This window comes from Nymphalis io, chromosome 25 (genome assembly GCF_905147045.1).
Source record: "Nymphalis io chromosome 25, ilAglIoxx1.1, whole genome shotgun sequence".
NCBI lineage: Eukaryota > Metazoa > Arthropoda > Insecta > Lepidoptera > Nymphalidae > Nymphalis > Nymphalis io.
Window position 1 is genome coordinate 6317625 of NC_065912.1, and position 72089 is coordinate 6389713.

At 31.6% G+C, this 72089-nt stretch overlaps 5 protein-coding genes across 5 annotated transcripts; 3 read left to right on the forward strand and 2 right to left on the reverse strand.

Annotated features, from left to right (window-relative positions):
• Nucleotides 1–12506: 12506 nt before the first annotated feature.
• LOC126778282 (uncharacterized) lies at nt 12507–13845 on the forward strand. The gene is made up of 3 exons (XM_050501777.1): nt 12507–12638; nt 12905–13157; nt 13505–13845. Exons 1-3 carry the CDS (start codon nt 12507–12509, stop codon nt 13843–13845), a joined length of 726 nt encoding a protein of 241 aa, XP_050357734.1.
• A 615-nt stretch (nt 13846–14460) lies between these two features.
• On the forward strand, nt 14461–16750 carry LOC126778280 (uncharacterized). Its single transcript, XM_050501775.1, has 3 exons — nt 14461–14598; nt 15041–15299; nt 16410–16750. Exons 1-3 carry the CDS (start codon nt 14461–14463, stop codon nt 16748–16750), a joined length of 738 nt encoding a protein of 245 aa, XP_050357732.1.
• Nucleotides 16751–26977: 10227 nt separating this feature from the next.
• On the reverse strand, nt 26978–28285 carry LOC126778270 (uncharacterized). The gene is made up of 3 exons (XM_050501762.1): nt 28101–28285; nt 27596–27851; nt 26978–27402 (listed from the first exon to the last, which is right to left on the reverse strand). Exons 1-3 carry the CDS (start codon nt 28227–28229, stop codon nt 27029–27031), a joined length of 759 nt encoding a protein of 252 aa, XP_050357719.1. The 5' UTR covers nt 28230–28285; the 3' UTR covers nt 26978–27028.
• Nucleotides 28286–50669: 22384 nt separating this feature from the next.
• LOC126778276 (uncharacterized) lies at nt 50670–53965 on the forward strand. Its single transcript, XM_050501767.1, has 3 exons — nt 50670–50801; nt 51066–51321; nt 53401–53965. Exons 1-3 carry the CDS (start codon nt 50670–50672, stop codon nt 53721–53723), a joined length of 711 nt encoding a protein of 236 aa, XP_050357724.1. The 3' UTR covers nt 53724–53965.
• Nucleotides 53966–60891: 6926 nt separating this feature from the next.
• On the reverse strand, nt 60892–61933 carry LOC126778263 (uncharacterized). Its single transcript, XM_050501753.1, has one exon. It carries the CDS (start codon nt 61930–61932, stop codon nt 61126–61128), a length of 807 nt encoding a protein of 268 aa, XP_050357710.1. The 5' UTR covers nt 61933; the 3' UTR covers nt 60892–61125.
• Between the last annotated feature and the right edge of the window lie 10156 nt (nt 61934–72089).

Consider the following 72089-nt stretch of genomic DNA (forward strand, 5'->3'; position numbering starts at 1 on the left):
AATTTAAAAAAACAACTCACATTTTATAATAATTGCGACTCTCGTCTCGTAACTTTTGAATCGTTAAAATTATATTACTTAAGAGTTATACACAATGAATTTAATAAATAACCCCCTAAATTATAATTTTTATTTAGCGGGTGATTACTAAACAATGCTATGTCTTCTTCTTTCGTATGTCAAATCAATAATGACAGAAAGAGAAAAGTCTGTATTAAGCTAAACAGCCGCTAAGCAACGTAATATTTAGTAACATATAATAGCAAGTAGAATATATAGTATGCAAAGGCGGCCTTATCACTTATGGTGATCTCTTCCAGGCAACCTCTGTAAAGAGAAATGTTTATGTGTCTTTTAGCCAGGATCACTAATCGGGCATAGTGTGCGAACGACTTATACTTAAAATTTATTGAGCTTAATACAAATATGTAATATACCAATCTACATACATATATATACGTATACACTTATACATACATACATATAAACTTATATAAGAAATAAATATAAAATCTTGTAAGCTAATTATAAAAACAACTCGTGCAACTTACTCATTGCCTCTTCAGTTTATCGGCGTCTATTAGTCTAATTCCAAAAACATCAACGTATTAACATATTAATGAATTCGTGTTGGTATTTTAATACCTGAGCTGGCCGTGATAAACTATTTTTGTAATCAGATTAATAAAATCTGATTGATGTAATATTTGATTAATGCTTTAATATGTAATCAGTTATCAAAATTACACTCACATACATGTTGTATGACTGAATTTTACATTATATATGAATTTTCTGCTCAGCTTAATATTTTGGATTGTACCATACCATACCTTACCATAATCCGAAAAACGATACATTTTTTTATCCTTTAAGTGGTTGATTCATTATAGCAATCGATATTTCTGAGAGCTGTCTGAGAAAAGTCAATGACAACAGAACGGGTCGATTAGATGAAGGTGAAGTTGAAAAGCCTTATTTTAAAACGAAAATTTCTTTATAAACTTTTGAATAGTAAGATTACAAGATATAATTTATTATTATAATATAATTATATTATAATGTATGGCTTAGAAATATTTCAAATTGTTATATTTCACATTTTCCAATAATTATATTACATATGTAAAAATAAATACTCATATGTTAATTAAATACAATTAAATTTCTATTTCCCCTACAAGTTAATCAACGCATACTAACTCAGCTTAATATACCTTATTTATCAACGTTCTAAATTTAAAAGCTCTATACCTTATAATTTAACAGCAACTTAATTAGCGTAAATATCGTCAGTAATTTCATAAAATATATTCACGATCCATTTCAATTATTATTATTAAAATTTTCCCTGACCAAATAGCATACACAATAGTTAATTTTTTTTTATTAAACCGTAGAGATTTTGTATCAAGCAAACTTGAAACCAAGAATAAATTAGGCTACTTTTTTTATAGCTAACTCCTGAAAGTCGCTACCAACACCTCCCAAAAATCGGGCGAAAACTAGCGTAAGTATAGTCAAGTTAAATATTGACCTGAAATATACAAGTAACGATTTATTAAATATAAAAATATACAGTATATTTTTAACAGTTTGAAGCATTTTAGAAATTCTAAGATTAACAGAAACAGAAAAAGCGCCATGTTGTTTTATCTTTACGGTAAACCACACGGATATATTTAACACAAAAACATCGCCGTTTCACACGTTCACATATGCATAGTCTAACTGCCTAGACATTTAAATACTTGCCTACTTACCATTAACGTTTAAAGCCTAAGCTTACTCGCACGATTACATTGTATAAAGATGCAACGCAGAAAGTATATAATGACAAAATTGTGCACTTACGACCGCATACAATTTTAGATAAACCAACACATATTTTGCAACATAATTATAAGATAATGTTAGCTTTGTAGAAATGATTTGGTTTAGATTAAACAAAATTATTTTTGAATTGTGATGAAGGCGGACGAGCATATGGGCCACCTGATGGTAAGTGGTCACCAATTCCCTTAAACATTGGCATTGTAAAGAATATCAACCATCGCTCACATAGCTAATGCGCTACCAACCTTGGGAACTAAGATTTTTTGTCCGTTGTGCCTCTAATTACACTGGCTCACTCAACCTTCAAACCGGTATTTAATAAATTCATATATCTATGGCATAAAGTAAACTGTTGTAATACAAGGAACAGTGATATACATATTTTATTACTCCTGTCAATCGAAAAGTCGGCATTTTTTTATTTTTTTGTACACGAACTAGAAAACCCAAAAACATAGTAAGCTCACAACACACCTTGGGAATGAATGAATGTGAATTTTATACATACATAAGAGAACCACCGGTATATATAATGTTATTAATCGATACTTTTAAGCTAACATATTCGCGAAATTTTGTGAGGATAGATGGATTTACTGGTAGTAGGGCTTATTGCAAGCTCGTCTAGGTAAGTACCACCTACTCATAAGATATTCTACCGCAAAACAGCAGTACTTGGTATTGCTGTGTTCCGATTAGAAGGATGAACGAGCTAGTGTAATTACAGGCACAAAGGACATAACATCTTAGTTCCCATGGTTGGTGGCACATTGGCGATGTAAGCGATGGTTAAAATTTCTTACAATGCCAATATCTATGGGCAGTGGTGACCACTTACCATCAAGTGGCCCATATGCAAGTTCGCCTAACTATGTTATAAAAATAATCTTTGTTACTCTTCCACGCAAAAACCACTGAATGAATTTGTAAGAAATTTAAAATTTACATAACTTATACCCTAACTTATATATAGGCCACCTAACCTCTGCGCCTCCCGCAACACGAGTAAACGCCAGTATTTTAAATAGTCACGATTAACCCAAAGGCACACGATACTTACAAACGCATAATAATATCACGTAACTGAGAAAGCTGTAGTATCGTATATCGTAATGTCTGTAAAATATATCCGCATCTTAACAATAACAGAACCTTAAGATATTAAGAGATTTATGTTATCACGCGAAAATGATACTTAATGTGCAATTATATGGACTAAAATAGTTTGCATGGGCTAGCGATGGGCTATTGTGTGTGGTCCGTAGTGAGGTACCGCTAAAGACGCACGCGAAAGTTCCTTAAGCCGCACCCAGTGCGTTTTTGAATAAATTTACATTAGGCGAATATTTCGTACGATTTACATAAAATTATTTAATAAATAAATATCAGTTTTTAATTTCTCCAACACATATTGAATACTTTTTTTTAAATTAATTAGTTTATTTAGGAGTATTTTACTTATAAGGGACATTATTGCCCTTATAAATACGAAACGTAAAAATATGATTATAATTTTAATTACTTAAGTTGTAATAATTTCCTAAGGATTTCCTTGGAAGGTATATCGCCCCAACAGTTCAATATTAAAGAAAGATTTTCGACGAATGTTCAACTACCAATACTAAAATTCTTCGGCCAGATCTTCCGAAATGGAGCCACAGGCGTTTGGTTATTTTTTGTTTTACAAAACAGGTGCCAAACTGGCAAATGTAAGAAATATTAACCGTTCTTTACATCGCTAATGCGCCACTTAACTTAGGAACGAAAATGTTATGGTCCCTTATGCTTGAAGTTACACTGGCTTACTCACCCTTCAAACCGGAACATAACAATACTACGTAATGCTATTTAGCAGTTTAATATCTGATGAATGTGTAATAGTATAATTAGTAGGAATTAATACTTAAGTTCTTCAGGGATATCAACAGAAATAAGGACTTGGCAGCGTTTAATTAATAAAAGCAATTTGAAATGAAAAATATTTAGAAGGTAATCAATACTAACGTCGTGCACCTATTAATATTACTCTAGCAGTTATGCCAACTTTTAAGAGTGCACGATTAAGAAGAGAATCGAGATAATTATTATCAATGTGCTTAGGAATGTTAATGTTGGTAGTCATTACAGATATGAAAGATTCTGCATGTCCTCTGATACGTACGAGTACGTTTTAACAATATTTAAATAATAATTATTATAAATCGAAGCCATGGAAATTTTGCCTTATGATTAGTTATAATGTGCTGTAAGATATAGGCTATACATATACGGCTATGCTTATACATATATTGGAGTAACATTCATTATGTCCCGTGGCATTATATTATACGAGACTTAGACTTTTCAAAATAAGTCTTGTTTGGTTAAGAAAGTTATTGTCATATCAGACATTCTTAATATATTAAGATACGATTCAAAGAATAATAAACAAAATTATTTTTGAACCAACTTATTTTTTTAAATCTTTAACAAAAATCGAATGAGCAATTGCTAGTTAAAGGATTATTCCAAAAAACCGTTCCATTTTAATGTGGTGAAACGCAGTTTTTGGAAAGCGCGAGAATATTTGAAAATACATATTCGAATATCTTGAGGACCCTTGGTTATCAAAATATGAGGAACTGTAGGCTCAAAATCGCTTTGTATGAATTTTTTTTTAATAATAACTCCTACATTGTACACGTCATAAATTTATAGAATGTTCTTCCAGAATCTTCTTTGTACATTCAATAATCAGTTAAAAATTATTACCTAAATAAAAATATAAGCGATTTTTGTTAATTTCATTTTATAGTATAATATTAAAATAATATAATATATACTAAGTAGAATCTTTGTTGTGTAAATATTATTTGTATGCAAGTTTATGGCTGCACCACCACCTACACAGATTATGTTTTTAAAATCTCTCTTAGATTGGATTGTCTGGAAGATAAGCCTAAGTAGCCATAAGTCTACTGACAATACATCTATTTTGAGCATTATACTATACATTTTCTGTATTAAATTTTTGTGATTTATAATAAAGCATATTAATAATATTTATTTTGAACACGAATTTGATAAATTCAGTGATACTTTTCCATGCTTACAATTAGATTTTACTGGTGGTAGGGCTTTATGCAAGCTCGTCTGGGTAGGTACCACCCACTCATCAGATATTCTACCGCAAAACAGCAATACTTGATATTGTTGTGTTCCGGTTTGAAGGGTGAGTGAGCCAGTGTAATTACAGGCACAAGGGACATAAAATCTTAGTTCCCAAGGTTGGTGGCGCATTGGCTGTAAGCGATGGTTGACATTTCTTACAATGCCAATGTCTAAGGGCGTTTGGTGACCACTTACCATCAGGTGGCCCATAGTCCACCTTCCTATTCTATAAAAAAAAAAAAAAAATTCTCATGTTACTGGATAGTCACTCGGACATTTTATATTTATATTTATAAGACACGTTTATTTTTTTACATATAAATCGTCTAACGTATCAAAAAAACGCGCCGTGTGTTCCGATACAATGAAGTCCCGTTGTCTTCAAGGTCAATTCTCGTTCGCCAAGTGCTTCTGAATCATCCAGCACTTTCCTCTCAATGGAATGTTTTTACGAAACAACATTACGTAGTAGGCGTCACCTTTGATAGCTCTTTCCATTCTTTTATTAGCATTAAATTAGTCAGATGATAAAAATAAATGATACTTATCCTATATGTAACGAAACTGGTCATAGAAATTATATGTTTTTGGTCTCAAGAGGTCACAGGTTAACTATGAATTTGATCTTCGTTAAACTGGGTATGTTTGCAAATAATCAAATAAAAATATCAATATGATATCGATTAAAGTTATCACCTATAAACGTAGAATTGTTTGGCTGTAGTAGAATAAAAAATGTAATTATATTTAAAAAAAGAACACATTAAACACATTTAAATAAAATAACGGAAATCAAATTTAGAACACTCGAATGCACGTAACGTACTCGTATGTGTGAAATAGATAAGAAAGAAAAAGTTTAGTATTTTTTCTATGTTATATCTCGCGTAGAAGTGTTTAATGTGTTATATGTGTGCGATATTACTTTTTAAGAATCCCTTTAAATAGAAAGCTAAGGTATAACTCATAGGACCTAGTGACCCTCTTTCTTAATGATTTTCTAAATATTTCTCAATAGAATAGAAATGAATTCCTTCTTATGTCAACGACCCAGTTCTTAATCATTTTAAAAAGGCGGTAAGAAGAAACAAAATTCCGATAGCTATCGAATATTTTAACACTTTATGGCTTCAGAGAACCTTTTATGTATCCGAATAAAATAGAAACAATGTATATAATATGTAATATTTATTATAGCTTTGAGTTGACTAAGCCTAGTCCTATATTATATTAATAGAATTATTCTTTTGACTTATCAAAGTGACACATAGGCTATGACGTCATAAATACAACATGGCGGATGTAACAAGGCATAATGTGAAACTTCATAAAAAAATATATTATTTTTTTGCATTTTTTCTACTTTTTTTTACGACTACATAATTATGGAATTAAATATTTTCTTGCGACATTCATTCAGTGTATATTAGAAATTTTAGGATTGCTAATGAACATTTAAAATTTGGACACGTGTTGTCTTACATTCAGCATGCGATCAAAAATTCCTTATAACACTTATATGTTTCAATAAATAATATTGAAAAGTCGACGCGCTTTTGCAATGCAACTTTTTTTAGCATTCCTATTATGGCGTTGGTATATATACACATACAATAAAAAAAAATTTATTTGAAATATTAAAGCTTAAAATATTAAAGTTTTAAACCCTCAATCATGAAATCGATTGCATCATTACCAAAAACCTGACCCCGTAATTCACGATCGAGGAATCAAACCTTTCACTCGTTCCGACGACGACGTCAGTGCGTCTGTTACGTTCACAATACACTTGTAACATTACTTCATCGTTTTATAATAATTCATTGCCATTCGTCTATGAACTTGACTTATAATATAGTTTAACGCGTTTTTAATTGTTTACTGACATTTGTTTTTTTTTACAACATTCAATTCTTGTATTCGAGATAGATAACGTACAGCCTGCTTTTTTTTAATTCTTTTTTTTGGGTTAAACTTCTTTACATTAGAATGTTTAATGTGTTTGTCTTACATTTATGACTTCTTTTTCAAATTAATCTGTGCTTACTTGGAACAGCTATGGAAAATCCACATTATTTTATGATTTAATTTAAAACATATATTTAATAAAATAATAATTACATCTATTTATATAGCTTATCGAATAGTTAATTAAAATGATAAATAGTTTTGTTAATAATATTTTGACTTATGTCGGACATTTTATTACTGCGAATAAATTTGTAACACATTATATTTACTACAGAAATAAATTCACTTAAATGTTTTAATTATATCGCGTTTAGTGTTTTATTATTATTTTTATATAAATATATTTACATAAGAATTATTTACATCAAAGCCTTAAATATTTACACACAAATAATAATAAAAATTGATATCGTACAAATCATTATCACGAATGGTGGCAAGGAGGTTAACAACATTTCCCTTTGAATCGCAATTCCGATCCCACGAGAAAAAAAAAATAGTTTAGAAAAAAAACTTTTTTAAATTAACTTCGAAAGTTAAGTTGTTTAAATTTAAACCATGTGTTAATATAAGTTAAATGATATACGATTTAAAATAAGAAATAATATAATCAGCCATTTATCTTTCCCCTTTAACATTGTTTGAATACACATACTGATGAATACACTTAATGTACTTAGAAAAAGTCACTAAAATATTTTTTTTTTTTATAGAATAGTAAGGTGGACGAGCATATGGGCCACCTGATGGTAAGTGGTCACGAAACGCTCTTAGACATTGGCATTGTAAGAAATGTCAACCATCGCTTATAGCCAATGCGCCACCAACCTTGGGAACTAAGATTTTATGTCCCTTGTGCCTGTAATTACACTGGCTCACTCACCCTTCAAACCGGAACACAACAATAAATTGAGGATCATACAAGCGAATACTCATGTATAACAAATGGAGCCCTATATTCTTATTTATATATGGTATTTATATCTAAAATTGCAAGTTTTTTTTTTCAAAGGCTATCCTTTATGTAATTATTTGTAATCCCGGCTTAAAAATATAGCTCCCAAACAAGCAGACAGGCAGTCTAGACTGACTTATAATAACAGCTTGGTACCCACCCAGACAAGCCCGACCGTTTGATTGCATTTTTAAAAAACCGTGAAAGATTTATAATAGGCGAATATTGACTGAATTCTGTTAAAGGTTAAAGTGTTAAGGGTGAAAGTCGTATGCAAAAGATGCCGTTAAGAATTATTGTAGGCGTTGAGTTGTATTAAATCCATTCATTAAATTTAAGGTCACAAGTGCCGATGGGCAAAATTGTTTTTTTTTTTCAATTATACTCGTAATTGCTATTTTAAATTTAATATTGAAGGGTGTTACAGGATTGTTCAATAAATCATGATTTCTCTGTATACAGAATGGAAGTTGACTTTTTGGGAGGCCGAGGCCATATTTATATGTATATATTTTTTATATTTAATAAATACTAGCTAACCAGCTGCAATACAGATGACTTTTTTTTACATACTGCATACAGATGACGGACGAGCAACGTCCGCCTATCTATAATTTAAAATAAAATATGGGCCACCTGATAGTAAGTGGTCACCAACGCCCATAGACATTGGTAATGTAAGAATTATTAATCATCGCTTACATCGCTAAAGCGCCACCAACCGTGGGAACTACGATGTTATGTCCCTTGTACCTGTAATTACACTGACTCACTCACCCTTGAAACCGGAACACACCAATATCAAGTACTGCTGTTTTGGGGTAGAATATATGATGAGTGGGTGGTACCTACCCAGATCTGCTAAAATTTCAATATTTAGACATAATTAGTACCTACAATATTTATCTAATATAAGATAGCAAATAAATCGCTGGTACCAATTTAAAAAAATGGTTCGAGTCGGCTTTTTTTCCGACTCAGAAGATCAGTGTAGTGGGCAGCCCCTTATTTATGCCTAGGCCAATAAGGCACCGGTCTAATTTTACTCTAACCACCTTAAGCCTCGGATCCCTCAATTCGGGCTTGTTAGAGGGGGATACACTCCATATACTTCTATTCAACAGAAAATTGGAATTGTGAACTTACCATCTAGAACTTTACCTATTTTACGATATATGTATAAAAAAGCATGAAATTTGGCGGTACAATTATTTCATACAATAAATTATTAATCATGGTAGAAGAATACATAATATAATAATTAAATAATGTATCATAAGTAATCAATAAAAAAAAGTCTAGTAAAATTTTTACTAACTCTCTACATCCGAAATAACTACTTTCGCTTACAAATGAACAGAAATTAACAAGATTCGGATGTAAAATCTCCCATTAGTTATACGTTATATATTATTAATTATATATAAAAATTTCGATTTTATGTAACTGGTTCAATGACCAATTTAAATAACTGTTATGAAACAAAGTTTTAGAGGAAAGCCTAATTATGCCTTTGATATAATACTTACTAGGTTGTGGGCCTTTGTGCAAGCCCGTCTGCGTGACCGAACAGCAATATTTAGTATGGTTGTGTTGAATGTTTAATATTTCTCCCAGCGCCAATATCAATGTATGATGACGACCATTTACCATCTGGAAGCCCGTCCACCTTCCATTTTTTAAAAATAATATATTAATAAACTTGATCCATATCAGTTTTACTTTGTGGGTACGTCACACCACCTATTCGTTACAAATTCTACCGTCAAGCAGCATTACTTAGTATATTTTGTGTTCCATTTGGTGGGTAAGCTAGTATACAACAGCAGACATAAAAGTAGTAACAAATAAGGGTAAGTAAGTTAATTTTTCTTACAATGCCAATTTCTATGAGCGGTTTTAACCAATTGCTATCAAATGACCGATTTGCAAGTTCTCTCTTTTAAATAAAATATTATTAAATATTTCTCTTTACAGAGGTTGCCTGGAAGAGATCACTGTTAGTGATAAAGCCTTTGCATACTATATGTTTTACTTGTTATTGTAAATTGTGTGCAATAAAGTATTAATAAATAAATAAAATAATGATAATCCAAATCCGAAATAATCCAAATATTCTCATTCAACAAGACAATACTCAATCATTTATAGGATTCGACAATATATACTTAAGTTTAATGTGGTAAGTTTATAATAAGCTCAATATACTCTTGGACACGGCAGGTTCTTAAAAGTCCTTTAAATCGAACAAGAATACTTATTATATATTTGTTTTATATATGTAGTTATGAATTTACACAATTATATTCCTGTTCATTCTTCTCTTTTATATTGGAACATAAAGGCAATCATATATTTCACTAAAATAAGTTGTTTTTTTTTTTATTAATTAAACATATTCAATATAAAGAAAAATATCGTACGTGTAATTCTGTTATATGTATGAGCTTATTATATCAATTCGCAGAATAGTAGAGTGGTGGAATAGGCTCCAAGACTTTTTCTGACTATGTGACATTTACAGATATTTTACGGCTGAACTCATAAAATAATTAGTCATATCAATTAATATTTATTTATTTTTAAATAAATAAATTTACATATTTACAATTTATCTGTATCGTCACTCTATCTCCAACGTGCTTACTATATAAAACGAATTTTACTTTATTATATATTCTTCACAAATAAAATATAAATAAGCATTATCGTTTTCGTTTTTGTTAATGTTTTGACGACATACTTTTCGATTTGTAAAATTCTAATCCGTTTAAAATACATTGCAATTATTATATATAAGCAGTTTATAAGTTTCTTAACTTTTTATACATTTTGCGTAAAACGAAATATATCAAGATTATATTATTATATGTGATAAATCAAAGGTCTTTTGCCTCAGAATTTACAAATTTTTTTTATTAAAAACATACAAAAATAACGTCAAAATTACGTCCTAATTTAAAACTTCAATAATACGTAACTTTTTATTATTTTAAGAGTTTATATTTACCTCCGATATACATACATTCAGTACATTTGGTGCACAATTGTACATACGACCTTTTAGATTAACAGTGCCATATATTGATTACCACGCTTAAATTGGATATTATTGGTTATATAGTTTAAAACCTATAATTTGTGAGTGTAAAGTTAAAACAAATAATTGGTTAGTTTTATTATAATTATATAATAATAATGTAAATTATAGCTTAAATAAACCTAATAACATGCTATAATAATCAAGGTATTTTATAGGATTCCTCAAAATAAACCAAATCAGCTTAAACTGAGAGAGAGAAGATTGATATTATCCAAGTCCTAGCTACATCATCAGATTAACTCAATAAGACTAAATTATTGAATGTCCCAGAATTACATATACTAAATACTTCCGCCTACTTCTAATGTAGGCTTAAAATGACTATCGATATTTACTTACAGATTTTATTTATTATACTCGTAAGTGAAGCTAACGTTGTTTAATTAAAAAATTAAAACAAAAATATTAATCATATTTTCAATTATTTATAAACACAAATGAGTAATTCAATTTAAACTAATAACGATACCCACATTGTATATGATTATTTATTTATTTAATTTATCGAACTACCAACAAAAGTTACAATATTACAACATAATAACACATAATTACAGGTAATTACAGCATGCTCATTATTAATTTGTATCAACTTAGTGACCAAAATATAACATTAATAATTTATACAAGTGAAATAAAAATGATTGTTTTTATTAAAGGTTATATGAGCTGTTTTTTTGCTATATCTCCGATTATTATTAAGAAGCGATAGATAGACAGAAAGTTTTCGTTCCGCTGCTACTATCCTTACCGGTTTTGTCTCATAGACTATCGTGACCTCAAATACGACGTATTAAAAAATAGCTACATATAAAATTAGGAAGGTATAATACAAGAGCGAACAATAAAATTTCACTTTTTAATCAATATATTAAGTTAAAATTCATAATTGAGTATTTTAATTTAAATCTAAATTAATAACAATTTCTTAAAATTTAAAATTGAATCAGCTGTCTACAGAAAAATGTACCGTATTGTATTACAACAAATGTTACAACTGCGTAATAAAATTGAGCGCAATGTTCCTAATGTCAAGTGGTCCAGCGTAAGCGATGCCAAGTACGTTATGTGCTTCAATCGTGTTACGCAAGCCATTCAAGCCTCTCTTGTTCGACGTTTACGAGATAATTTCGTATGAAGACCATTTATGGTGTTTAGTATGTGTATACGAAAAATTCAAACAATTGTACTTTTTCTTTCATTTAATTTACACCGACATAGCAAACGTAAGAGTGCGTAGAACTTTTGGTACGAACAAACTTCGCTTTCTAACATTCAATATTTATTTTTCTACTTATCCTTATGTACGACGCTTACGATGCCACCAGTTAGCGTATGTCGTCAAACGGTGCATACATATTTTACGTCATTTAGTCAATACCGTAGTGGGGGACCTAAGGATATATTCCATCACATTTTTTGGAAGATATCATAACAAACCAAGCGTTGGTAGTCGCAGTATCAGCCTTGGTGATAAGAATATATTTAAAAATGTGGAAGAAAATCGGTGTTCTTGCCTTATTGGCATCGGTGCATTGTAACCCAGTGGAACGTGGAATTGAAGAGAATTTGGTTGGTGCTGTTTCGGAGTGCTTCGATAAAGATACATCGCTATGTTTAAAGGTGAATAGTGATACAGTGTCTAAGTGTTGTGTATTTCAATAAAAAACTTAACCTTCAAATTGCCATTGTTAAATATCAAACAGCTTAAAAAAATCAAAATAACGGGCTTACTTTGCTAAGCTTACATATAAATTTGTGGTGTGATGTTAAATGATTTTTTTTTAATCATTTCAATTAATATTGATTTAAAATTTGGTTGTCAAGCCAACGCCAAACGAAAGTATTTGAAATTACTTTATTAAAAAACCGCTTTATCTCTTTTCTAGGAAAAAGCTTTAAAATACACGGAAAGACTTGCCGTTACAAAAGACATTAACCTATTTGAGGGTATGACGCTGATTAATACTGGATCGGCCCGATCAGCTCGTAGCTACGAACAGCTGTCTGAAGATCCGAAGACTAGGGAAGTGCAAATTGATGAAAGAATTGCCAACAACATTGGAGACTTTCTGGATGGCCACGTACTGCAATTACGCCTGTCCCAAGATTCCGATGAATCCAGAGGATTAGACGAAGAAGGTGAGAATACTATTTACATATTTAAATATGATACAGTACTTTTCAAGACAAATGTTAATATTTGACCTAAGTAATGTTTTATGAGTGAAACACTAGAAAACAACATTCGTTGAACTTCGTGGTGAGAATATCCCTGAAGTATTTACCTTAAAACCTAACGCATGTTAAACAATGCATGCTTTCTCTTTAGCTCATTTGCAGTAACGCCTACATTATCTATCGTCTGAAGGGTCTTTGTTGAGAAATGTCAAACCAATTCAACTAAAACTACATTAAACACAACACTATGTAATACATAAAATATTTAGTAGATTTTTTAAAATCATAATCGAAAATCTCTTTTACAGGTCGTGGTAAGAAGAAGAAGAAGATCAAGAAGATCCTTCCCCTTCTTCTCCTCTTGAAGCTGAAACTTGCCGCATTAATTCCTCTGTTCCTCGGCATCATCGCTTTTGTGGCTGTCAAGGCAGTATTCTTAGGAAAGATTGCATTTGCAATGAGTGCGTTTAACCTTATCAGAAAACTTCTGTCAAAGAATAATTCTGGATCATCTGGAGGTGCAATCAGCTATTCCCCCCATCATGGAGGAGCTGAAGAACATCCAGGCTACTCCTACGAACCAGCCCAGGGTTGGAGTAGAAAAGTCAATGACGCCCAAAGTATGGCCTACGCAGGTCAATTAAATTAATTTAGATCTACGAATATATCGGATGAACGTGTGTGTGATTGTGTGAAATATTTATTTCAGTATGTCTTTATTGTCATATAAGTACCTCAGTCTAATTTATTTATTTTAATTTATGTCGAATAAAATAATTGAAATCAATATATTTTTTATTATTAACTATACTCCCATTGTTATCGTAGTTAAAATAGACTAATTTAATTTACTCCTACAATCTGCTGAATAATTATAATTACTGAAACGAAATAATTTTCGAAACGTTATCTTAATTAATGTTATTAATTATTTTGATACTATATTAATAATTATAAATTAAATAACAATTCTATATATAAATAATATTTTAATAATAGTAACTTGACATCTTTTGCATAACGTTGACTAAAGTAAGACGATTCCGTGCGCTATCCTAAAAAATTAATATTAATGAAAGAATAACTATGTCACTCACTATGGCATAATGTCTTTTGCGGCTGTTTAAGGCATCGATTACATTAAAATGTTAATACGCGGAAACTTAAGAGTGGGGGCAATTTAGATAAAAAACTGTTACCAATCAAGCGATCAACACAGTCGAATTCGTATCGCTTGAGTACGTGGTCCAGAAAAAAAAAAGTCATGAAGCTCTTCGTGATAATTTTGAGTGTAGTGGCGGTGACTCGGTCCAGTCCTATAGCCCAAGAAGATTCAGTGTTTAAATTGGTTGTTGGAAATTTTGTGAATTGCATGCATAGTGATCTAACTTTGTGCTTAAAGGTAACTAAGTGTTTCGTAAATAAGTGTGATTAGTGACAGTCCATATATCAGTGTTGATAATTGTAATACATCTGATAGTAAAACTAAGTTCGAGGACAAAATAGATTTTATTTATAAAAACGTGCGTCGAAATTGAATTAAGCCAAATAGTGAAACATATTTAACTCTCCTCTACTAACTTTAGTTGGGATGGAATTTATTTGATATAAATTATGATCCAACGATAAATGTTTCATTTAAATTCAATATTTTTGCAAAAAATATGATTTATTAAATCATACAAAAAACATACATGCAAAAAATAGAATGAACAATATTTTATAAATAGTCGATATAAGTAAAATATTATTTACTCTTTTCCGAAATTATTAAATTCGAAACAACGTAGTAAAAAATATTGGCAAAAGATGCTTTTATTAAAAATTTATTTCTTTCTCAACAGGAACACGCACTCAAAGCAACCGAGAGACTTGGAACGGTTCGTAAATTGAATATAATCGATGGAGTAACCGTTTACAATAATGGTCCAAAGGAAGCCAGGAGTTACGATACACTATCCACTGAACCTGAAATCAGGAACAAACAAATCAATGAGAGACTGTGGGAAACTACTACTGATTTGTTGCAAAAAAGTGATTTGGAACTGAGTTTACCTGGTAGTGATGAAGAAGGAGAAGAAGGATCCAGAGCTATTGGAGATGGTATGTAAAATTTTGTGATAGTAAACAAAGAGAATTAAGCTATAATAAATCTTATAGTTAATCATTTTCTTGTAGACAAAACATTCTGATTAAAATTTACTTGTAGTAAGAATATGATTCATCTCTTGATTTAATTAACATATATAATTATATAAAAAGAAAAGACCATTCGATATTTGAATAAAATTATACTGATTACGTAATTAATTCATCGATTAAAAAACGCCATTAAATCCCATATCAAAATCGCTAGACAGAAAAATAAAAGAGAAAGTCCTGAAGACGTCTTCATTAAATTGTCATTTTCAGTTTTGGATAATGCCGATTTTATTTTGTTTTAAAGTACAGGAACAGTCTGTAAATCCCACTGCCGGGCTAAGGCCTCCTCTCGCTTTTTGAAAAGAAAGTTTGGAGCTTATCCCATTCTATATTTTGTTTTAAAGGCTTATGACATATCAATTAAATGATTAGCGATCCTAAATTAATATTTATAAGGAAGTACTTGATATTAAAATTGAACGAATTCATTGAAAATATTCGATATATTCAATTTAATATCACAATATCAATAGGTTTAATAATTTTACGAACAAAATTCAAGGGAATGTTCGTCTTTTGTCGTAAATATGTTGAATAAATTGCCCAAGAGTGAAATGCGACGTGAAATTACTTTTAAGTGTGCCAAATATACTGGTTTCGAATATAAAAATCTCTCTGTTTTTTATCTTAAAGTCTCCAACTAATTAACATTTTATATTCTTGTTCCGATACAACCGCTCATTACGTATTCACAACCAATTTAACAAATTATTAAATTTTCTACAGATTACCTGTTATGATTAAATCAGTTTTATTTATTTACAGTTTCAAGTAAATATTATAAATTTTGAAGATATAATAAATAATTTCAAATTTGGTATTGCTAAAATATGAATTCTTGAACCATTTTTTGGTTTTGGAGTTTGATTAATCACTTATGTGATATTAATTAATAAAATATTTATTAGTTAGTGTATGATATTATTTTCTCGTTTTAGTCAGTTTTTACTTACTTAAGAATATTAATTAAAATATATAGTAAAATCTACAATAACGATAATCTTGTTATAGTTGATGAAGGTCGTGGTAAGAAGAAGAAGCAGCTGAAGAAGAAACTCAAGCTTCTCATCCCTCTTGCTATACTGGCTAAAGCCAAGGCAGTAGCCCTCGTGGTCATAGCCCTCTTAGTCATTGCTGCTTCAGTCTTCAAAATTGCAGTGCTCGCCAAGATCGCATTCATCGCTAAGGTTATTGCTATCATCAAAGCTCTTCTCGCTAAGAAACATGCTCAAGAAGAACATGTTTGGGCCGCTCCTCACGAGGAACATGGTCACCCTGGTGGCTGGGAAGGTGGCTGGTCACGCTCCAGGAACGAAGCGAACAGCTTGGCCTACTCTGCGTACCAACAGTAATGTTACCAAAAAGTAACCGGGTCTTATTTAAGAATATTAATTTATTACAAATCTTAATTTATTATGTGTGTGTGTGTATGTGACGCGATAAGATTTCACATTTTTTTTTATTTTCCTTTCGTTTTGTTGTATTGTTTTATTTTTATTGTCTTTTTAAAAAATATTTATTTATTATTATTGATATTATATTTACGTAATGTATACGACTATTGTTATGTATATATTTATATACTTCAATTATATTCTATTTTATGTTTTTTCGATTTATATGTGATAATACTTTAACGTTTATTTTTTATTATTTATATTCATATTTTATATATTATTTTTTATTAATATTATTTATACCATTATGATATTTTATGTACTATGAAACGTATATGTTACCTTTTTTGATCTCTCAATATATATATATTTTTAATTTTATTTGTGAGCATCGTGTATCACGAAATGGATGTTTATTATTTAAAAGTGTGTTTGTTGTTTTTTAATTCCATTTATAGTCATAGAATAAATCAAACTGCATTAAAAATAAAAAGCATTTTTATTTTAATACTTATATTCTTATTTATACTTTGGACACATAATTTATTATATACTTATATTGGGTAGGAGTTACTTTCTATAGTCTTGAATACGTTGTAATAAAATTATGTATGTATTTCAAACGTGAGCCGATATAACCAAGTGGTTACGCGAATCTTAACCGGTGATCGCGAATTAAGACCAAGAAAGCACTATTGATTTCTCATGTACTCCTGCTTCCTTTATGCTTAAGCTTTGTAGTAACAGCTGAATGTCCCAATGCGGTCATTTTTTTATCGTTATTAATTTTATGATAATATTTTTCATAACCAATTTATATAAGAAATGTACTTTATTCATGTAAGTTTTGCTAGCGACTTTTAGAAGCAGGATTATGTAATTATGATGACGGTGCGTAGAGTATTCGAAAATATAAATATAAAAAATAAATTGTAATACACACTAAAATACTAGAATATAAGGTTAACAAGTCAGTTATTCCATCATTATCTGAAAGCCTATCTAGGAATAAAAACTGATTACGTTTAATAAAAATTTAATGATTAAAATAAAATAAGTAAATTTTAAAATTTATATTTACGGCCTTACTTATAAACGTTGCTTAGAGGCTGTTTAGTTAAAATAGATTTCGCTCTTTCTTTCATTATTGATTTGACATTGAAAATAAGAAGACACAGCATTGCTTAAGTAAGACTGTTAGTCTTATTTATGAATAGGATAATGCCCAACCCCGAAATTTCCAACAGTTGGGCGAAAGAGACTACCTGTTAAGGCATCATTAACATATTCTTATTGGACGGATGGAGATAACACTGCATTCTGCCAAGTTATATTCTACCGCTAAACGGCCATACTTAGTATTGTTGCCTTCCGGTTTGAAGGATAAAAAGGTAGGTGTAACTATAGGCACAAGGAACATAACATCTTCGTTCCCAAGGTTGGTGGCGCATTGATGATTTAAGGAATGGTTAATACTTCTTACATCGTCAATATCTATGGCGGTGGTGAGTGGTCCATTTGTCTATCCGCCTAACTATAACAAATAAAAGGCTTTTATTAACACTTGTAATTTAACAATTGTATGGCCTTTATTTAACAATGTTAATAATAAATTTTGATGTTATGTGATGTATGACATTTTATTTCAAGAAGTTATAAGTATCTGGCTTTAGTAATATTAACCATTAAGCCAATCGTAGTCCACAAATACCACTAACTTCCAAGGACTCCACCTTCCTATAACATAAATAAATAAATAGTTAAACCAACACCACTCAGAAGTATTCATATGTAGTTTTATAAGATCAATTAATGTGGTGTGCAATCAAGTGTCACGTTATAGGACAATTATTATTAATAATTAAATAATGCGTGTCTATTATATCTATTGCGGATGAGGTACATGAAAATGGACAAGATTATATAATACTAGATAAAAGTCTGAATTTTGTTACGTTTTATAGCTTTACGCGTTTTATTTTGATACCTATATTACTAATGATTTAAGGAATTTCCTGAATTTTATTTGATAACCCTTCTGTTTATGCTTTTTTATATCTCGACTTCAGACAAAAAAAAAACAGTAGAAAAGTGGCGGGAAACCGTTTTTAATTTTTATTTTAAAATGTTACATATTTAATGGTATCAAAATCAGACAGATACAAACAATACAGCCAAAGAGATTTTATTGCAACTTTTTTTTATAAAATAAGCGAAATCTTTTTCCTACAAAATACACAACTCCTGAATAAAAATAAGAGCAATCTTGTATTAAGGTGAAAAAAGGACTTTTACCTTTCTCGGACGCCTGAATTAATTGTTAACCTTTTTTTCTGATTACAAAATAATGATAATAATTTCTGTCAGGCGTGGAATTTAAGAAAAATATAACATAAAATTTGTATGTCCAATGCAGCTAATAACGTTAATTATATATGATTTATTTCTTTTGTTCATACATTCGCCAATCGATCTATTTGCCCATACAGTAAAGTGCTAAGGGCTTATACTAAATATACATATGAATAAAATACACGCCCTGTGTTTGTTTCCATGCGTTTATTTACTATTTTACTATCCTTATATTCTAATAATTATAATTCTAAGCTTCTGTTTACGGCTTCTACGTGTTTGTGGTGGCTCATCGTACATTAATCCTACATTGATTTTTCAAGAGGTCTGTCTCATAATGTTATGAGACAGACCTCTTGAAAAATCAATCCTACATTTTTTATATAGCGTCTTAAAGTTTTAACTAGTGTATTTAAATAATGTATGTAAATAATAGATGTTGATAATAAATGTTGTCTATGTTAAAAAATGGAAATTGTAAAAAAAACCTACTTTCATACTAACTCGGTCGGCTGATCGGTCATTTTGTATGGAAAGTCAAAATTTTTTTAAATATTTTTTTTAACATAGACATAACATTTATAAGGATGTGTTAACATGGGAACGTTTCGGCTTGATAGGCTGTTTATCAAACACCTTATATTAACAACAGTTAACGGAGATCCGGGTGCAAATGGTGCAATTTTAAATGATGTTGGGTAACAATAAAGTTTCCCACATCTGTCAAATTTCTTCATTCTAATTTCGACCTCATATAAAGCAGACAGAGTTCAATATCAATTAAGATCTATCTAATCTACTGGTGGTAGAGCTTTGTGCAAGCTCGTCTGGGTAGGTACCACCCACTCATCAGATATTCTACCGCAAAACAGCAGTACTTGTTATTGTTGTGTTCCGGTTTGAAGGGTGAGTGAGCCAGTGTAATTACAGGCACAAGGGACATAAAATCTTAGTTCCCAAGGTTGGTGGCGCATAGGCTATGTAAGCGATGGTTGACATTTCTTACAATGCCAATGTCTAAGGGCGTTTGGTAACCACTTACCATCAGGTGGCCCATATGCTCGTCCGCCTTCCTATTCTATAAAAAAAAAAAGATACATTTGACAGATTCGGGAAGCATGATGCTAGGCCATTGTACACGAGTAACAACATAATTAAACATTTACGAGCTCCTTTTACGCGGGGATGAGGTATAACGTCCAGCGTCATAACACGGACGCAGGTTCATTGAAAGAAAGCCGCCGGCGCCCCTAGCACCGCAAACCCTGCACTATAGGTAAAGACGCCTCTGACTATGAAATCCAGACAACTAATATACTACATATACTACTTTTCTTCTTTTCTAAATACTGTTAATTATATTGATAATTACACCCAGAATCAGGACAAACAGACATGTTTAAGCACACAAATGTCTGTCCTGGGCGGAAATCGAACCTACAATCGTCGGCGTGAAAGGCAAGTGTCTTCCAACCACGCCAACCAGCCAGTCGAGATATATTATGATAATGAGTACTATAAACATGTAATACATTACTTTACCTTGGATTATATTATAGCAATACTGATGCTGAAGTGGAAAGCAGATTTTTATATCCGTCATAATAGAAAAGTGGTCATGTGCGCTTTTATGTCCTTCAGGAGTATCATACTATATATATCGTACTTCATTTTTTTCAAATTTATACTAATAATTATATAATAACGCTCCTGATATCTTTTTTTTTTTTTTTTCTTAAAAAGTTTTAACCCTTCATGCTAGCTCGTCTTGGTATTTCGTCAGGCTTAAAAAATATTTTTGCATTCGTATACCTAACTGCTGAGAATGATTATGTGGTATTAAACAAAGCAATACAGCCCATGGGGGTGGAGCAGGAACATTCAACGCGAGTGAAGTCGCACGGAGGTGCTAATAAGGCAATAGCAGGAAAACTTAGATATATTTTAAATCTCAATAAAAGTGATAATGAAGCACTTTTGTGACCAGCTGTGCAAAATTAACCTGCTGTGTCACAAAAAACTTGCTAGATATATTGTCCTCCTAACCGATTTAAGTCACGGCGGCCAATCTCAATGGAGACTAGCCATCTACGCTCGATATATATATTGTTCGAGTGAATGCGCAAATACTGGAGTACTTTTTACCTCACTTTCAAAATCCTATGGAACGGCAATCCGATACGACTGGAGATAATTCAGGCACAGGATGATAGGCTTCACTTTCAAGGCGCGGGAGTGTTAACACAGCCAACCCCCAAACATCTCGGTGTTTCTGGAAAATGTCTTTAGAAAAAATAAATCAAAAACGTGTCATTGGCCCGAGGATAGAACCCAGGTCCTCAAGATCTGTATCCGTGCGAGCCGCTATACCAACGTGAAACGAAAAATATGTTTTTGCGAGGTTTTTGAAAGTACTTTCTGTTTTCAAATCTGCTTTACTTGTATAATGTGATAAAGTGAAATTTTGTAAAAGTTTCATAATAAATGCACGGTAGAGTTAAAAAAAAAATTAAATTTAGTTTTATATGCGATAAATGAAAAATATTTTATATAAGACAAAAACTCCGATCTCAGTTGATAGACGAATGGTTGTTGGTTGTCTAGAAGAGATCGCTATGTACCGATAAGACCGCCAAAGTATGCTAATGATGTTGTATCCATGTATTATGTTTTTTTTTATAATCCTTATGGGCTACAATGAAGTTTATTCTATCTAACTTTGTACACGTTTCGTTATAATTTGTAACTACAATTGTTATAAATAGTATTTTATTTTTTTCTTTTAACTCTTACTACTCGCTGTTCCATGCTATGTACATATTCACAGGTCATTTAACTATGTTTTTGCAGCTCGTTTTTTTTAATTATATTTAGTGTATATAATCTTATTTTATAAATTAAAGTTTATTTTTGCGTTTATTTTTACTGTTTAATTTTATTAATAATATTTTGGATTGCAATAAGTATGTAACGTGTTACTGTGTACTATTTTATTATTATTATTTGATATAAATATAATTATCACGGCTCGTCAAAGCCACAAAGGGTGCCATTGAAAATCAGCGTTGGGTTCTAACTCAATATAAAAGCTGAATGGTACACCTTTTCGGGACACATCACGTTGCATATATCGCAATAAGATAAGATTGTGTTAGTATTTATATAAATTTATTGTTTTATTTATTTTTTTGTAATTTTAATATATATAGTCCTTTTTTTATTTTCTTTTATTCATTAGTTAATGTTTAATTCTATTTTGTTTTTTATTTGTTTTTACATTTATTGTAACTTTATGTTTGCAGTGTTTGTTTGTCCTAAATAAATGTTTTCTTATTCTAATTCTTAAATTAATCACATGAATATTCAGTGGTGCTTGTCCGAGCTTGCACCCGCATTGCTCGGTAAAAGTTCACATAACCCGGCTCCTCCCTAAGTGAGCCGGGTTATGTAGGACATGTGAGGTCACCCCACCTTACGCATCCACGGTTACTCCCTATCATTTGGGCCCCGGGCGTTGAGGCTGTGAGAGGGCCGAAACGAGGCTGACATCATCTCCGCCGTCCAGGATCGGCTTTTTCTCGTTCCCGCTCCACCGTCTATAACTAGTTGGACCATGTGACGGTCTCATAGAAGGACGCTACGGCCCATCACGCCGATTCCCTGCGGAGCATCGCCGACACGACTGCTCACGAGAGGTCTTTTTCGACCTCAAGGATCTCTCTCTCCGCACTCCATGCGGGGCACGCCTCCAGCGCGACAGTGGCTCATCTTCCACAGGTACTCTCCAAAACAACCATGACCGGTCTTTACATGCATAAATCGGAAGATCGCAAGACCCTTCCAGTGTTCCCGTCCCGCTTCAACGCCTCAAATTTCACATCCCTGGAGCATCCCGGCTCTCAATTTACTATAATATATTATCTTAAATAAATAATTTAAGATTCACCATAATAATAACAACAATATATAAATAACAAGACAAAAATATACAATTTTTAAAACGTAAATTACATCTTGCAACAAAAAAGAATATGAATTAATAGTTATAAAAAATCAAATAATAAACATATTACTATCTGAGTTTTTTTTTGATTATACATTATGTGTAGATACTTACTTAAAGTTCTTAACACAGGTTGACCTTTGTAGTTATAGATCCGCTCCTTATAATTGTAGATTGCAGCTATGTAGCCTAAAACCTTACCTAATAAACAGAGCAATAAAAAGCAAAAAAGAAACGCCTGGTAGTGCTCTTGATATTAGCGTCTACAATCAAAATGATCTCTAGCTATAACATATCAGTAAATATACATATTTCCATTCCATTCACAGTATATATATCCTCAAAATTTTATATATATATATATATATATATATATATATATATATATATATAAAATGAAAGCTTCTGCTATATATTCGTATAAATAAATAAACAATATTTGCTATTTATATTCTTAATAAGATTTCATTCAACTTATTTTTCTTCAAGTCAAAAGTCATAAAAGTACCACATGAAGCTATCATCAGTTGGAATGTGGATTCTAACAAGATAGACCGGAAAGAAATTCTGTATAAATTCACTCTTTCGAACTCATCACGGTACATATATCTTAATTCGTAATACACGTTGCATTGAAAATAATTTTAAATATCCTGATAGAAAGTCGGCGTCAAATAATGATACACTTTGATAATCTCAACTCCTATTCTTAGTAGTTTCACGGTATTTTTTTAATTTACGTATAATGTAACGCAACTAAATCGTTGGTGTATTGGCTAGCTAACCACTACACCAAGCATAGATAGCATAGATAGCATATAGCTATGTATATGGCTCCAGATCCGGGTCCTGGTTTCAAACGCCGGCTCGGACTATTGATGAGTGATTGGTTCTGCGCCTGAACTTTTTCCGATTTCGTCAGATTTGTTCGTGCACTTTATTATTTAGACCTTCGCAATTGGTCGGTCTAGTTTCTCGCAGTCAGTGTCGGATTGCCATTCCATCTGATTATGTGATGATGATGATGATTGTGCGTCTGTATGTGCAATAAAATATTTGCGTAGGTTGGTCTTTGAGATCGACCGCCTTAGACGAAATTCGGTCAGAAGGTCAATATGACAAGTACTGTCAAGTCTGTTTTTGGCATATTCTATGTTGATGTAGGTGTGACAGAAGTATTTGGAAGTACCGAAATCATTAAAGATTTTATCCTCAAAATATCAATACAAATGTACTTACACGTACATTTATACTGCCTTTATTAATAACTTTAGGATCATTTGACTATTGAACGAAAGAAACATGAGGATTTGGTGCAACGAAACTCGGTTCAAAACTTCGCGTTCATCAAAATTTTAATAACAATAAACATATAACAAAAAACCACGAAGACAATAAAAACAACATACACACACAATTAAACAGACATAATTATAAATTGTAATACTTGTAGTTTACACACACTCAAACGTAAAACATGATCGAGGAGATAAGAGAACGATAATTTCTTTCAATGTTTAATTAAATTGAAAATAATGTTTGTTTGTTTTTTTCTTTTTTTTTTCTTTTAATGGTTCATATACCCTACAATTAATTTTCATTTCGATTGAGATGACATGGAATAAAATAATATGAAACCAGTAGAAAGCCGAGCCTTTAATGAATGTCTACTTTAAACCTGTACGCGTTGAAGCGTCTGGAAACTCGTTTTTAATTTTTACTTGTGCTTTATAAGATGAACAAAAAAAAAAACAATGCGTGGTAAATGAAAAATATTTTAGTCCGTTTTGAATTGATATGTTGATATTTTAGTAGGAACTTCAATCGTTGTATGTTTATTATAAAGAATTAGTATCTTATTTTGGGCACATAATATGACGTGGGGATGAGAGCTTAGAAATGATTGACTTGACGAGTACCAACTAGATAGTTAGACCGGTTGAATATCTTTCCAAGTGATTGTACTGTACCCTCGTTAAGATGGCCATCTATTTCTGACCAGTTAAGATGGTCAGAAATAGATGGAAGCAAATATGAGCCTGCACTAGGACCACGATCTTCAAAAATGAAGGAACGACTGAAGAATTAGATAAACAAATATATATTTTGTTTTATTATTTAATTCGTTTTGAATAATAAGACAGCCCATTTTCCTCGGCATTAAATTTTAGTAAATAAAACAATATGTGCCCTATATTCTATCTTATGATATAATCGAAAAGCTGTCTTCGGATGATTTTTCCAAAAACAGTAAGACTCATTCGTCAACACAACTCTTAATATAACGGTATTCATAAAGATATACTTTGTCATAGAAAATCTGTTTATATTAAAACAAAAATATTTTAATCGAGATATATTATTTTTTGACAATGCTTGTAAATCTCAAGAAGAAAGAGAAAATATTTTTAACTCGACGAACCAGATTTTTATAGTTGAATTTTTCAAATAAAAAACGTGTATAAATATTTTACTAAAAGTATCATAGTGGCTTGCGTAGATTTCTAGTCTGCGTATTAATCGACTAATATAAAAATTTGGAACATACATAAATAAACATAGAGAGAGTGGACTTCACTTTTATTATAATAATGTATTTGGGGTCATTCAAATTTTGATAAAATTTAACATTATATACACATATTATTTACATTTTATATCAACATCAGAGAACCGAAATGGTCCGATAATTAGATCAGATGAATTATACTTAAAAATAACGGGTTCAAGCCCGTGAAAACATTACAGAAATTTTACGTGATTAAAATATTATATATTTGTGGGTCTAGCCCAAAACCTTCTTCTCAAAAGGAGACTCAGAAGTAGGTCATATACTTGCAGTTACTTTTTTTTAAAACTTTTAACACAAATTTCAAAAAACAACCCACCTTATTGTTTTTTTATGGTATTAGGTAGGCAGATTGATAAGTGGTCACCACCACCCACCCCCCTCCTTGGGAACCAATATGTTATGTCCCTTGTGCCTGTAGTTACACTGACTCACTCACCTAAGTATTGCTCTTTTGAAGATTATATGATGAGTGGATAGTTACCTACTTGGAGAGACTTGCACAAAGCCCTACCAAGAAGTAAAAAAAAAGATAATATAGTAATTTAACGTCATCAATATTACTTGAATCTAAGTCGACTTCGTTAAATTATCTTAATATTAATTAAATATATTCTAACATTTTCCATTCTAAGTATGTACGAAATCTAATCGAATATAATCCATTAGCAGGAAACAAATAAATCTTAGTTACTTAGTTAAAATTGGACAGTGAAAAAAGAACACGCTATATCCTATAAATAAATTACTAAATAACATGCCATGTTCGATTTCAGTTACCGATCATTTTAAATCAAATGATTGATTTGTCTGCAAGAGTCAATTTAATGATATAGCGGAGGTTATAAATTGTTTCTACTCTCGCTTGAAAGTAAAATCGTGTTCACAGTTTTACTATCAGGGATACACTCTTTGTATGTCATTTTCTTAAACATTATAAGTAGTTTCGATTTCCGTTCGTACCAAATTTCTAAACAGGTTTTTATGGTCAACATTAACGAATTAGTCGGTTAAGCATCTAGTATCTTAAACTTGTCACATTTAAGAATCTCTATATAATTTTGTTTAAGAAAATTGCTGTATCATCGAGAAATTGAAAAAATTAAGAAGTCACTTAGCATTAATTTTGTCATCGTATCTTTCTTGGTTTTGTTTTGTAAAGAAACAAATAAGTTTTTTTTTTTAAAAACAATCTTTTATTGAGCAATAAGTTAATAACAATAAGTTAAATAAATAAATAATATATAAGTCTTTGTACAATGCTTATAGTGTTGGTATATAAGGTGGGTACCAACTATTTAAATCTAAATTATTTATGAGGTGAATATGCGCTGTAGGCCAAGTTTTGAGCATCATCGATGTTCTTGTTCCAGTCGGAACCGGATCCATAGCCTGAAAAGCCGTGACCGTGGCCAAGATCATGTGCGACGTGGTCTACATGAACTGGGTGGTGGGTTTCGTGGTGATGAGGATGGGGTACTACTTCATATGTGGTTTTAGTATGATCTTGTTTCAGGCACCAGGCAACGAAGAGAACGACTGCGAGGACCAGAGCAATCTTCGCTGTTGCTAATGCCTTGAGAGCGATGAGCTTGACGATGAACAGCTTTCCGATAAGCACCTTGGCTCCGAGCAGTCCAATTAAACCTCCAATACCGCTACCACCCTTTTTCTTACCACGTCCTTTAAATGAAATAATAATATTAATTTTATTAAAAAAAATGAAATTATCAACTTATCCGTCTAACTTTTTTTAATTCAACTATTTTATGATATCATTATAATGGCTTACAGATAATTTGATATTATACCATCATTGTGTTTATTTTAAAATTTAAAAACATTTATATTATTTATAAAGAAAATAAACTCTCACCTTCTTCTAAAGAGCGTTGCATTTCCTCTTTATCAGCTTGGTTCATCTTAACCTCAAGAGCATGAGTTTCAAATAGGCTGACCACGCCGTCCATTAATCTGTAATTAACTTCAGCATCTCTAGCTGTGGGGTCAACAGGAAGAGTGTCTAACTTCTTTCCAGTTCGAACATCTGGCTCGCCTTTTAGAACAACACCTTCAGCAATTGCAATGCTTCTAGTTGATCTTAAATTGTCCACGATTTTCAACAGCTTTTCCTGTAAAAGATAATTATTATTAATTCAATTATTATTTGGATTTACTAGTAAATAAAGAACATGAATGTTTGTGATTTAAACAAAATTGTGGGTGAGCGATATCATTTCTAGCTTGACGGTAATTTGAGTCCACCTGCCGAGAGAAATTATATGAAATTATCCCCCAACTACACCCGCGTGAAACTTGACCGGACACTAACACGTTCCATTCTCACTGAACACTTTCACTTTAATAATAAAATTATGGACCTTAACACATAAAGCGTAGTCTCCTCTGCAGTCCTTTATGAAGTTGATAGCTGTTTCCATTGTGTTGTCACTGTCTTCGCCGCTGGCAAAAACGCCGAGGGCTAGGAGTACGATCAGTGTGAACTTCATTTTTTTGTCGATATTAATTTCCTAACGCGAGCCGGTTTAATTTTCTGACATCGAGTGATGTCAAGCTGGGTTTGGCGTGGTCCGGCCGCTGCAATAGAGTTTTATCGTACCCCTCCCTCTCCTTGGTTATCTGACTTACTCTATACGAATCTTTCATCTGGGTTAAGAAGATATCGGATTCAGTTCGGTCCCTAATGTTTATGCAAATGAGATTACTTTGTACATATTTGACGATTTTTAAAGACATTTTCTTTAGCATTAACGAAAATATTATGTCATAAGTTAATAATAGAAAGTTTAAGCGATTTTTAAATTATTCAGAATTATTTGTTTTCGCTTTAAATTTTTCAAATAGCATTCCAATCTGTTCGATAGTTTTTAGCGAAAGGTAAATTCGAAGTTCGAAGTTTTACTTTTTTAAATATTTTGATATAACCTAACCTTATTAGGGACAAAATTAGAATATACATATTGATATAATTCTGAATATTACATGCAAGTTAATTTTGTGACGATACAATTTCATGATATTTCTTGGGTGAAATATAATGTCTAATATTTTACTGTCATTAAAAAAAAAGTAACGACACGGAACTTTATAAATAGAATTTGAAATTAAAATAGCGAAATATTTAAAAAAAAGTCACTTCTTACTAAAAAATATTAAGTTTATACATATTCATTCATTGTAATTGTAAGAAATTAGCTTAGTCTAGTTTAAGATAATAAATTATATTAGAAAACACTTTCACATACAAACACAGTGATATTGATTGTATAACTTGCTATTAATATCTATAGGGCAAAGCACTCGGTGACGAGAAAGTTCAAGTTTACTCTGGCATTTACAATCAACAGGCTATTGAAATAATATTAAACTCTTATTAGTTATCAACTAATTATTACAATACAATATAGAGTAACATCTATGTTGAAAAAAATACGAATAAATTACTTTTCAGTAAAAGTTCTAACAGATTATAAGAACAATTTTGATGGAGACCGTTTTTTTTTTTTTGTTTTTATATAGTTGATATTCGTACTCGTAATATTTATACAATTAAAATAAAAACAGTTAATTTACATCAAAATGTTTACACAAAACTAAATTATATTCTCCATTCATTATTAAAACATTCCACTTTCGTGTTCATTAGTCTTCGAATCATAAAAAAAAATATCACTGGCCGCAGAATAACCGGTCAAGGAAACTAGGCTGAATAGTTTTTTTCAACATGTCATGTATTTAGTTTTTTAAACGATTAATCTACGTAATCGTATATTGTTAAGATTTAAAAAATACAAAATCATAAGCCGGGATTTTGAATCTGTTTTAAAAATAATATCGTGAAATCTGAAAAAACTTAGCTGAATAACTTTTTCATCATCATACATAAATTTTTTTTAATTAAAATTAAAGCGGCAGTAGTCATCGGTTTTACGTATATAGTTTTTTAAATTTCTTTTCTAATTTTTCTAAAATAAGAGGTACTTTTATATAATTCAAACTACGCAAGGTAACGCTTAAAACGATGATGCGTAATAAGCAATTATTCTATTATTTTTAAATTTCATTTATAGTAGGAAGAAAAACGAGCAATTAAGCTAGTTCCTTATAAAATTTTAAAATACAGTCGCCTAACACGCAGGCATTATATTATTATTTACTGAGTTTCTTGCCGGTTCTCAGTAGAATCTACAGTCCGAAACGACGGCAGCTTTATGCTTTATATTATGCTTATAATTAGATTTCTTTTATAGGTTCTAATACTTTCATTATCATGAAATTTTACATAAGTTTTCAACGGTTATAACAGACTATAAATTAAGCATTTGTATATTTACAAATATAACAAGCCTTTCATTATATAAAACACCTTATAATATTTATATTATAACAGCATTTATGTTTATGAGTTAAATAACATTAATGGTGCATACAAACAACTAATAAATTACCATACAATTGTCTTGTTATAACAAACAAATAAATACATTCATTTTTTTTGTAAATGGATATATAAATACTGGTTTACTCATTGTTTTATACATATTTATCTTATTTTAAGTAAAAGTACCCACTACTGCGCAAAAGTCTTTCTCCTTTTGGAGGCTTTGACCTTATTCCACCACGTTACTCCAACTTGGGTTGAGTAACGGTACCCAATGGCATGGTACCCATGTTGTAGGTTTTCATCCGACACATGAATGTTTTCTTACGATGTTTCTTCCCGTCAAGAACGGGATGAATTATATAAACAAATTAAAATCTCGTGGTTTTCCGTGTTTGAATCCGCAATATTCGATTAAGATTCGTGTGTTCTAACCACTAGACATTTTGTTTAACACCCGGTAATGTCTATAATATAATAAGTCATGCATTCGAATTTCAAACTCGCACATCTGGATTGCATTCAAATTTTACACACACGTTTTTGTTTAATGTCGGAGACAACACAATATAAGTAAGTAGATTGGAGTTCTTAGATTAAAAAATATATTTAAGTGTTTTTTTTTAATAAGCTATATATGAAAATGTGTGTTACCTGTAATTATTCAATATATTAAGATTATAATATATTCTAGTTAACTGGAAGAAAAAACAGTTTGAAATTTGATTACGTATAATCAGTGAGATTATAATAGTCGATTGCGTATTGTATGTAATGATATGGAAAGTTAAAATCATTTTCTGCTGGTCTCTACGAGCACGTATTAATGGCAGAGCTATTAGTTTAAATTCGATTTGTTTTCTTTAATATTGCCATGATCGTAATTTTAAACAGAAAAAGTTTTAAATAACAAGAATTCAAGTTAATATTAGAACCTTATCACACTTATTTTTATTTTATTATTTAGTTTAAGTTTTTTTTCTTTAACATAACCGTAATCTTAATTTTAAATAGAAAAAGTTTTAAACAGCAAGAAAAACGTTTTAAAAGAGTCAATATTAGAACCTTATCACACCGATTTTAATTTCACCTTTGACTTAAGTTCGATTTGTTTTCTTTAACATATTTATGATTAGAAAAAGTTATAAATGGTAGGAATTCTAGTTAATATTAGAACCTTATCACACCCATTTTAATTTCATTTTTTAAAATCATGTTTGAGTGTGTCTTAGCCAATTGCGAAACACTAGCTGTAAGACTATGAAAAATTAATGATTTTGAGTTTTTTTGTTAATGACTTTTTAATTTAATATTTATTAATCTTAGCATGTTTCTCTTTGGATACAATTTTTTTTAATAAATAAATTAATCACCTATTTGAACTGATGACCAATGACAAGACTTTCTTGTTAATTTAATTTGAAAAATATCCCTATTTTATATTTATTTATTTGATATATTAAGATTGCAAACTAACATGCAGTAATAATTAGGAATAAACAGTTTACAAGTAAACAGGTCTAAGGTCAAAGGTTTACAGTTGTACTCATAGGTATTTTTTTAGAGTGTAGGTAGGCGGACGAGCATATAGGCTATCTGGTGGTATGTGGTCACCAACGCCTATAGACCTTGGTATTGTAAGAAATATTAACCATCACTTACATCGCCAATGCGGCACCAACCTTGGGAACTAAGATGTTATGTCCTTCAAACCGGAACACAACAATACCAAGTACTGCTGTTTTGCGGTAAATCTGATGAGTTATGGTACAAAGCCACCAGTGAAAACCATGACATGAAAAAAAGACACTGATCCTCTTAAATAATACTAAAAAAAGATAATAAATAAAAAGATAAAGACATAAATATTAATATACAGTTTTGTTGTTTACAATAATAATTTAGAAAAATCAATATATAAGTGGTATATGTACCTACTACAATACTACTAGGAATCAATAAATCTGTATAATTTAAAACTTTAAAATGTCTCTGTATTACAAATATTAATTAACCGTTACTCGGTAATCCTTACTAATAAATATCGGACGGAACCTAGTTAGATCACTTTTTTATATATTTTTGTTTAATAATAATAATATCCTGGGACAGTATTCACACGGCCATTTGATCCCAAACTAAGCAGAGCTTGTACTATGGAAACCAGACAACTGATATACTACCCATACTACTTTTCTTTTGTAAATACATACTTATATAGATAATTATACCCAGACTCAGGACAGACATGTTCATGCGCACAAATGTCTGACCTGGGTGGGAATCGAACCCACAACCTTCGGTGTGAAAGGCAAGTATCTACCAACCACGCCATCCGATCCGTCAAATATATATAAAGGCATTTTATATATATACATATTAGTACTATATTACTCTAGATTAACTTGCTTAAAATAAACATGTTATGTTTTTATTGTGTTATCATTTATAATGAATAAATAAGAATCTTATACACAACGTATAAGATCCTTTTTTATTGTAACCATTCATAAAAACCTTTTTTGTTAAATAGTTATTACCGTAACCGTAACAGCCTGTGAATGTCCCACAGCTGGGCTAAAGGCCTCCTCTCCTCTTTTTGAGGAGAAGGTTTGGAGCTTATTCCACCACGCTGCTCCAATGCGGGTTGGTAGAATTCACATGTGGCAGAACTTCAGTGAAATTAGACACATGCGGGTTTCCTCACGATGTTTTCCTTCACCGTTAAGCACGAGATGAATTATAATCACAAATTAAGCACATGAAAATTCAGTGGTGCTTGCCCGGGTTTGATTAAGATTTCGTTATCGGTTAAGATTCACGCGTTCTTACCACAGGGCCATCTCGGCTTTAAATAGTTATTAGGTTATATTTTAATTAAAATATATGTGTGCATTGTATCTGAATGGATCAAGAGAATATATGTATATAGAAGGTACGCATAGATTTGTGTGTCTATGTACGCATTTATGTATGTATTTAGTGCAACATTTTTAGTATCTACAATTAATATCTTAGGCTAAATAACTCAATCAGCTTCACCTTTTATTTAATATATAGATATGTGAAAGCGATTCATAATTCAAGTAATTTCCCGGTCCATTTACACGTTACGGTTTAATTTATGATGTTCGTAACATGTGCTAGAGAGAGACGGATTAATACAGAAAAAGCTATCATAGTAAGACCGTTAAAGACATTTACTTATTACTATACGACATACGATGTTTACCGACACGACTTACGATTTCTCGTAAAACTGAACGTGGCAATGATATTACTTAGAAAAATAATACTAATTACATTTAAACGTAATTTTTTTGGATGTTTTTTTATTACGTATTCCGGATTCCTAGCTGGTCTGAATGGTGTTCAGCCAGCTTGTCGATGATGTCGTCTTTATGGATCGCCATTCCAAGGTTATATTTCAAAATCTCCCTTGTAGTTGCCATTTGTATTCTATCCAATAGTTTCTCCGCCGCGTCAGCGTCATAAATAGAATATAATATTTTATTTTTTTAATCATTCAAACTGTTTACATTATTAATTGTGCGATTTTAAGGGATTGTGAAAAGTATTATATTATGCTTCAATCTCTTAATGTTTTTACTTAATATAAATATATATAAAATTGTATTCGTTACTTTTAAGATAATTTCCATTTTGTATTAAGAATAATCATTTTAGTAATCATACTCATATGACAAATGAGTGAAAGAGACGTGGAATCTTTATTTGAAGGAATATTAATTCTCTTTAACATTGTAACAATGATACACTTAAATATTATATAAAATTTATATGTATATGTTGTATGATTGGTACATCAAATAAATATATATAATATATAAACTAAAAAACAATTGTTTTTTAATTGTATTAATTAATTTCGCACACATAAATAATAACAGCCAGTAAAAACAATATATTATTATTTAAAAATAAAGCTTATAATATTTCACAATGCGTGCACAGACAGCGTAAGTGATAATCTGACCGGTTTTACAGGACATATTAAGTATTTTAAAAAAAAGATTTATTTATTTAATAGAAACACTAACAATATACATATAAATTGGTGGCGTATATATCATCCAAAGAGAAAAAATCAAATTTTGATATGTATATCGATTACAAGTGTACACAGCATTCACAAAGTATTGACCTATGCTTTCTTCATTAACACAAATACAACAAAAAAAAAAATACAAAATACATAAAAAAAAACAATAGGATCTCAACGCACTATTTTGTTGATGGACTCACTATCAATAACAAAAAGTAATCCATGAGCTTTTTTTTTAAAGTAATGAAGCTGTTATGAAAGAAATCAAAAATATATTTTTAAGCCCGTACAATTTAGGCATGAAAATGTCTAGAGGCGGAAAAAATACAATATTGCTCCGAGTACTACGCTTCCACTAACCAGAAAGCAATTACTTTTTCTAAAAGCTAGAGAGTCAATTGCTTAACATAAAGTTGCTGTAAAACTAACACGCGTAATAAATAAAAATATTATAATATGTTTTATATTAAAAATAGTGAGATATAAATGGCTGAACGCGATATAGTTGAAATTCTGAGACTCATCGTAACGACATGTCCGCAAACGAGTCCGCACTTTCATTTTCTTAATTTTTTACTTTCGATCGATGCTCATTCTTTTAATAACTTTAAGCCTATACTTAGACGAGACGGCCCAGTAGCTAGAACAGGTCTCTCTTAAACGAAGATTGCGGGTTCAAGCCCGTGGTGGATTGGTGTTTATAATTCAAGTCGCGCTTTATACATTTTTATTTACATACTTTGGTAATTGAATTCGTGGAAAAGTGTAACTACTCAGTTGCTTGCCGGTACTTCTCGGTAGAATCTAAGTTTCGAACCGGTGCTATACACTCAATATAATCCTGTGAAATGATAATTCAAAAGTATTTTTTAAAATCCCACTTAAATAAAGAATTTGATTTTGATCAGAGGCGTATATGATTTGGTGTGACGGACACAAAATATCCGCCCCTTATATTAAACGAAAAATACTATTGTTTATTATAAATTAATTATTGGTTAATCAAGAGCAGGTAACGAATAATGAGTTTTAAAGTACTTATCTGATGTAGATAGAGGTTCTTCTAGTTCATTTAGAAAAGTCAAATTAAATAGTAACAAAAAATTAATAACGATTATGAAACGCGCCTAGGCTGCTGCGAGTGAGGCCCCTGGCGTTAACCCCTACAGGGTAAATACGCCACTGATTTCTATTAAAACATTTTCTTGTCGCTTTAATCTAAATTTGTATTTATTTTAACGAAAAACGGTCATACTTTTTTGTTGAGCGGGTGATTAGTTTAACATTGTTTTTTCTTCTTCTTTCAAATATCAAATCAACAATGACAGAACGAGTGGAAACAGTGTTTAACAAAACAGCTGCTAAGTTTATAAGTTTGTAAAGTACTACTATACTGTTCGTGTGTTTAGTAAAAAAAAATTAACAATTTCACTTTCGGATTTGAAATGCTAGCAGTAATTACATTTGAATTAATTAAGTTCGAAAAGAGATGAACATATAATTTGTATAAGTCTGTCTCATTAATTAATTAAATAGAATATTGGGAGGAAGCTACCTAAAGGTATATTTGAATTTTATTTATATTAATTCAGCTTGTTAAGTCTCGGCCGTTTTGGAAATGTAGTTTAGATTTAAAAAGCAACGAAATGAAATTAAAAGTTGATTTCATAAGTTTGTTTCGGAAACACTGTTTAATTAGATTTTTTTTTGTATGTATGTTGTGTCGCTGTAATTACAGAGGTTATATACATCCAGGACCGGATTTAGAGGTTTCGGGACTACAATCCCAGGGTTTCCATGAGAGCGGGGACGGGGCGCACAATAGATATTTCGAAAAAAACTTCCCAGTTAACAAATGTATGATAATGTTATTTACTGTATCTACATATTTATATGTGTGTGTACCCCTTCCTCCCCTAACGTAAACTTTGTTTCACATATTTCTGGAACTACAAAACCTCATAAGGTAGGGTTATCCGTCGAGTATAGTAATTATTATTAGTGGTGACCAATTCAGTGGTGACCAATTCAGACCAATAGATGCAGACCATAGGAAAAAAAACAGAAAATTCAATTGTTTTTCAGAAAAGAACACAAACTGCATAATTACCAATAGAAATTAATATACAAAGTTATATACAATATACCAAGTTACAAATGAATATCATACTTATATTTTTGAACTTGGTTTTCGAATTATTCGATCGCTTGGCGCCATCTCTAGTAATTTAAGTGAACTTCGTGGCTTCGGTTCTCGTTACGTCACAACACAAGTTTTGGGAACAAAAGGAAAACATAAAGAAATAAAAAGATATAAAAATATATTCATAATGTTACACGTTTTCTGTAAGTATATCCGAGAAACTGAATGTTTAACGCTCTATAATATATTATATTTAATTTCGTTATTTATATATATGCTAATATTATACATGCGAAAGAAACTCTGTCTGAATGTTACGCTTTCACGGTTAGAACTTAACAAGATTTGATGAAATTTGGTATAAGCAAGATTGAACCCCGAGAAAGAAGGTTATTTTTTTATAACAACCCCTCCCCCCAAACCAACATCACCCTACCCCTTTACTTACCATGCGGGTGAAGACTAGTATTACTATATAATATTATATACCTAAAACAATAAGTTATCACTTAATACATCTTTTTTTTTATAGAATAGGAAGGTGGACGAGCATATGGGCCACCTGATGGTAAGTGGTCACCAAACGCCCTTAGACATTGGCATTGTAAGAAATGTCAACCATCGCTTATAGCCAATGCGCCACCAACCTTGGGAACTAAGATTTTATGTCCCTTGTGCCTGTAATTACACTGGCTCACTCACCCTTCAAACCGGAACACAACAATATCAAGTATTGCTGTTTTGCGGTAGAATATCTGATGAGTGGGTGGTACCTACCCAGACGGGCTTGCACAAAGCCCTACCACCAGTAATTCGTTTTAGTCTATTCGTTTTTGCCATCTCATAGTGTACGTATTATAGCATTTTAGTAGTAGTAGATACATATCATAGATTTTTTATCATTATTATTATTTAAAAGTAGTTTTATATATCATTATAATGATTTTAATTTAAACGCCTATCATTTATTTAATACTTCACACTAAAAAGAGAAATGTTGCTTACTTCCACGTGCTCAACTAAAAAGTTTAATTTCCTTACAAAGTTAAAGTTCTCTTAAAACGAATATAGCCTTATTATTAATAAAAAACTTAACAATCTCGCTTATAAAATTTATAGTATACTCTTAATATGTAAATGTAACCATGGACGTATCCATCAACTGTTGCTTTAGTCGGAAATATGGAATGTAATTTTTTTTTTTTATAGAATAGGAAGGTGGACGAGCATATGGGCCACCTGATGGTAAGTGGTCACCAAACGCCCTTAGACATTGGCATTTTAAGAAATGTCAACCATCGCTTATAGCCAATGCGCAACCAACCTTGGGAACTAAGATTTTATGTCCCTTGTGCCTGTAATAAAAAATAAAAAACACTGGCTCACTCACCCTTCAAACCGGAACACAACAATATCAAGTATTGCTGTTTTGCGGTAGAATATCTGATGAGTGGGTGGTACCTACCCAGACGAGCTTGCACAAAGCCCTACCACCAGTAAAATAATTCAATATATATAATGATATAAATCATATATTAAGCATAACTGTACTGATTGAATGAATTTATAGCCAGCGTCACTCAGGATGATATAAGAATTCTAATGATACCCCGATCAAACTCAGGCGTTTAAAAGATATGCTGGACTAAAGAAGCTCTCACACATAAATGCCAGTGGCCAGTCGTGTAAATATAACATCTGATTTCTTATAACTGAAAATAACAAACTTTAATTTATTACATGTACTAAGTTACATGTACTGGTTTGTATTGTCGATGAAACTGTTTTAAAATTCATTCGGAATATATAATTGACGCTAAGTAGTAAATTTAAATAAAAACTGCTCTCATGTGTCAATCGTAAAGTGGTTTCTTGCATTTATAGACAGACTGTCACCAAAAATGCTAACGCTAGATTGAAAAGGGTCATTTCTCCCTAGCTCTTGTGTACATTTACAGACAGAATGTCACCAGAAATGCTAACGCTAGATTGAAGGGCCATTTCTCCCTCGCTCTTCTGCCTGTCTCCTTGTCATATAAATTTGTACTAACCTGCCGAAGGCATGTAGTAAATATGACGAATTTAGTGCAAAAAATTAGCAGCTAAGCTTCTGCTGATAGTATGTAGTGTCCAATTTTTGAACCGCCAATAACTTCGGCTTTAAATAATATTCAAAAATTTAAAATTGTAAAAAATATTTTTTTCTATGTTTTTAAATTTGGAACGTGAGGAAACCCTCTCGTTCCAAATTTCCTCTATAGGAATATAAGCAAAATCAAAAATTCAAAAGCATGAAATCCCTGTCATACAACTGGTTAAGTTAATAAAAAAATAAAGAATCAAACATATAATTTAAGCCATGAAAGTTAATTAGCCAATCAACTCTACAATGGATGTATGTGAAGTTCTCATGAATTTCTTTGGACCATTGTTCGAAGAAATTTTGTGTCAATTATCTTACTTTTAAGTAAAAAAAATCTTACATTAAACAACATAATCGTGTTATCAAATTACTACCATTATTAAGATTATTGACACGGTGTTTCTTTTAAGCTCCGTGTTAGTTTTTGCCTATAGTTTGTGTTTTATATTTGTAAATTTAACAAAAAATAAATTTTAATATAATAAAAATCCATGAGATAACCTATTTTCAGTAGAAGTAGTTGAATAAACAAACATTAGATTTCCATAATCCATGCGATTACCTAATAACTCTTCTATTATTATACATTATTAACAGTTCTTGATAAATATACTACTACTGTACTGGTGGTAGGGCTTTGTGCAAGCTCGTCTGGGTAGGTACCATCCACTCATCAGATATTCTACCGCAAAACAGCAGTACTTGGTATTGTTGTGTTCCGATTTGAAGGGTGAGTGAGCCAGTGTAATTACAGGCACAAGGGACATAAAATCTTAGTTCCCAAGGTTGGTGGCGATGCCAATGGGCTGTATAAGCGATGGTTGACATTTCTTACAATGCCAATGTCTAAGGGCGTTTGGTGACCACTTCCCATCAGGTGGCCCATATGCTCGTCCACCTTCCTATTCTATAAATATATATATATATATATATCTTTAATTATAACATACAATTTTTCTTATATTCACTTTTATTTTACTTTCAAAGTTCCGATAGTAAATTCGCGTTCATTTCATCATCACGACGCCATTCGGAAATCCATAACAAATATCATAGATTATTAAAGATCTCGACCAATGATATCGTTTCAATTCAATGTCAAAGTATTTATTTATTATTTGTCTTTGCTCATCTTAATAAACTTGAGCGTCTCCAAAATCTTTGCATCCGATTCATATTTGGTCTTCGTAAATATGATCACGTTTCTGAACTTCGTAAAAAGCTCAAGTGGCTCCCAATCCGGCTTCGCAGGAATACTCACATCCTTCAACTTCTGTACTGTATTCTGTTCAATCCGTCTTCTCCTTCATATCTAAAAGAACGTTTTCAATTTCTTAGTTCTTCACATAGCCATAATCTTCGTTCTGAAGAGAATTTGATTTTAAAAATACCACCTCATACAACATCTTTTTATAGTGACTCATTTACAGTCCATTCAATTCGTCTTTGGAACTCTCTTACACTAGAAGCAAGACGTGCACCAACTATTACTTCTTTTAAAAAAATGATAAAAGAGCACTATCTTGCTTCATGAAGAAATACTGCAATTAAATATTTTATTTATTATGTAAGTATCTATAGTATGTAAATGTATATATTTATAATGTGTATGTATATTATATTATTATATAATTATATATTTATGGAATATTTATTTATGTATCGTATATATACATATATATATTGTATCTATTTTTTTTTTTTTTATGTATTAAATAATTGTACACCCCTACCATCCTATCTCTCTCCTCTACCAAAGGTTGCCTGGAAGAGATCGCTGTTTTAGCGATAAGGCCGCCTATTGTACATTTTTCTTTTCTTTGTTTTGTTTTACTCCTATTATTTTTGTCTATATTGGTGTGCAATAAAGAGTATATAAATAAATAAATAAATAAATAAATCTTAACGTTGGAGTCGGCTATACATTCATTTGTTATAATTCTAACCCTATTTTATCTTATAATTTGTTGTTTTTTTTATATTCGCCGCGGGGGGAAATGACTACTCCACCTGATGGTTAGTGGTAGTAGAGTCCAAGCGCGACGGCGGCAAGTACAGACTCTGTACTGATGCCTCTTCACGCCTCGTTTGAAGGAACTCAGGTTGTAAGAGGAGGGGAACACGTGAGCTGGTAAGGAATTCCATTTTTTGGAAGTGCGACAAAGAAAGGAGTTGCCAAATTTCTTTGTGCGCGATGGAATATCAATCGCGTAGACTTATGAAGGAAGGGGGAAGTAGGAATTAGAGAGAATCCTTCCTCAGAGCCGTCGCCGTGAAACAGTCGATAGAAAGCGCTCAGCGCTGCTATCTCTCGCCGCAATTGTAAAGGTTCAAGGGTGTTTGTGACCTTTACGTCGCCAATAATGCGGACCGCACGTCGCTGCAACCGATCCAAGGCCTCCAGTAGGTACTTAGCGGAGTGTTGGGATATATATATCCCAACACCAGTGGAGCAGTATGGAGACTTCTATCCTGTAGCTAGGTTTGTTGATATACATATTTTACATTTCCAAATATTTTTGCATACTGAATGCAAACATTGGAATACTAAGAGCAACTGTTTCGTCGTTATCAGACGGATTACGTAACAAGAAATATCGAATTCAATGAATAACCGGTTCATCTCAACGAGATTGTAAAGACTGATTTGTATTTCATTGAACATTGATGTGGATGATAATAAAATGAAAACATGGTCCAGTTAAGTAATCACCCCAGTTATATCTTCATTGAGATTTCTTTTAAAATACGTACAATATTTTTTTTTCAAAAACCCTGTTTTTATTCAACCGTTCTAATTATGCTATAAATGTAGATCTTTTGATTTCAGTTTCACTCATTCGTTCTTGTTGCGTTGAGAGGTGGGTCGTGCCCTGCTGAATCTGCTCCTGTTGAGAGGGAATATTCGGAACATTCGTGCTATCTTTTAGCCATTACGCGGAAGATGTTAACCGAGTAGCTAATGCGATTTTCCTTTTTTGGTCATTTTCTATGACCAAATAAAGTTCTAATATTAATAACTTCAAGTGTGACCAAAGTTTAAACGCTTTTCGCTTCGCTTTATAACACGTGTGTACGTTACATCATAAAATATTTTTTTTATTTCTTGAATGTACATTTGCTTTGGTGGTCGCACTATAATATTCCACACTCTTCACCTGCCTGTGATGTTTTTTATAATCGGCGATGTGATCGATCTTTTCGATATATACTAATTGTAGGATATGTTTATAAACTTAACGTCGGTAGGTAAGGAACTTTGTATGAGCTGCTAGTCGAAATTAAAAGCTTCAACGAGACGCTGTGTTTAACTGATCAAATTAGTGTGTATTAATATAGTTTGAGTTATATATTAATTATATAGAGATAAGATTTATTTTTTTGTATATTAATTTGTAATGGATAAACTTAAAACTACTAAGCTGGTTTTAAAAACATAACGTAACAAAGGCTATATTTTATTTTAAAATAAAATAGAGATCCCAATGTGGCGCAAGGTATATATAGTTATATTTGTTCAACGCGGATGAAATCGGGGCGGGCTAGCATTTATAATTTCACGTATATAAAACATTTCCTAATATCATTTAATATATGCGCATCCTCGGTTGCTTCAAATTTTTTATGTAATCTCTATAATATAAATTTTATTCAATGATCAATTGGGTATGGTCGATGGTAGTGACACATTGTGTCATACTTTCTATATTTGATTATATGTATGTGTACTGCATTATAGATATATGCTGAATTTAAATATTATATTTAATATTCTATAATAAATAATAAAACAAAGTGAACTATTTCATATTAAACATACCTCTGATTTCGTATGAATTTATGAGTTTACGAGAACGATTTTTTTACTCTAATCAGGAAAAAATAAAACGTTTTCGATTCGGTTGTTTAATTGTTCTGTATATCTCTGGATATATATTCAATTGAAATGGATTGTGTTAATATTCTTTTCTTTATTGAATAATAATTTAAGAAATAGCTTCAAGGACGATTTTATCTAATTAATTTATTTAAAGAAAATAAATAATAAGAATTGTAAAACTAGTTTATACGTCATTTGTTATGTTACTTCTTTTTTTTAAATTAAACGACATTATTTTTAATTACCTTTACTACACTTCAATGATATTTTTATTTAAATTAAAAGAAAAAGTTCCTATTTATTTTAGGTAACTTTTTTTTAATTCGAAAGTAATACTTTATCGTTCATGTTTATAATTACAGCAGTTGATATAAGTTATTATGGTCCTACCAGTGGGCGAATAAGTGCACTTCAATTCGCTTCAATAATAAATAAGCAACATCACCAATTTCTTTACAAACACACGTTTCCATTACTTCGAATCAACGGCGAAGGTAAGACAAATCTATTTAGTTATGAAAACCGACATCAAAACTTATTAGGTATTCTTTCTTAATGTCTAATAGATCCAAATCATTCGTTTACATATTATTAAAGAATTCAGACACAAAGTTTATCAAATTGCTTTTAAATCAAATACAAATCTCTCTTAAGAAAACGTTTGTTGCTTTGATGTTATTGTAAAAAAAAAAGTTGAAAAAAATTGTGTGAATAGTTTGACAATGCTGTTTTTTTCATTCGAATTTTAATTCAATGATCACGGAAAGCGATAAATGAGTATTTAATTGACCAAAGTTATTTTATTAATTTTTCGATTGAAAATCAACATATCAATGGTTGAAAAATAAGAAATTACCCATACAATCATCACCACGTGATCTAAATAATAATATTAAAGTTCACTTTCTCATAGTTTAGCATTTAAAGGCAATAAAGTTTGCGGTCACGACTTAATAGGTCAATATATTGAAGAGCATGATATGTATTCGTCCTACGATTGAAACGTGAGGGAAAATGCATGAGGTATTTAGAACAGTTTTTACTAATAGATGAGTGTTAATATCACTTTAGCACTATTGGACATAGCAAAATTTTTACTTTATTTTTTTATACCCGACTAATCTACTTATAATATCTAATAAGATGCAATTTTTATATATAACATGATATATCATTAAGTCTACTTTCTATCACATAAAATTTGGTCCTTCGAGCCGGATGAAATTGTAATTTCAAATGTTAAATTCCAGTGCCAGTTCTTTCAAAGGTCGCTAATTTTATTTGAGATTACAATCATAAAGAAAAGAATGTTATATTATTAAAATGGTACAAGCGATGACACATACTGATAAAACCTAATGAGCTCATAAGGAGTACAAGAATTTTTTATTTTATTATATATGCACCAAAAAGTGTTCTTAATAATATTTTAAATAAAAAATTGTATTACAAAATGAAGAAATTTATTTCTCTTAGGCATTTTTTCCAAATACTTAAGTTTGAGTAATAATTCTCTTTGTAGTTATTTTTAGTAAGATATATATTAATAATCGTACGTATATAGTTACATTTATACAAGTACTGTCAAAATAGTAATTTATTATATATAATACTTTAGTTCATACGAACACTGTCATGATATATTAAGCTACAGTAGTTTTTTATGGAATTAATGATTCATAATCATTTTTTAAAAGAAAAAATAAATTGCATAGTCATTTCATTTTTATACAAATTACTTAATCTATAACCTAAATAATAATATATATAAAACAAATAATCTCAAGACAATTATCATTTCACAAAAAAAAAAGATTAATTTACAAATATTAATTATAACATTTAATTCAATAGTCAGGACATTTGCAAAGTAAAAACTTACAGGTTGAATTTTTGTTTTTCTTTAGATTTCTTATAATAAGATATTTTATTTACATAATAATATGTTTGTCACTGTGTTTTTTCCTTTTTTTATAGTATAGTAAGGCGGACGAGCAGATGGGCCACCTGATGATAAGCGGTCAGCAACGCCCATAGACATTGGCATTGTAAGAGATGTAAAATTCGCTTACATCGCCAATACGCCACTAATCTTGGGAACTAAGATGTTACGTCCCTTGTGCCTGTAATTACACTGGCTCACTCACCCTTCAAACCGGAACACAACAATACTAAGTACTGCTGTTTTGCGGTAGAATATCTGATCCAGCCCGACGAGCTTGCACAAAGCCCTACCATCAGTTAAATAGTTTTTGTCATATTTTATGTCAAATAAATGAAATTAAAGTAGCTGTCTATGATTTCAAAATAAAGCATCTTTTTAAGTTAATATGTCTACATAGCTATCCATACATTGCGAGTCTTTTTTCTTTTAGAATTCCTAATAATTTATATATCATATATATATAATATAAATATTGTATATATATATATAAATATAAATCTTTATGTTTAATTAGTATTAAATATATTAGGATAACAGATTTTGAAGGAGAAGGATTTTCGTCACGAACTGAATTACAAGAAGCGGGTTTTGCTGGTACAATTATAAATACTATGATGATAGTCACTTATCACTTAACAGATAAACTTTTACTGCTCTCGAATAATCGTTATAAAAATCATTACATATTCATGTAATAGTTCTCTAAGAAGTGTTACATCTAACAAGAAGTCGGACTTCCGTTTTTGAATTAAAAAATATTTAAATTCCACGCAATGAATCGTGACAAAATAACATAGATACTAGAAATCGGTTGTGCTGTAACGAATCAAAAAAGGCGATTTAATTTTAAACACGTGCTTTATGTAATTTTAGAAACAATCTGACTGCCCCACCGGTCCAGTGGCTAGACGTCATGACACAGACCAAGAGGTCTTCGGTTCAAATCCCAAGTCAGGCCTAAAATATATCCTGCGTCCTGCGTAGTTGGTTTTAGTTTCCCTTGAGGAAGACCGTCATTTTCATCATATTGTTATTATTTAACGTGTACGTTAAAATTATAAATTTTGAACTAAGTATTTACATACTATATTTAAATTATTGAAATTGTTGATATTTTGCAAATAGCCAAATTAACTGAAGAACAGGCAGTTATTTTATTTATTTGAAAAGATAATGATGGAATGTGTGAAAATATATATTTTTAATCTATTTTTACTGATTTAGGTAATCAAAACTGCGAGACCGATTTGAATGATTTCATTTCTATTCTATTGTGACCGGTTCCAGATCTTTTTTATTTTTTTTTATAGAATAGGAAGGTGGACGAGAGCATATGGGCCACCTGATGGTAAGTGGTCACCAAACGCCCTTAGATATTGGCATTGTAAGAAATGTCAACCATCGCTTATAGCCAATGCGCCACCAACCTTGGGAACTAAGATTTTATGTCCCTTGTGCCTGTAATTACACTGGCTCACTCACCCTTCAAACCGGAACACAACAATATCAAGTATTGCTGTTTTGCGGTAGAATATCTGATGAGTGCGGTAGAAGATCTATCCGTCGTCCAAAGTACCGATTAAGGAAAAAAAGATTTTTAAAATATAATCAAAAAATTAAAAATTCACGAAAATACTATACCTATTACAATAAAGTATAATTTAGAATGCTATTATTATGATTGTTAATATATATTTATTCAGAATTTCAAACAATCTTGAGAACTAAGATTAATGATTACTGTGCCTATAGTTACACTGGCTAACTCACACTTCAAATCAGAACACAACAATACTAAGTATTGCTGATTATAGATATAAGAAAATTAAACAAATATATCAAAAAAAAAGAAAATCACATACGCAAGAAAAAGATAATTTACGTAAGCAATTTGCCAATTTCCTACAAGATAGTCTCATAAAAAAATTATATAAGATTTTATTGGCAAAAAATCAAATTTTTTAAAAGTGAAAGCAATATTAAATATGATTTATAATTTTCGATGTAATCTGTTTCTGACCTTTGATGCGTTTTTTTTTAATTCAAATTATTCAACGTTTTATTAAACATTTTTATATTTTAGGCAGGTCAATGAAGGATTTTGTATATAGATTATAGAATCTGCCTTCATAACAGCAATACCTATGTATTGCTGTTATATTCGATTTAAGCAGAATATTAATATACAAAGGTTTTTCTTCAGTTTATCTATGATCATACTAACTTATATGCAATATAATATTATAATTATTTATGCATTGCTATTTACAAAAACTATGCATGACTAAAGGCTCGTGCCACGGAAAACACATAAGCTTTCCAAGACAATGAGAGAGACTTTCCGAAAATGGAATCTCGTTTTTTTTTTTACTGACCTGGGATTCATCCTAGCTTAAAAGCCTATATACTATATACAACCCTGCAATATACCTAAAATTCCTAATAGCGAGTTTATAAATGTAGTTTTTTGTATGTTCGCATTAATATAACTCAAGAAGAATACACAAGTTTATGCAAAAGACAAGTTTAAACGAAATCCTATTTTGAATTTGAAAGTGTTTACTAAATATTTAATATATTGAAAATCTACAATATTATTTACCATCCATGCCTAATGGCATTATTAATCGCTACAAATTCGTCGAGACGACTGACATAATAAGCAGTTTCTCATGTAATCACTACATATCATACTGTATGTCTGTTTGAATGCGATAAACTCAAAAGCTACTGAACGGATTTTCATACGGTTTTCACTAATAGACAAAGTGATTCATGAGAAAGGTTTTGGTGTAAAATTGGCTATGGTTTTGTATAAATTAGCTGAAATACAACGATGATTGTTCAAGATATCAGAAAGCATAATGACTGGGATCTATACTGGGGTGTGCCGCGTAAACCAATAGTTATATCATGTGTTACAATATAAGCATTTTATTTTGATCCTTATTTGAGCCGTACAAAGGTAGTTTCATTAAAAAAACCTACTGCTTTAAAATGTATGTAAATTTATGACACGATAAATATATAAGTATTAAGCGATTATGTTTTTGTTATAAAATGTTAATCTATAATAGATTTGTTCGAGGAACAATTTTACTTATTTATAATGGTTACGTTACGTCTCTGATTCTTTTCCTCACCAAAATAAACCTTAGTTAAATCGTAACCGGGGGACAAGTTTAGTAATTTACTACAGTTACCATATGTTCTCGAATCTATTCGAATCTAACTTCAACTGAACCGCAACACGACCGTTGTATTAGTAGAATAGGAAAACGATTAAACGGCAACGATTACGCTTCGATTCGACGATGGAAATAAATATTAGTCAGACATATCATAAGCAAAGCAAAGCTTAAAATTATATTTATATTCCTATTAATATTATAAATGCGAAAGTAAGTTTGTTTGTTTTTTTGTGCTTTCATGCCTTAACTACTTATGTAATTTTGCATAAAAGTTGTAAGGAGTACGAAAAAGACATAGGGTACCTAATAGGTCATCCCTGTCTCCCTCCCGAAGCTGCGGGAGGAAATAATTATATAAAAAGTTTGTATATAGTGTATAGTTATACAGTTGCTCCCGAGATCTAGGACTCAAAATCCAAATCGAGCCATTAATAGTAATTTTGATTTTTTTCGTCAAATTTTCAGTTGCAACCTGTCTGGTATATTCGCTTTAATAATAAAATTCGTCATTTTTTTAATTTTTTTTTTAATACATTTAAATCTTATGTTAACATATTATTAGATAAGGCTCATTACGCAATACAAGACAAATAGATGATAAAAAAAGCTTGGAGTTCTTATTCGTTGATTTACATATAGTACGTGTAAATGAAATTGCATATAATTCATTTGAGAAAATAAAAATTACTAATAAGTCTACGCGTGCTGACTCTCGATGTGCCTAACTGTGACATCAATTCCATGGCGCACAAAGAAATTTGGCAACTCCTTTCTTTGTCGCACTTCCAAAAAATGGAATTCCTTATCAGCTCACGTGTTTCCCTCCTCTTACAACCCGGGTTCCTTCAAACGAGGCGTGAAGAGGCATCTTGCGGGCCGGCAAGGCGGGGGCGGCTAGTGCAGAACATTCTTCTCGACTGTACTGCCCGTCGTCGCGTTTGGAATCTACTGCCACTTACCATCAGGTGGAGTAGAGTCATTTGCCCTCCCGGCAAATATAAAAAAAATAATAATAATATTATTGCTGGTTAATTTCAATTCATACGCATTTCGAACCGTTGGTTAGTAGTTTCAAATTTAATCTTGTAACATGACGATTCAAAATTGCTTATAATTCCTTATAAAATGCTTCTTGAATAAGAAATATGTTGACTTTGACTTTGAGTGAAGTTCATCACTTGCTAGCAGGTTACCTGACCTTACCAGAAGTTCGTTTGCCTTCTAATATTAAATTAAAAAAGTTTTTAAGGACCGTGACTGTTAAGTTTTAATTGTTTCTCTTTTAACATATCATAATAATAAATAATATCACAGTCACAGTAAATGCTTCACACTATGTTTGAATTAATTGATTTAATTTTTTATCTGTTGGTGTTCTATTTTAAATATTTATATACATATTTATATTTTAATGAATATGGGATCATTATGTTCGAGCTGAGGAAGCCCAATTGTTACAGAACATGAATCTTAATAAAAGATTATCGGTTCAAGCTCGGACAGGCACAACTAAATTTTAGTTTTTATAATTCATTCCGTGTTGGGTGGTGAAGGAAAACATCGTGAGGAAACCTGCATTTGTTGGATGAAAACCAATCAGCGCGGCAGAATGAGCTCATAACCTACTTCTCATACGGAGAAGAGGCCTTACCCCAGCAGTGGGATTTAAGATTACTTTTAATTTTTCATATTAGCCAATTGTAATGAGACATTATTTTAGTATAATAAACTGAAATTAATAGATATAATAATTATTATATTGTGTCATAGTTATATACTTATTTATATATACTTTACAATGTTTTATTAAATACTATGAGTAATGTTTGTCTGAGAATACATGCAAAGAAAACACGTTTTTAATAATAATAACAAATACATTAATGGACAAAATTCAAAGAGCATTGGGGCTATAGTAACAGCTCCACAGCTGGGCTAAGGCCTCCTCTCATTTTTTGGGAAGAGGGTTTGGAGCTTATTCCACCACGCTGCTCCAATGCGGGTTGGTGGAATTCACATGTGGTATAAATTCAGTGTAATTAGACACATGCAGATTTCCCCACGATGTTTTCCCTCACCGTCAAGCACGAGATGAATTATAAACACAAATTAAGCACATGAAAATTCAGTGGTGCTTGCCTTCGCTTTAACCCGCGATCATCGGTTAAGACTCACGCATTTTAATCACTGGGCCATCTCAGCTTTTTATTGGCATTGGGCCTGATGTAACACAAGTCATTTCTACTTAATCTTTTTATGTATAAATTACTCAGATTCGAAAAATATAATATACTGTACGACTGTAAAGGGAAAGTCAAATGTAATGCTATAATATTTTACTAACATTTAGCATGACATAGTTTTAACATACATAAGAAAATATAAGATTTCACAGAAATATCGTGTTGAATAATAATATTTATAAGACATTTTAGGATCATATCAAGTTATTTAAGCTAATGCCAGGCCGGAGGTACATCTTCATTATCATCATCAAATCGAAGAATATATTACGATTTGCAAAGTTTGGCCTCATCCATACATACATATATATATATATATATGTATGGACTTACAATGCCAATGTCGATGGGCGTTGGTGACCACTTACCACCAGGTGGTCCATATGCTCGTCCGCCTATATATTCTATAAATAAAAAGAGACTAAAAATTGTTGGCTATAAAAATAAATAGACACAAGTGTTACATGTTTCTGAGGAAAATATTATAATTTGATTTCTAATCTTTTATCACACACATGACAACTGACTTATTATTATCGCTTTAAGAATTACATCGTTAGTTGAATATAAAAAAAGTAGTGCTTATCTGTTATAACTAGCAAGAACCTTCAAATAAGAAGATACATAGAAATCAATTCGCATTTCCTTAATATATTGATTTTTTGATTATGAAAAGAAAAAGATTTAAAGATTAAAAAAAATATAGTTTTGATGTAATTTTTTTTAAGTTATACTGTTAATATATATTAATAAAATAATAATATATTTAACTAACTTTCGTTAAAAAATGCATACGAAATGTTAGTAACGCACATTACGAACGCGTCCCTAGTACGCGACCCGCAAACAATTCGGTCCGACTTAAGTGGGGAGGTGCGGATAAAAACGCTATGGGCACACCTGGGGTACACACAACACGTACCACCACCGAAGGACAATGAAGTTACTCGTGCTGTTAGTCAGTGTGGTAGTGGTCGCTGCGAAGCCGACGGTAGATGAAGAAGACGTAGGTTCTGTGCTCGGCGTTGTCAAAGGATGCGCCGAACAGGACGTCGCCTTGTGCCTCAAGGTGTGTTGTGAAGTGCTTTTAAAGTTTAATTCGAAGTGTTCATTTTAAAGTTTCCGTTTATTTAAAATATCGTGTCATTTTTATGAGGATATTATGTTACAGTAGCTTATTAACTCAGTGTTGTCTTTTAATGAACAATAAGGAATTTTAATATTATATAATATAAATATTCAAAACAATACGATTCAATGACCACAAGCTGATTTATATGTTTCAATAAGCAAACGTATGATGATATAAATCAAATTCTAAATACATTTACAGGAAAGAGCGCTTAAATACGCCGAAAATTTAGCAACATCCCGAGAAATCAATATCGCTGATGGTATCACACTGATCGGCACTGGATCTTCCCGTGGTGCCAGATCCTACGAACCCTTGCCCGAAGAGCCGAGAGCCAGAGAAAACCAAGTGGAATCCAGACTCGTCGATGCAGCTGCGGAGTTCCTTGAAAACCATGTAATCCAACTGCGCGTGCCAAAAAGTACCGTCGATGATGTGAAGAGATCGCTTGAAGAAGGTCAGTAATTCTCGTTCGCTCAATCTTCAAATGTTTATCCAATATATTTAACTTTGGTAACAATATCCCAAAAATAAAATTAATTATACGTGACATAATAAATTAAAGGTGTTATAGTATACATCTAGGTTGTAAAAACAGCTTGAATGCTATTTAAAAAAAAAAACAAATCAAATTAATTACAATAAAAATTATATTCGTTAAAAGTACTTCTAAATATACAAAAAAAAACAAATAACTAACTTTTAGCAACTTAATTGCAGACGTCGATACTGTTTTTAGTATCGACGTCTGCAATTAAGCTCGTTAAAATGTTCAGAAATATCATAAAGTTTATATTTATTGTTAAGTTCAATGAAAGACCATTTAATAAATTCTTAACTAAACAAATATATTCAAATTGGAAAGTACGATTTGCAGTTAGCAGAAACTAGCGAATTCCGATGATAAATGTTGTTTATCCAACAACTAATAAATTATACTAGATAATTATCATTTTGTTAATCTTTATGCTTTCACGCATTGCTGATAAGCTTTGTGAAAATATATTATTATAATTATATTATTTTCACTTTCAACTTTAGTTGCTAATTAAATTAATTAGATTTTTTTTTTTAAATTATAATATTACCGCTCTCTTCGTTATTAGTAATCGTTATTTTAATCAAATTTAAAGAAATCAACAGTATTCAGCAATTTTATTTGGAATTCATACAATATTTCAATGTAACGTAAACTTCATTAGCGGTAAAAATAGTTAAGACATTACATAATCAATTCATTTAAATTATAAACGAAATTTTTATGTGTGACGTAATGCCCAATTCGACATAAATCCTGAGCTAATGGTTAACTTTAAATATAAAGCGTGAAACCAAAAGAAAATATAATGACACGATTTATCTAATTATTGAGTCAGTGTACCAGACATTGGAACAGGTTCCAATATAAAAATACTGCAAAAGAAAATAAATAACGACAAGCGCTTACATATCAATTCCTGTGACTGTAGTTTCACCAAAAATAAGTACGTTAGAAATTACTGGACGCATAATTAAAGGCTTGTGCTTAATTCGAAAATGACTTCCTCTCGAGTTATTCAAGATTTTTATGATGTAATATAATCGTACGATATAATTTCTACCAATCATTACGCTCACGCCGAAACGCAATTAAAAAAATGACCACTGACAGAGCAAGTACATATGATAATATAAAAATAGAAAGTCATTCGTCATGGGAAACGAGACGTTAATAATACGAATAAAAAAAACGTAACTAAATTAGTAGAAATGTTACTATTTAGAACGATATTACTATACGATTTTAGAAATCGCACATCCTGATAATGAAAAAGTTGTAAAACTAAATGAGGAGGAAGAAAAAGATCGTAGTAAAGGAACACGACAGACGGGAGTTTCTCCGCCATTAACAAGGTCGTATCTTGGAAAGCGGGCGTTTAAATTCCAGTTTTTGCTACATCCAAGTTACTAGGAATGTAAGGAACTTGTTTTAGATTTCTGTTAACAGCAACAAAATCGCTTAGTAAAAGTCGCGCTCCAGGCGGATTCTTGATCGAAATATGGAAGTGGGCTTGAAGCTTTCGAATTGTATCAAGTTGATGCACTTTCTAGATAAATGAGGTTGTTATGCAAACTAAACGTAACATCGTGAATTTCAATGAAAGCGATACTTGTTTATATTTCAGTGTGGTCTTCATTTTGAATTCGAATCAGATTTCGGACAATTGAATTACACTTAATGTTTATTGATGAATGGTTGTAAGTAAAATGTACTTCAAGAAATAGTGGTTTCTACGAATTAAGAATGCAAATATCGCGTATTACGGACTTTGAGTAAAATAAGCCTCTTCATTTGTAAGCAGCGTTGTAACGCTAATGGTCTATGTAATAGCTTTTACATTGTCTAGTGGTTAGAAAAATAAGAGCTTTAAAATTTAAACCACAACAAGTGTCCCTATTACTTATAAATATTATTTTTTTTGTCGATATTATTTTTATTAGAAAACATTTTTAATTTCATAAATACAATTATTTTATTTTAATATTAAATTTGCAGGTCGTGGCAAAAAGAAGAAGCTGAAGCAACTGCTGCCAATCTTCGCTCTTCTCCAACTCAAGATCCAGTCCATGATCCCTCTATTCCTCGGTATCATCGCCTTTGCCGCTGTTAAGGGTCTTCTCCTCGCTAAAGCAGCTCTCCTTGCTTCCGCTCTACTCCTCCTTAAGAAACTCCTCTCAAAACATGATCATCATGAGAGCTACGAAGTGGTAGCTCACCCACACCATGACGAACATTACAGCCACGGTGGTGGTCACGGTGGTGGATGGGGACGATCCCAAGACGCCCAGAATTTAGCGTACAGCGCTTACTCCACCTAAACCTAGGATAGATAAATCTCATACGAGTTAGTCTTACGCGGACCTCAATTGTTGAAAATTAATTTATTGTTATTTAATAATTTATTTTAAATTATTTAAACGTTTTTTTTATTATTAAATATCTTGCAAATGCTTGGCTATGGTCTATGCGTCACCAGTATTGTATTCTTATGTACCTGTTGTTTTATATTGTATAGTACAAAGATTATGTTGATAAGTGTTCAATAGCTTTAATTTACTTTTTTTTTATTTTAACTCATATAAGTCACAAATTTTGTCAAGTTCTTCTATCATCGTTCTCTATGCTATAGCTTTTGTAAATACGCTTCATAGTATGAAATTATTTAAGTATAATATTGTTATTCACATTTCCTTTACTATTATGTATATCTTTGCTTGATATTTATGTATCTTCTTGTATATTTGTGACAGTATATATATTTACATTTTATGTTAAAGGTGATGCCCTTCTATAAATCATTTACTTTTCGATTTCATAAATGATTAGCACGACATTTTATATCATCGAATATATGAAAGTCATTTTAATTTATTCATATTTTATTCTAAACTAACATTCACGAGTCATTTATCGTTATAGCATCAGCATTAATAAAAATATTTAATATCGTTCAATCGTTTTTAATTTCGACTTTCCCAGCAATTTTGTCACATTTTTAAGTTAATTGATTTAAGTAACTTGGTGCGATGAAAATAAAATATCTAAGTAAAATTTTAGTGAAATATTTTTTTTTATTAGCGCCGGGATGGCAAATGACTCTACTCCACCTGATGGTAAGTGGTAGTAGAGTCCAAGCGTATATATAATGTTTAAATAAAATCAACTCCATCTCGTGTACATTACGCATACTGCTTGAGTTTTAATTTATTTATTAAAATTTTAAACATGTACTGGAATCTAAACTATACATAAATATTTTATTACATTACTATTTGTAAAATAAAATGAAATTAAAAAATTATAAAACTTGTAACATAACTGTTCATATTTAATTAAATGAAAGCCACAAGATGCTAATGTCATGCAAATGCGATGGCGAAAAGTTTTTCACTAAGCAAATTAATTGACTTATTTTAATAACAAAATACTTATTATAGACAGCCGATTATTCTACCGCCACACAACTATTCCTTGTATCGCTGTATTACGGTGTAGGACAGCGTAAATACAGGGACTTAATCTATACTAATATTATTTTACGACGGGGGCGACCCCGAGGCTCGTAACCTGACTGGCTTATAATGCTAGTCAGGAGGAACCCTCTCTCTCTCACACTAATATTATAAATGCGAATTTAACAGAGACAGCGGTCTGCTACTTTTGAATCATTGAATCGAATTTGACGAAATTTGTTATGAAGCAAGGACATATGCTATTTTTTATATCTAAAACCTGTCCCACCTCGCTTTTATTAACACGGAGGCGAAAACTAGCATATTATATCCTATGGATGATATAATTTACATTTCATAAAATATGTATCTCTTGACAATTTCACTCACAGATAACCTAATTTTCTCGTCTGCTTTCTATTAATGCTGAATAAAAATATGTGTCTTGTGCTGTTTCGATGTTACATAGCAATTAATCCATTATAATCATGCCATTACCTTAAACTTTTTCCCTCGATAAGTAATGTGTAACAAAGATAGTTAAAAGAAATTAAAGCTCATTGAACATGTATACTTAATTATAGGTTGAATTAATTAGTCTTACTCGAGCTAGGGTTGCCATTCATTATATTTATGAAGATATTGTTCATTTTATAATTTTGTGTAACAAAAAAAGCTTTAGAAAACAGACGACCTATTAGGCCAAATGATAGTACTGATAGAAGTAACCATTTACATAATCAGTGAGTATTTAATCGTTTGATCTAATCCTAAGATACGACCTTACTAACCGGAACACATCAATAGAATAATTTACGAGTTTGTTGTGCCCATTTATGACTGCTTCGTTCGTGTAGTGACTATTTCATAAGATTGCAGATTCCGGCTTAGTTTCGAACCCCGGGTTTGCTGTCATGAAATTCTCAGAAGCATTTCAAAGCTTAGAAGTTAGTAGATGTTATCAATTGTGCCCCAGAAGAAATCACGTAAAGCCATTGGTCCTGTGCCTGAACTTTTCGTCGTGTTTTATTTGCCGTCCCATCGAATTATTATAGCTATTAAATATAGCACCTTGAACACTTATGCTTTGATCAAAAACAACAAAAAATCGAAGGATATTATCATTTTGAAAGTCAAAAATATAAGTCGTATAAAGTACAAAGTCATAGGACATATATATTAAATGGCTTTTCTCTCGAGATTTCTATAAAGATTTATGCAAGTATCAATGAAAGCATTTATTACACGCTTGCCAATAAACTAATGTTCTCGGGTCACCAGAATTTACTTTCGATTTCTGACGGTAGCCCTACTTACAAGCGCACCACTTACACAAACACAATGGCTCGTAAGTTGATCATCACACGCGTCCATTACCATCTTGTATTGTGTGAAAATGGATTTTTATTTACATTTTCTATGTAGATTTCTAAGATAAAGAATCGTTTACTCACGTATTGTCCAATCGTTCTAGAATTAACACAACTCATCAATTATCAACTAAATATGCCGATATGTTTTGTAGTTTTAAATCTAGGAAAGCACCGCTGAATTTTCATGTGCTGAGAAAACCTACCTGTGTCGAAAGTAAATCTGACACCAACCCGCATTGGAGTTGCCAATACGCCGCCGCTTTCTACAAGCCATAACATCTTAGTTACCAAGGTTGGTGGCACATTGATAACGTAACGCAAGTTAATATTTACTTACATCGCCAATATCTTTGGGTTGTGGTGACCAGTTACCATCAGGTGGCCAATTTGCCTATCCACCGACTAAAAAAAGTCACAATTCAACCTTATACTTATATATACTTTCGCTGCTGAATGTTTATCTAATGAAGTTGTATCGAGTAATTTAATAGATTTTTATGAATTATGTAATGATTTTAAATATTTTCTTATGAATACACATTAAAATATTTGAATATAGATAGGGAGATATATTTTTTTACTAATAGATGAGCAATGAAGGAAACATTGAGAGAAAGCCATGCATGCATCAAATAAAAGTCTGCCACAGTATCCGCCAGCATTGCAGCAGCGTGGTGGTACCTACAAAACCTTAGAATTAATGCAGCAGTGGGGCAATTACCTTTAATGAATAAATGCTAAACTATTTACAACGCCATCTATTACAAATATGTAAATAATATTTGTTTACGTTGGTGTTGCGAAAAATGAATGAACCGCACGGAATCAAGGTAAGGTTGTAAATGACACGCTTTACGATCGTTTAATGAACTTGCTTGTTTCACTGTTTTTCGACTTTTGTTGATATTATTTTAATCTCTATTTTATGCTTGAATGAATATATTAATCACTATGAATATTGAAATTATGTGTTTAATAATTATGTAATTATGATTCTTTTTTATTATACTTAAACTTTTGTTTGATGTTTGTTCAATAAATTGGGATAAATTGTTAGTGATAATTAGATTTACAGTTTTGGACAGCGCCATCTATGACTTTTACCTGTTACTATTTGTTAGAACGATGCTCGCTTGATTATAAATGCTCAAGTTGCGTGCAGTTGTTGTCTAAAGTTCAAAGTTTCGCCTTCAACCACCTTCGTCTGCTGGCGTTAGTGAGTCATTTATTGTAATTTACATACGAAATATATATAAATAAAATAAAACCTACATTTAAATAAATACCTAATTTAAATTTGAATCATATTGTTATTATGTACAATTTGTTGATAGCTAGGCACTTAAATAATTTCGGTATGTAATAGATAATAAAAACGACTGTAATACGTAATAAATAAAACATCTTACAACCTGAATGATACAATCTTCACAATGTCTGTATAAAATGAACAAAGAGAGAAAAATATTTTGTTATATTTTTTTCTCATTTTTCAAACGAATTCGTCTGTTTCTTGGTCAAGGTTACAACCGCAGCGCTGCGTTTTTTAACGTCTTAGTTTTATTGTGGCAGTCAATAGATGGAGTAACTGTCTCATTGCTTTATTTTGTCGTGCCGGTTGCTGAGCTCAGTGGTCCTTTTTTTGTACATTACTTCTTTCATTTATTTACGCTATGGTTAAGTAATAACAGTTTTATTTTGTCTATACAAAGAACTGACTAGTTATTTATCTAATAGTAAAACTATAAAGTAAGATCAATTGGTAATTTTTTAGCTGTTTATAGCGTTTTTTTTTCAATATATGTATGTATATTTAAGCGAAATACCACTTAATAACTTGAAACTTAGCATAAATACTCCTCTGACAACGTAGACTCAAACTAAGACAGATTTTTTAGAAAAAAATTCAAGGGGAAGAAGGGGTAACTTTGTATGAATTTTAACTATACGAAATAGGAACAGGTAGCTATTTTTTAAATATTTCAGTCGTTTTAAATTTTGATTATACACACCTTTTTCATTTACAATTTTGGTTAGGCTTACGTTTATGTTTATAAATCTGACACAGCCGACTGGTTGAAATAGCCTATTAAAGGTACAGCTAGCCCATTTATTAAGCATCTCCATTCATCATTCATCACTAGCATCACTCCCAGCACCACTATTATCCCGCGAGGGTTCTAACGTTAACTAGTAAAGCCTTATAATCTGACTCGAAAAATGAGTAGCAACTGAGATAAATGTGCTCAAAAATACGAACTCTCCAAATTTATATTATTATCAATCAATCAATCAATCAATCAACAGCCAATCGTTGTCCACTGCTGAACATAGGCCTCTCCCAAGGTGCGCCATAGCTCCCTGTCCTCCGCCTTCCGCATCCAGTTTGGAGTTGTATTATATTATTATACTATAGATTAATATCTACTTAATAAAATTTTAAGATGACTGACTGACATACCACGCACAGCCTAAACCGTCTTAGCAGGATCAAATTTTGCACAAGAATAATATTTGTGACGTAGGTGAGCATTAAGAATGGATTTTTCGAAATCAATCCACTAATGGGGGATGAACGCTTTTTCATGAAGTAGGATTTTTTTATACTTAATACCTGCTCCTCTCCCCCTAACACGCGAGCGAAGCCGCAGGCGAATACTAGTTATTTATAAATTTTCATATTATAAACGGTCGCAAGATCAAAACGGACGTAAGTCGCCAATAGTAACCAGGTCGAAGGTTTTAATGGAATGTAAGCGAAATCGCTTGTTGCTAATATATATTTATTTGATATACTTTGTTGAACACTATTTATCGCGCTTAAGGCAATGATTTCTCTAGATAACTGGCAACATAAGAGATAACAAACGTCGCCCTTTCCGACCTTCTTTATTTATAATACCTAACTTGGTGCCAACGACTTTGTGCAAGTCCGTCTGAGTAGGTACCACTCACTCATCACGTAGTATACCGTTAAACAGCGGTACTTAGTATTAGTGCTATGCTTTGGGTAAATGAGCTAGTACAATTACAAGTACAAGGGACATGGCTCGGGACGATATAAGGAATGGTTAATATTTCCTACAGTTCAAATATCTATGGGCGGCGGTGTCAAAACGACATATTATGACCCATTTGCCAATTCGCATACCATTTATAATTCTAAAAAATCAATATATTATGAGATCTTATGAGATGTTATGTCATTAGATATTATATTAATTTAATTACTTTATACATTGACAGGTAAAAGGCTCCTCTCCTATTAAGGAGAATTAAGGCAACCGTAAAATATATCATTATTGGAGTATATTTCAACACGCGTGTACAGTGTGGGGTCACGAAGCCCTCGCGATGTCTCCTTCATTGCTTGAGATGAATTTTAAACACCATTAAAACTAGCTACTTAGCTGGATTTGGACCTTTCCTTAAAGACGTGTCCATCCAGGAGGCCGTCTCCTTACTCCTCGCTAGAACGGACAAAGCTTAGAAAATATTCCAACACGCAATTCAACTGCGTTTTTGTCGAAGAACTCGCGATTTATGTTTTCATTGTGATAAAAATATTAATTTCTGTTATAAGAAGGAAAACGTCGTGAGGAAACCTACATGTATCATATGAAAATCGCACAGGTAAATATATCCAGAAACTTGCACGAAGCTCCATAGCCCTCGAAAGAAGACAAGGCGTTACTCCTCAATTTATGATCTACAGGCTTTTAAAATTTTAAAATCGCACCTTTATATATAAATAGCGATTATATACCTATATACATATAAGAAACTTCAGTATCATTGAAGGCATCACAAAGCAATAATTAGCCTTTATAGAATTTTATCTCAAATGATTTTACTTGTACCATCATATTATAATCGTTAAATCTTTACGCCTCATATATTTCATGTATATTTCACGATGCAAACATTTTTAAGCTTTAATTCTGCGTTTATAAGAGTTATAATTCCATGATGAGACATCAATTATAATACGTTAATTCTTAACAGTCTATAACCTTTGTATAATGAGTTACTTTTCTTTACATGGTATAAAAGATAATGTTGTATTGGAATGTAGTCTTTATTTGTATTAAAATAAAGGGAAAATTTCTATGCAGGATGTTAGCAAAGATGGATGGCATATCCGCTTTTCCTATAGCTTTTACCGTACCTTCTCTCATTAATCTTGTGTACAATTTCTTTTAAATTAGCCTCATTTTTCTATCATCAGTATTAAATCAAAGGCTTTTTCCTTATATAATGTGTTGTATTTATAAAAGTATCAAGAATATTAGATTTAATTAAACATTTACAAATGCGAAATAGTAATTATGTATATGCATATTTTATAATTATTACTACTAAACTATTGTGTAATATAAATATCAAGAAGATTGTTGTTAAAATAAAAAAAAAAACATAACAATTGTTTATTATTTAATATTCATAATAATCTCTTTGTTTTTTATTAATAAATTAATATAAAGCGAGAAACACTTAAAAATAAAATAAATTATATCTTAAAACATACAAATACTGCATTGAAAACATAAATAATATAAAACAAAAACAATCGCAATTAAGACTTAAGGAACAGATGAAATAATTGTGAAAATATAAATAAAAAATATAACAGTTCTTACATATAACTTAAATACATTGAATTACATAATTAAAGCCAGGTACGCATTGAGAAAATTAAAATAAATATATTTATCTAAATTAACTATGTTTAGTTAAATATAAAATACATAAACTATAATATATAGTTACAAATCACCTATAAGGTTTACTTATATATCAATTCAGTCATAAATACGCACATCACATACACAAGAGGAATAAATAATGCAGAGAAATCGTCTTGTAAAGAGGCCATTATACTAGGTCACGGAAAGCTATTGCTTTTGCGCGGAGTAAGCCAAGCTTTGCGCATCTATGGATCTACCCCAGCCCCCGCTGTGCCCGCCACCGCCACCGCCACCGCCACTGCTGTAACCACCGGCGTCACCGCCGTAACCACTCGCACCACCGTAATCGTGACTAGATGTGTGACTTGATGTGTGGTGAGGGTGTGCGACCACTTCGTATGTCACGTGCTTCTGCTGTGACAGGAGCTTCTTCAACCCAATTATCGCTGACAGCACTAACGCAAGCTTTCCAATCAGCAACGCTTTTCCAGCAATAAGCGCTATAGCGCCGATTGCGAGCGGTAATAGAGCCATCATTTTCAACATGACAGCAGCTAGAATGGGACCGAGGATTTTTTGTGCCTTCTTCTTCTTCCCTCTTCCTTCTTCAGAGAGATCATTGTCTTCTGTGAACGATGACACCGTGTCTTCTAACGCTCGACCGACACTCGACACAGTATCAATGACGTCAGAACCCTTAACTTCAACTCTTAAGGAATGCGTTTCGAAGTATTTCTGCATCTTTGTAACTGGGTCTAAAGATCTAGGCGCGCCTGTCTCCGGAGGTACATCGTTCGCTCGCACAACTGTTACCCCGTCGGTAAGTGAAAACGTTTCCTTTTGTCCGATCATCTTGTCCACGTACGAGAAGAATTTGTATTTGAGGCATGCTGTTGAATCTTTTTTGAGGCAGTCGGTGAGGCCTTCGAGCTCGTTGCTCGAATGACTTGTATCTTGGGCGGGAAGAGCGAGGCATGACGCCGCGAGCGTGATAAAAGCGACTGTCTTAAGCATTGCAGCGTTAGAAATAGACTGTGCGCCGGCGCAGCTTGTATCACTTTAAATAGTCTCTCTCCGCACCCCTCGCTTTAGCCCCGTAGAAAAAACCGAAATAAGTTGGACTTTCTCAGTTCGCTAGTAAAAGTGGAGTCCAGGTTTCATAATGTTGCATCGGCGAAAGCCTGTGCGATCACTGTAAAGGTCGTGAACTTGATCATTATGACGCTAAACAGTTATAATATAATGAACCATTAGTCCAGTACAGTTCACAACTGATGACGTTACCGTAACAACGGCTCTGCATCATTTAAAGTTATTCTAGATTATTCCATATATATGGTACGATAGTTTCAATGTAGTGGTTATTTAATAATTATATTGAATATATTAAAGAATAATAAAAATGTTCCCGCAAAATTTTAACTTTTAAAGAGTTTTAGTTATTTTATAATATTATTTTATTATATTCACTTATAAATGTTAAAATGTCAGCCATTTATATAATTGCCCTTAATTTGTATATAAAAAAGTACAATCTTTGTTTTGCAGCTAATAATACATACAAAAGCTTATTCGTTAAAATTGAACAGAAATACAAAAAAAAAACGTTCGAATGAATAATGTTGATATGGTTATTTAATTGTATGCAAAGCTTTCCGTGTATATATAATATATAAAAAGAAGTACAAATAAAATTCATTGTGAATTTTATCAATGCTAAAAATCGTAATAAATTTCATCTTTAAATAAATTTAAAACTCGTGTTAAGAAAACATTCAATAAGGCGTAGTAAAAACGTTTATTAAAAACAACAATATTTTCTTGCTTCGTATAAGAACAAATGGTATGTCAAAAAATGTTGATTAATTCATATATAAAAAAAAGTATACAAACAAACAAGAAATTTTCCTTTCTTCTTTTAAAAATATAGAATGTTTTATCAAAAGTCAAATAGTGTTGCCTACTTCGTTGAAAATTAATATAAAGATTACTACCAAACAAGAATATTTACATTTCGTAGTACATCAATGTTTTAGTAGCAGCGCGTCTCGGCTTCGCACGTGCAGAATAAAAGTCTAAATGCAAATTTTATATTGTAATACATACTTAACTCTATTAGTATTACGCGGCGATCGCGCTACTAAAGCTCCCAGTCAGCATGATTTTTCCCGACATCTTCAAAAATTATCGTAGTACTTCAGCCATTTTACAAAAACTCTAATAAATTATATACTTAAATCATGTATCACTATGTGCATTGGCGAAACCGTATAAGAATCCTTTCGGTAGTTTTTAAGTTTATTGCGCTTAGACGGACAAACGCCGTGAAGGAATTTGTCTTATTATATGTAGTTATAACCGGATTCATTTTATAAATAAACACTAACAAACATAATGATGTTTGGTGCAAACAGGTGAACGCATGAACAAAGCACTACAAAATTAGCATAATTATTATAAAGCTGTATAAACGTGCATATAATCTTATAATAACATTATTATGTAACCAAAACAATATAATGACATAATAATTAAGCAATCCGGTATAAATGTTTATCATTATATCACAAAAAAAAATTGTCATTGCATTTTGCTAATAGGTACGCACGTTATAAGTTATTTTGATACATCGTCAAGATAACAAGGAACACAGCATTTCCTACATAAATATGAATTAGTTAAATTATTTTATAATATTAAATTGAAATATTTAGTATTATTTACAGTTTTTTATCGTTTCTCTACAATAATAATATTTTTAAATTTATTTCATTTTTTTTTTGTTTAAAGAATATATTTTGCCCCTCAAATTAAGCGAACAGTTTGTGTTGGGTATGGGGACGACAATAGCCCGAGGGGTCAGAATCTGCCGCCTTTTCCGGAAACTAGTGTTATAAATATTTGTATATCCATTCCAGGAAAAAGGTCTTTCTTGAAGAGGCTTGGAGTATGTTCTACCATTTTGCTAAAAATATTTTTAAAACAATTAAGGCATAATATGGCCCCTGTGCTGTCCCGAGTCAGAGATCTTCCGAGTAGATTCACATGTTCTAGTTTCTGCTTCCCTAAGCATTCTTTCTTCTTAACCAGTAAAAATCCTTGGTACTCAACACCGTTTTAGAACATAGCCCAATGATTGCAACATAAACTAAAGTTAATATTATTTGAACACTTTGTGGAAACTGGTAAACGTGTAGAGAAAGACCTTTTATATTCGCCATTTGAAAACTCTTTTATTACAGAAAAAGAAGAAAAGCTTAAGAAAAAGCTTCCTTGGAGGCATTTCATTAACGATTGACGTTACAATATACATAGCATGATGGATGCGCTTGTTGGATGAAGCGAATTTGAACTGTGAAGCACCCCAAGTAGCGGTCCGACATCCACGTCGGCATTTTTTTGTAAATATATATTACACTAATTATATAAATGTAATTACAAATATATATTACACTAATTTTCGCCTTTGTGAAAGCTGGAGTATGGTATAAAAAAGTAGCCTATGTGCTTCCTCGGATTTTAAGCTCGCTTTGTACCAAATTTTATTAAAATCGGTTCAATTGTGAAAGCGTAGCAGACAGACAGACAGTTATTTTGGCATTTCATCATCATCATCATCATCGTCATTTACATAAAAATATATAACTAGCATCTAATTGAAACAAGGACTTAGGAGGATTAAGAAATAATAAAACTGACTAAATTTGTAAGCAAGTATTAAATGAAACCTTATTCAACTGCCAAACTCGAGAAAGCGCTAAAACAATAATATCATCTCAAAAAGTAAGAGTATGAATCGAGTGAGCTTAGTCACGGATCGCGGAACTGACTGCGTATTCGACTCACGCGCATGTTTCCTTCGATCCGTTTTTATATGACCGTTTATAATACTATAGATTCGATACACGTTAATTGGAAAGAAAAACTATGTTACGTACTTTCCAATTTAATAGAATTAAATTGGATCGTTTGAAAATAGGCATTTTGTCTTATAATATTTGATTATTTGATACGTCCCAATTCTGGCCTAAGGCCTAATCTCCAATTGAGGAGATGGTTTGTAGCTTATTCCAACACGCTTCTCCAGTACTGGTAGGTGGCAAACATATGTATATATGACACTTATTTACGCCATGCAAGACCAACGGCTCACTTTCACCTAGGGGTGATCTGTTTTACTTAGGCGAGGAAGAGTAACCACCAAGTTCCAAAAAAAGTCTAAAGAAAACCTTAATAGCTTTTTATCAAATAAACTTTTCACTCATTCGGTGTCTCAATCCAGGACTAGTGACTAAGTGAGCCGTTGGTCTTGCCACTAGACTGAAGAGGCAGGCAATATGTTATGAGCTTGTAAATAATAGTATATACGACATAACGTAGCAGGTTTCACGATTATGCATTTAGCCGTAATATGTGTTCCACAAATAAATTACTGTGTCACACAACATGTTCCAGTTATACTGCGCCATTGATCTACATACACATTCAATGGCTTTACTACTTTCTTGAATTATCGTTTTATTAAAATCTTTTCTCACCATCATTTACTGGTGGTAGAGCTTTGTGCAAGCTCGTCTGGGTAAGTACCACCCACTCATTAGATATTCTACCGCAAAACAGCAGTACTTATTATTGTTGTGTTCCGGTTTGAAGGGTGAGTGAGCCAGTGTAATTACAGGTACTGGTGGTAGAGCTTTGTGCAAGCTCGTCTGGGTAGGTACCACCCACGCATCAGATATTCTACCGCAAAACAGCAGTACTTATTATTGTTGTGTTCCTGTTTGGGTGAGTAAACCAGTGTAATTACAGGCACAAGGGACATAAAATCTTAGTTCCCAAGGTTGGTGGCGCATTGGCTATGTAAGCGATGGTTGACATTTCTTACAATGCCAATGTCTAAGGGCGTTTGGTGACCACTTACCATCAGGTGGCCCATATGCTCGTCCGTCTTCCTATTTTATAAAAAAAAAAAATCAGGTCAGAAGACAGCCTGTTAGAGTTTAGAGTTATTAAGTTTAAATTGATATCTAGCTGACTAACTATAGGCTGACTCGTGTTTTCAACAGCTTTAGACGTTAGCACTTTGATATTTTGGTTGAGTGGGGGGCTCCTTGGCAAGCGGCACTCCTAGATCAGTACCTTGTTGGTCTAGGCATAAAAGCATCACGCTTAAACAAACTATTTTAGAATATATACTATTTTTATACATTTTTTTTTATTTAGAACTCTCATTTTTTATAATTAATTCGCACTTATTTATATTTTATTGAAAACGAAATTATTCTATTCAATAACACAACCCAATCGTTTCTCTCCGTCTGTGCTCCTATTTATTTCGTGTCCTGTCATGGTATTCATTTGAGCACTTTTCTTCCACATAGATTAACATTTCTTCGAGCCACGTGACCTGCTTACTGTCACTTAGTTTACTAGCTTCTCTTAGTTTTTATATAGTCTCAGTAACTTATCCAATTGTGGCACAATGTCAATGGTAAGTAAGCTAATGTGATTTCAGACACAATATATATAGTAGCTCTAATTCTCAGGTTTTGCAGAATTTACAACGTCATTAACATCATGATACCATGATTTACTTTCTTAAATTAATTATACAACTAGCTGAATGTGAATATTTAAATTATTAGGTAACATCGGCGGTCATAAATAAAATAAATTATTGTTGTGGTTTTTGTATCTTACAAATATCAAAACACTTCAATCTTATTCATTTGTATAGATGATATATAAAAATAAATTTTAACACAAATAAACAGATTAAAACATGTCAACATATTGTTATAATTAAGATAAGATGAAAATTGATGAATCCAGCACGTAGCAGTTGAAAATACACCAACCTATATATGTATTTACCAGCCTTCATTGAATTAGATTCGTGGAATAAGCACCAAAACTTCTCAGTGAGAAAGGTATTAGCCGAGTAGTGGGACATTTACAATATGTTTCTTTAGTTTTTTGGTTCACTTGTAACACGTCTGGACAACTACAGGCACTATCTTAGTTCCCAAGGTTGGTGGCGAATCTGCCAAATAAGGTTTTGTTAATATTTCTTAAAGTTTCAAAGTCGACGGTCAGTGACTATTTACCATCAGGTTTATTAGGTCAGTCAACCTACCTAATTAAATAAATGAAAATATATATGTAAAAAGTCCATAGTAAAATAAATGTGGAGTTATATACTTATATATTGAAAATTAATTTCGAAATTATGCTCGTCTGAAACAGTTACGTCGGTATTTTCTTTGAGAGGAATCCTTTCACTTTTCAAGTGTAGGGTCATTGACATGGTCACTATTATTGTTGAAGATGATTGGACGATGTGTGAAGTTAGCGAAAACGTAATTTATGTATTAAATTTTTATATCATTTTTTATTAAAATTGTATAATAACTTTAATATAACCATTTTTTTAATATTCAATCTTTCTATTCTCGAGAGATATGTTGTCCCTGCATTTGCTATATCTTAACTGGTATGGTATAGTAGTTTGATGTGTGGAAATAAAAACTTAGATTATTTCTAGGCAACAAGACATTTTTTGTTTTGTCATCATCTTGTTTTGTGTCAATTGTCTTCCTTGTTATTGTCAATTGATCTTAGTGGGATTCAGAATTCCTAGGATCGTTGCCATACCCTTGGTTTTTCTCTGCCTGTGTAAATGATAAATATAAGGTCTTAGTCTGGGTGTTAGGGATTGCAATTTGATGCAGGGACTTTATTAATTTACTGGGTGAGAATATGCTTATGGAATTTCCACTAACAGCATACGCTACATCCATTTGGTATCTATGTGTGCACATCAATTCTCGTTAAACGGTAGATAAAAAATTTGGGCAAAGACATGTTAGAATTAAAAGACAAGTTAGTTGACATCTCGGATGAGTAGCAGCTGACGGCTTTGATAATACTTGATATCATCACTATGGCAACACTTTCCAAATTTTAGGATTAAAATTATTGTTTGTGTCTCATTTTTTTATTAAAGAATATTAGGAATTCCCCTTTTAAGTAAATCACTAACATTTATATTTTCAATTAAGCGTACAGTTACTGTTAGGAGTGGGGACGATAATAACCTGAGGGATCAGGATCGAACCTGCGACTTTTACATCGTTAGGCGGCCCGTAAACCATTGCGCTCTTGACGCTTTATTTGAACTTTAATATTACACACACCTAACTTAATCATAGAATATTATAAGTAAAATTAAGTACCTCAATATCTCCTCTTTAAAAGTAGGAGACCTCTGCCCAGCAGGCTGACCTTTACAGAATGTTTCTTTACTTTTTTTAATTTACAGTACAGTTTATAAATAAAGCAAAACTTTATGGGTTCAATGACTCTTCATAATAACATTGAGTCATTCAATTTATAAATGTATATAAAAAACCTTATACAGTTTGGACACGTCGTACACTTCAGGACTTAAGTAACCGTTATGTGGTTCCAGTAAGACGAACGCACTCTTCTGGGAGATCAATGACTGTTCAGATACAACTGGAAAACTCAGCTTGTTTTTTTTTAATGACTGCGATAAAATAATTTGATTTAGATATTCTAAAAGATATGACATATCAAACGCTTCTTTTTTAATTGATGTTTGGAAGGCAGCAAACTCGGAATGTTATGTCCCTTTCTGTAGTTACACTGAATCATTCACCCTTTAAACCGGAACACAACGATACTAAGTAATACTGTTTGGCGGTAGAATATGTGAACCTACCCAAACGAACCAAGGCAAGCTTCTTATAGCGTCAACCAAACTACATTGCAATGTAATGAAATATATATGTTTTAATTTTTTATATCTTTGGATCCATTATTGTTGCATTCTGATTTAAAAGGTGAGTGAGCCAGTGTAACTACAGGCACAAGGAACATAAAATTTCAGTTTCCAAGATTGGTGGCGCATTGGCGATGTAAGGGATGGTTAATATTTCTTACCTCGTCAATGTCTATGGGCGATGGTGACCTTTCACCATTTGCTCGTCCGCCTATCTATAACATAGAAAAAAAAATAGCGTGGTAAAATAAGATTCAAACGGTCAAACATTATCCGAATTAGGAAGTTACTACGTAAACTTATGATTTTTGAATATTTGTTAAAAACCAACACAATGTTGATTTAAATATCAGAGAATATCTGTCCTTAATAATACTTGATGAAGGTAACGATTGCCCTTGATGGTCCGGAGGCAATCATATTGAGTAAAAACTCACAACTTATTTTCTTTAGAACATTAACAAACAATATAGGTCAATAAAATGAATACACTGATGCTCATACACACATACTACCACGCTTTTATAAATTGCGAAAGTCGCAAATACGATTCTGACATTTTGTATTATTGAATAAAGGAGGGTGAATAGCCTTAAAAATTCTGAACTAATACTTTTTCTAAATAATTATAATAATGACATAAATTATTTTTATAATTAAAATAAGAAAACATGATTTAATTACATTATTGTTTTGATAGCCTTATTTTACCACCAAAGAACAATATTTAAAATTCGTGTATTCCGGTTTGAAGGTTGAGTGAGTAAGTGTAACAACATGGACAAGGGACATAAAATACCAAGATTGGTAACGTGGTTAATATGGCTTATATCGCCAATGTCTATTGGCGGTGCTGACTTCCCATCAGGTGGCCCAATGGCCAAACCACCAACTGTTTCACTAAAAAAACTTTTGTGCCTTGTAATCATCAATATTATTTTGAGTGATCACTGACTGTCGAATGAACTTTTTGCTCGTCTGCCTTCGAATACATTAAAAATCAAGATTTAAAAAAAAAACAACTTTTATATAATCCATGTACGCAGTGAAATATAAAAAATTTAGTATATTAGATTTTTTTACCGCGTCATTTCATTTGTTTTTTAATTGCAAGATTTGATCACACATTAATAAGTGAAGTTATATAAAAGCTTGTATAAAACACATTACTGAATGTTACTTTCTTTTATAAAGAATAGCGTGTAGACATCATCATGTTATGTATGTGCTTAAAGCTTCAATAAACATTGGACTTTATAGGTGAAGTATCGGAATGATTGCTTGATGTTATAAGCTCGTGCTGTTGATAGAAAGTTTTAATTCGTATAGAGATTCATATTATTATTGAAAAACCTTTCCACTTATGATATACTCTGAAGCCTATATTTACGAATATATCCTATAAAACGCAGTTGCAGTGGTACTTGCACATATTATTTAAATCGTGACGGCAACATTTCCTTCACGATAATAATTTTGGGGGGATTGCGCAATACAACAAGTAAAAAATTATAAGTATATAAAGATCATAAGTGTAAGGATAGTAAACAACATAAGCAATACCAATTTATTAAAAGTGATTCAGTTTCTCAAGCTTAGACATTCATATGCTCGATGAGTGTCTTCCAACTATTTAACTCTAGCCAAACGAAATAAAACATTTTGCTTACATTACATATTGTTTATGTGTTCCATTTTAAATGAAATAGAAAATTACAAATACTAAATCAAAATAAAACACTCATTCCTTAAAGGACAGCAACGCACCTGTAAGCTCTGCGGTGTTGCAGCTGTCCATGGGCGGTGGTAGTCACTTTCTGTCAGGCAAGCCTCCTGTCCGTTTATCCCCTTTTATATCTTACATAAATAAATAAAATAAAAAATACAAAAATCTGGTCTTATATCTGGCAACTGATAATTTATGAAAATTATTTGTTTAACCGCTGAATTTGCATGACTACTGAAACTTAATCTTATAGGTAATTTTATAGTAGTATTGTACAAGTCATCAACAGGCTAATGCACGGTTGGGAGAAGGTGTTGGTGCTATGCGCACCTTCTTTCCTTGCCGTAAGCGCTGCCGAGGCTAGGTGGGTGGGCTCTGTATCCAGGAATCCCCGGGAATCCCCTAAGAATGGAGGTTCAACCGTCGGTGCGTCACGGTAGCATGCACAAGCGATCCTGTGACCCCGTGATTCTTAGAAGGCCCGAACAGAAAGAGTAAAAAAGTCTAACACCCGGTTTCTGTATTTAAAGTTTTAGAATTATGAGTAATGATCCGTCGTTTCACTTTATATTAATTACACTAATAATTATAGTTAAAAAAGTACACCATACTCTTAATAATGATTTGTAAAATACGGACAACAAGAAAATAAAATTAACTACCATATTGCTGGAGAGACGAGATGGCTCAATGAGAATGCGTAAATCTCAATTGATTGCGGATCGGATAAATCAAGGACCTCATAATTTACATGTTCTTAATATTTAATTTTGTTGGCTTAGGTGTGTCCTCTAACTGTTGAAGCGCTGTTTGTATCTACGTCTTTCAGTTTGAGTTCGCCAAACTGAAACTTTGTCTCCAAACTAGAGCTTTACATGTCATTCTCCATATAGACAAAATGTATTCGAAATTTAAACTGTCGAAACGTTTTCAAATTCTGTTTTATAAAAGCAATTTTTTTTTTCAAATATAAAATCATAAATTACATCAAAGTTGCTTGTCAAATTGATCAGATGTGAAACCTATTAACGCTCTGCAAATGTCAATCAAACAGACTGAACATAAATGATAAATTGTTTATGCCATTTCCCCATTCGTCAAATATTGATCACGTGACATATTGAATACCAATCATTAGCAACGATTTATTGTTTTCCAACGTATCGATATGTAAATCGTATTGGTATTGATCAACTCATAAATTCAAAATCGAATTTATTCTGATGCCCGTTTTCAATGTTTAATGTTAGCTTCAATTAATGTTGATTTTCTAATAACCTACGGGCTTAAAGGTGAGTGGTCACGGTGAGTCACTTTCGCTCACTTTCGTTCAATCTCGGGTCAGTGGTCACACATGATAATCCTTGTCGGACACGCACTGTTTCGTAAATCAATTGAATACTAATGCAAAGTCTGCGTACACTAATTAATTTATTAATGTTAATGGATTTTTTTCTTCACAAAGCCTTAACTTTACCCGCATGATGTTGGCTTGGGTTGATCAGAATTATATTATTTTAAGCTCAATATAAGCCGCGATGACTCAGTGAATAGAAGATGTGAATCTTAACTAACGATTGCTGGTTCAAACACTTGTCACATATTTTTTATAATATGCTTAATTTTGTGTACTTTATCAAG

Excerpts from the sequence above, each read along its gene's own strand:
- LOC126778282 (XM_050501777.1), top strand. The coding sequence starts at position 12,507 with ATGTGGAAGAAAATCGGTGTTCTTGCCTTATTGGCATCGGTGCATTGT. Across the intron at positions 12,639-12,904 it reads ATACATCGCTATGTTTAAAG|GAAAAAGCTTTAAAATACAC; the intron begins GTGAATAGTGAT and ends TCTCTTTTCTAG. Across the intron at positions 13,158-13,504 it reads CAGAGGATTAGACGAAGAAG|GTCGTGGTAAGAAGAAGAAG; the intron begins GTGAGAATACTA and ends TCTCTTTTACAG.
- LOC126778276 (XM_050501767.1), top strand. The coding sequence starts at position 50,670 with ATGAAGTTACTCGTGCTGTTAGTCAGTGTGGTAGTGGTCGCTGCGAAG. Across the intron at positions 50,802-51,065 it reads ACGTCGCCTTGTGCCTCAAG|GAAAGAGCGCTTAAATACGC; the intron begins GTGTGTTGTGAA and ends ATACATTTACAG. Across the intron at positions 51,322-53,400 it reads GAAGAGATCGCTTGAAGAAG|GTCGTGGCAAAAAGAAGAAG; the intron begins GTCAGTAATTCT and ends TTAAATTTGCAG.
- LOC126778280 (XM_050501775.1), top strand. The coding sequence starts at position 14,461 with ATGAAGCTCTTCGTGATAATTTTGAGTGTAGTGGCGGTGACTCGGTCC. Across the intron at positions 14,599-15,040 it reads ATCTAACTTTGTGCTTAAAG|GAACACGCACTCAAAGCAAC; the intron begins GTAACTAAGTGT and ends CTTTCTCAACAG. Across the intron at positions 15,300-16,409 it reads ATCCAGAGCTATTGGAGATG|TTGATGAAGGTCGTGGTAAG; the intron begins GTATGTAAAATT and ends ATCTTGTTATAG.
- LOC126778263 (XM_050501753.1), bottom strand. The coding sequence starts at position 61,932 with ATGCTTAAGACAGTCGCTTTTATCACGCTCGCGGCGTCATGCCTCGCT.
- LOC126778270 (XM_050501762.1), bottom strand. The coding sequence starts at position 28,229 with ATGAAGTTCACACTGATCGTACTCCTAGCCCTCGGCGTTTTTGCCAGC. Across the intron at positions 27,852-28,100 it reads ACTACGCTTTATGTGTTAAG|GAAAAGCTGTTGAAAATCGT; the intron begins GTCCATAATTTT and ends TATCTTTTACAG. Across the intron at positions 27,403-27,595 it reads GCAACGCTCTTTAGAAGAAG|GACGTGGTAAGAAAAAGGGT; the intron begins GTGAGAGTTTAT and ends TTTCATTTAAAG.